This window comes from Chenopodium album, chromosome 10 (genome assembly GCF_948465745.1).
Source record: "Chenopodium album chromosome 10, dcCheAlbu1.1, whole genome shotgun sequence".
NCBI lineage: Eukaryota > Viridiplantae > Streptophyta > Magnoliopsida > Caryophyllales > Amaranthaceae > Chenopodium > Chenopodium album.
The window spans coordinates 56356151-56414568 of NC_137843.1; the positions used below are offsets into that span (position 1 = coordinate 56356151).

The 58418-nt window shown below is 34.0% G+C and overlaps 6 protein-coding genes, 1 long non-coding RNA gene and 1 pseudogene across 11 annotated transcripts; 3 read left to right on the top strand and 5 right to left on the bottom strand.

Moving 5' to 3' along the window:
* Nucleotides 1–7001: 7001 nt before the first annotated feature.
* On the bottom strand, nt 7002–8576 carry LOC145565463 (uncharacterized). The gene has a single exon (XM_081625457.1). The coding sequence runs from the start codon at nt 8574–8576 to the stop codon at nt 7002–7004; it is 1575 nt and encodes a 524-aa protein (XP_081481583.1).
* Nucleotides 8577–13570: 4994 nt separating this feature from the next.
* On the bottom strand, nt 13571–15735 carry LOC145562609 (glycylpeptide N-tetradecanoyltransferase 1 pseudogene; annotated as a pseudogene). Its single transcript, XR_014094416.1, has 2 exons — nt 15586–15735; nt 13571–15193 (listed from the first exon to the last, which is right to left on the bottom strand). The product of XR_014094416.1 is annotated as a glycylpeptide N-tetradecanoyltransferase 1 pseudogene (transcript).
* A 706-nt stretch (nt 15736–16441) lies between these two features.
* LOC145564238 (uncharacterized) lies at nt 16442–17664 on the top strand. The gene is made up of 2 exons (XR_014094776.1): nt 16442–16784; nt 17026–17664. It is a non-coding gene; the product is annotated as an uncharacterized LOC145564238 (long non-coding RNA).
* A 2327-nt stretch (nt 17665–19991) lies between these two features.
* On the top strand, nt 19992–26152 carry LOC145564239 (GPN-loop GTPase QQT2-like). Of its 3 annotated transcripts, none has more exons than XM_081624565.1 (7): nt 19992–20103; nt 20523–20626; nt 20718–20829; nt 21031–21257; nt 22763–23053; nt 25313–25518; nt 25599–26152. In XM_081624565.1, the coding sequence occupies exons 2-7, from the start codon at nt 20552–20554 to the stop codon at nt 25867–25869; spliced, it is 1182 nt and encodes a 393-aa protein (XP_081480691.1). In that variant the 5' UTR covers nt 19992–20103; nt 20523–20551; the 3' UTR covers nt 25870–26152. The 3 variants fall into 3 exon arrangements, with proteins under 3 accessions (XP_081480691.1, XP_081480693.1, XP_081480692.1); XM_081624567.1 differs by having other exon boundaries at nt 20079–20103; nt 20570–20626; XM_081624566.1 differs by lacking the exon at nt 19992–20103 and adding an exon at nt 20365–20382.
* A 317-nt stretch (nt 26153–26469) lies between these two features.
* On the bottom strand, nt 26470–27824 carry LOC145565464 (uncharacterized). The gene is made up of 3 exons (XM_081625458.1): nt 27729–27824; nt 27107–27312; nt 26470–26755 (listed from the first exon to the last, which is right to left on the bottom strand). Exons 1-3 carry the CDS (start codon nt 27822–27824, stop codon nt 26470–26472), a joined length of 588 nt encoding a protein of 195 aa, XP_081481584.1.
* Nucleotides 27825–30721: 2897 nt separating this feature from the next.
* Nucleotides 30722–33844, bottom strand: LOC145562610 (uncharacterized). The gene is made up of 6 exons (XM_081622941.1): nt 33567–33844; nt 33247–33459; nt 32836–33002; nt 31410–31491; nt 31231–31299; nt 30722–31131 (listed from the first exon to the last, which is right to left on the bottom strand). Exons 1-6 carry the CDS (start codon nt 33672–33674, stop codon nt 30961–30963), a joined length of 810 nt encoding a protein of 269 aa, XP_081479067.1. The 5' UTR covers nt 33675–33844; the 3' UTR covers nt 30722–30960.
* A 596-nt stretch (nt 33845–34440) lies between these two features.
* Nucleotides 34441–52390, top strand: LOC145562611 (vacuolar protein sorting-associated protein 54, chloroplastic-like). Of its 2 annotated transcripts, XM_081622942.1 has the most exons (19): nt 34446–35655; nt 37277–37339; nt 37841–37920; nt 38296–38413; nt 38754–38828; nt 39762–39918; nt 40056–40144; nt 41347–41612; nt 42982–43153; nt 43256–43339; nt 43426–43832; nt 45218–45371; nt 47987–48068; nt 48578–48657; nt 49710–49871; nt 50159–50226; nt 50918–50998; nt 51083–51332; nt 51899–52390. In XM_081622942.1, exons 1-18 carry the CDS (start codon nt 34822–34824, stop codon nt 51219–51221), a joined length of 3111 nt encoding a protein of 1036 aa, XP_081479068.1. In that variant the 5' UTR covers nt 34446–34821; the 3' UTR covers nt 51222–51332; nt 51899–52390. The 2 variants fall into 2 exon arrangements, with proteins under 2 accessions (XP_081479069.1, XP_081479068.1); XM_081622943.1 differs by lacking the exons at nt 47987–48068; nt 50159–50226; nt 50918–50998; nt 51083–51332; nt 51899–52390 and having other exon boundaries at nt 34441–35655; nt 45218–45319; nt 48589–48657; nt 49710–49848.
* Nucleotides 52391–52782: 392 nt separating this feature from the next.
* LOC145564241 (anaerobic nitrite reductase HB2-like) lies at nt 52783–56794 on the bottom strand. The gene is made up of 4 exons (XM_081624568.1): nt 56622–56794; nt 56325–56439; nt 53288–53404; nt 52783–53149 (listed from the first exon to the last, which is right to left on the bottom strand). Exons 1-4 carry the CDS (start codon nt 56714–56716, stop codon nt 53009–53011), a joined length of 468 nt encoding a protein of 155 aa, XP_081480694.1. The 5' UTR covers nt 56717–56794; the 3' UTR covers nt 52783–53008.
* Nucleotides 56795–58418: the final 1624 nt, after the last annotated feature.

The window sequence follows — 58418 nt, forward strand, 5'->3', positions numbered from 1 at the left end:
TAGAAATATATTGTTAAATATGTATCACAAAAAAGTTTCATAATATCCACATGTAAAATTTTTTTTCCTACTAATATTTAAGGTAAAGTAGTGCATTGGCATGTGTGTTATGAGTTATTTGATTTTAGATTTTAACACCCGAAAATGGTTTTTAACACACCCCCTAAAAAAAATTTAACACCAAAACTTTTTTACAAAAATTGATTTTACCACCACTTAACATTCTCCATTAAAAAAAATCCGTTAAGTGGGATCCACAGAGACACGTGACACTATTCTATTTTAAAAAAAAAATTTAAAAATAAAATTCCTAAATCTACCCAGCCACCCTAGCCCCACCATTGCCCCGCCACTTCCACCTTCACCCAAAGCTGTTGTCGGTGCATCCCCTCCCCCTTCCTTACCCGACCCACCTGAACCCTCCCCCTCCCTTTTTTCCAGCCCTAATCCACTCCAAAACTGAATACCCCGTATTTTTAAACCCATTTTATAAACTATTAATTATGTTTTAACTTGAATACGTAATAGTTTATGGGGAAAATAATAATAATATATCAAAAGCATTTTATTATATATTTTTATTTACGAAAATGACTTGGTTAAAATTGTGTTTAAAAAAAGATTTTGATATGGAAGCCAAGAATTCAATAGCCGAAATCACTACAAGAAAATAACATTTTTCGACAGAAAAAATCCGTCGGAAACATAAAATTTCGTCAGAAACTTTTGGGTCGCAAAACATTTTGTAGGAAATTTAACATTTTTCGATAGATTTTGTTCTGTCACAGTCAGAATTGACTTAAATTGCAATTTCGTTGCAAATTTTCAACGAAATTATTTCCGTCGCTATACACCTCTTTCGACGGAATTATCCGTCGTAAACTACCTATTTTCCAACGGTATTTTTCCGTCGTAATTAAGTAATTTTCCGTCGCAAATTTGCAACGCATTTTTCCGTAGGAAATTTGCGACGGATATTTATTCCCTCAGAATATTCATTTCCGACAGATTTTCTCATGTGAAATTTCGTCGCTAGGTTTTCGACGAAATTATTTTCTGTCGCAAAATTCCTAATTCCGACAGATTATAGCCTTAGAAATTCCGTCAGAAATTTTACAGTAATTTCCACAAAATTTGTTTTTTTTTTTTATTAGCATCATTCAAAACCTATACCTGTTGCACCTAATTCCTGATAAAATTAAATTCATGATCGAAAATTACGAATGATAAGCTAACATATATTTGCCTACAGTTTTGGGGATGAGTGGCCTTAACTGACCGATTTCAGCCATTAATGGCCGAATTCGTGGCCGTTTTGGGGAAGGAGAGTTGCAGCTAGGTGGTATTTTGGGGCGGATTAGGGCCGCAGGAAAAGGAGGGGGAGGGTACAGGTGGGTCGGGAAAGGGAGGGGGAGGGGATGCGCCGACTGCAACATTGGGTGAAGGTGGCAGTGGTGGGGCTGTGGTTGGTCGGGTAGATTTAGGTTTTTTTTATGTATTTTTGTTTTTTTTTTTTTTGTTTTTTGTCAATAAATAAGCAACATGTGGCTTTATGGCCCCACTTAACAGATTCTTGGACGGAATCAATTAAGTGCTGGTAAAATCAAATTTGTTAAAAAAAATTTGGTGTTAATAATTTTTTTTTTTTTTTTTTTGGGTGTTAAAAACCATTTTCGGATTTTTTTTTTTTTCTGCTGTTAAAATCCAAAATTTCCGATAAGTTATGACTATGTCAATTATTCTCGGACGAAAGGAGTATATGTAATTGAATAATATACTCATGTAAGTTTGCTAAAATTGTGTTGAATTTTACTTTCAAATTCTAAAACATGAAAACATGTGCTTTATGGGTTTTGGCGGGGCATTTTGGTTCTTTGGGTCCAATTTGAGGTTAAAATTGATAAAAATTGATCATACATTGCTCGTAATTCGTTTTTCCTACTATAAAAATACCACAATTGCGTAAAACACATAAAACGAGGTATTTTCGATCACTTTTTATCAATTCTGACCTCAGATTGGGTCCAAAGTGACGAAATGCCCCCTTAAACCCCTAAAAAACATGTTTTAGGCACGAAAATCCAAGCACTTTTTTTAAAACCGTGAGATTTAACAATTTTATTTTTATGGTAGGTGTCCTAGGTGGTAAAAACAATTTTTAGAATTTTTTTTCAGTTGTAAAATAAAAGTTTTAGAGGTTTTAGAGGTGAAAAACAATTTTGTGTTTTTTTGTTGTTAAAAGTCAAAAAGATCCTAAAATTTTCTATTAAGAATTAAACATATTCACGATTAATTGTACATTGACAAGCATGAAAATCAGCATAGTGCAAGTAAAAGAAAAAAGGAAATCCATTGTATAAATGCAACCCAAATAGCATAAGTTAGTACCCTTAGCACAATAATTATTGTTTCATTTGTTTTAACTTTGACTATATGGTATGTTACGCATAAATTATACTTCCTCCGTTTCTTTTAGTTGACATGTTTCTTTAGTCACATTTGTCAATGCACAACTTTAACCATTCATATCTTTAATTACCAATAAGCAAAAATTATAAAAAGTTGATATTTTGAAAATATATATCGTGACGAATCTAAAAAGATCCCACATGACTATATTTTTCATTACGTATAAAGCACAAAACACGGTCAAAGGGGAGTGTGTAAATAGTGCTAAAATCAAAACGTGTCAACTAAAAAAAAACTGAGGTATTATTAATTAACTAATAAATTTGTACACAAACTTGCTCTCAAAATTGATGCTTCAAATCAAAATGCAAAAAATAACATATACACCACAATTATGAACAATAATAACATCATACATTAAGCTTCAATCTCACTTGGGACTCTAGTTAGATAAAGAGGTAATTTATTGAAGCTCATTTGTAGATCCCCTTCTAGCTTGATTTGCTCCTCTGATTCTGTGATCTTCAGAAACTAAAGTAATGTAACTTATGATTCCAAGGGCAATACCGACAAATGACAATGCAGCTGCTGCACCAAATACTCCATGGTTTACCTTGAAGCAACTTCGGTAAAAACTACCAATACTTGATGATGCATCAGTGAACGATATACTCCCTCCGTTCTAAAATAAGTTCGATCATTTAGAACAAGGCACATAAAATGTGCATTCCATAATGTCCCTTTTCCAATTATTACTAACATTATAGTTGCACTTAATGATGATTAAGGAAGACAATTACAACTCATTTGTTTCAGTATTGGTAAAATGAACGAATTTATATGTAATTTATAAAGAAGGTTTGATTACAATGTCCAATTGTCTATGTAATTATATCTACGCCTAATTTTATATAAATCACATATTCACAAATAATCACGGATAATATCATAAGTCATAAGTGTTTTATATATCCACTAATTATTTATTTATCCACTATTATTGCTTATCAAATGAATTGAAGTGATGTAAAAAAAACATATACATGCAAACATGCTTATATAATTAGAAAGAGAGGGAATAAAAAACCTTAGAGATCCGTATTCCATAATGTGTAGCTCCAGCATAAAGGAATAAGATAATTGCTGGTATACATGTCAACCTGCGGTACAAATTTCTCAATTTAATAACAGAAATTATAATTGATTTGCTTTCAATTTCATAGTCAACACATTACATGTAACTAGGGGTGAGCAAAAATTCAGGGTACCCTGATTTGGAACCGGAACCTGTTCGGAACCGCAGGTTCCAAACCCGGAACCTGTTGATCAGGTTCCGGTTCCGGGTAATAAAATTAGGAACCTGTTGCAACAGGTTCCGGTTCCAGGTAATAAAATTTTGGACCTAGAACCTGTAGGGTACCCTGTTAGTACATGTTTCCTATAGGGTACATGAAACCGGAACCTATATGATATTAAATATTCTAGACAATTAGTGTTGGTTTGTTATATTTGAAGTAGTTTACTAAAGTTGTAAACTTTTATTGTGAACATCCATTTTTAAAAATATAGATTTGTCACAATTTATCAAGTAACTATTAAGCTTACTTTGAAAGACAGGGTACCCTGTTTAGGAACCGGAACCTGCAGGTTCCGGTTCCGGTTCCGGTTCCCAATTCTTAGGAACCTGTTGCAACAGGTTCCGGTTCCGGTTCCTATTTTTAAGAACCTGTTGCAAAAGGTTCCGGTTCCGGGTACCGATATTTTTACAGGGTACCCTGCTACGCTCACCCCTACATGTAACAGGCATTAGTCATACTCATTAATTGATGTACTTGTTAATGGTAAAGCATATGTTGAAAAATAATTAGAGAACAAGATGCAAAATAACATAATGTGTTTGCGTTTATAAGCTTGCAAGCTTTTTTTTTTTTTTTTTTTACATAAGTTCGTTTCGATTTCCTGATTAGAAAAAAATAAGTTTGTAGGTTTTCTACTGCCTCTGTTTCTAACAAATAATACCCATTTATTGTAAATAATAAGAAACATACGTAGTATAATGATAATTTTTAAACATACAACTATTTATTGCAGCATGACTTCTATTTTGGGAGTGGTGATTAGTAGAATATAATTTATTAAAATCAATCAATGTCGTATATAAAAATAAAGGTTAATTGATGAGGTTTGTGAATAGAGTAAGGCCTTGTTTGGTAAATGGCTTTTCATTGGCTTTTTGATTGGCTTTTGGCTTTTGGCTTTTTCATTTGGTCAAACATCCAAAATTCGTGTTTGGTAAATGGCTTTTTCAGCTAGCTGAAAAGCTGGCTTTTAAGCCAAAATGAAAAAGCTACTTGGAGTAGCTTTTGGCTTTTGGCTTTCTAAGTTACTAATAACATTCAACAGCCAATTTTACCAAACATGTTTACAGACTAATAAAAAGTCAAACAGCCAACAAAAAAGCCAATACAAACAGCCAGTCAAACCAGCTAATCAAACCAGCCGACAGCCAACAGCCAACAGCCAACAGCCAATTGCCAAACAAGGCCTAAATCTTTGAAACATGACTCTACTTTGCAAAATCATGATTATTCAAAACGTTAAATGTCAATCAAAAAATCTCGATGATTAGATGAATAGCGAATTTATCTCTCTTTGTTACCAGTAGTATTTATGGTTTCATTTTCTATCAACTTCCTATATACTCCCTCCGTTACGAATTACTCGCAACATTTGCCATTTTGGGGTGTTACACATTACTCGCAACAAATAAATTTTTTTCCTTATAAAGTAACTTTTTGAGGGTAAAAAGACAGATTTGCCCTTACTTTTTTTTTTTGTTTGATTAAGTATGTGTTAAACACATTGTTAAGTTTGGTAATCAAACTTATTTATTCATCATCAACACTAACAATTCCCACCAAAAACATCTCTTCCTCTTCTTATTTCATCAACCAACTTTCTGATTTCAACCACCCAAATTCAATGTTCTTCATTGAATTCTCCTCGATCATGCTGCTCCCTCTTCCCTTCTTCTGGAGATTTCTCCAGTCTTCACTCATAAACCCTAGATCTACTCTTCACCCTTGTTTTCTCTCTCCTCTACGCGCTCTATTCTCTCTCTTCTCTTCCTTCTCTGAAACCCTAAAAAATCTGAGTTCCCAATTTCTGGAAAATGACTGGGAAAAAACGTGAACTTGAGTCCCTCAAATCCAAGGAGAAGGATGATGCGAGCACCCTCTACGCTGTTAGACGGGGAGATGGGAAGTTAAGGCCTGTGCGACGTTGCTCCATGATGTTCGCAAGGTACAAGACTGGGAAAATAGGGGCGAAGTTGGCTCCCAACTCAAGTTCTGACGAGGACGATGCTGTGGTTGTGGATCCACCCCCAACGGTGGTTCTTGTGGTGGTGACTGAACCAGATCTGCCTGGATCTGGGGCTGTTACTGAAGCTGCGCCTGCTGTGGTGACTGAACCCCCAAAAGAAGCCGCTGTGGAGAAGGAGGCTACTCTAGTGGAGGTTGATGGTGGCCCTTCCTCTCCTAGGGGTCAAAAACAGTCCAGATCTGTGTTCAAGCCTGACTATTCTGACTGGGATCCTGCTTACCTGGCTTATCTTAGGGATAAATACCCTAATGACTTCCCCCCTAATCTTTGAAGAGCAGCGTAACTATTTCTATACCCTAATTGCTTTATTTTGTGTTTGAATTTGGTTATGCTGTTGTTTCATTTGGATGAGTTCCTGAAATTTTGATTTTGTTGAATTAATTTGGGTGGTTGTTTGTTTTGAGTCCCTGAATTATGGTTACCAACTTGTTTCTGGTGTTGTTTGACTGTTGTTGTTACTGTATTTGCTATTGATTGTGGTGATGGTTTGTATGGATGATGGTCATTGATATGACCACTCTGCATCAGGGTATTCTTATGGTTTGTGATGTATTCTACTGATGATGGTCATTGTTTGTTTGGTTTTGGTTTTGGACCCTCAACTGTGGCTTGATTCCCTATGTTGTGTGTGTGACCTTTTCTGGAGTAGTTCACTGATGTTATTGGTGTGTGAGTGAGCCTTTCACTGAAGTTGAGTGAGGCAGTGAGTCCCTTTGGTGTTTGGTTGTTTGGTAATTTGAGTCCCCCACTGATGTTGTGGCTAAATGTCCTTTGTTGATCCAGATGATGAAGGGACTCACATTATGGCACCCCCTAACATAGGATGCTCCAACAATTTCTCTTTGAAGTTGTTGTAGAGGTGCCTTGTTAGTGTGGGGTGCATGTAGAAAAAAAAACCCCTCTGATGGATTTGTGTTTTTAATTGAACTTGCATTTAGAATGGTTTGATTTCATTTCACAAAAAATTTTCTTCTTTACAACTGTTCAAGCCCATTTACACTTGTATGCCATGACTGCCTAAGGACACTACCTAGTTTCATTCACAAAATACACCTAACCATCACTAAAACAAACAAAAAACTAGTTTTACTTCTAATGGTTATGTGTGGCAGTCCATGACCTTGTCAACCTTCTTCTGTGTGTCTTGATTCTTCAAAAAATTGTGAGCTGCATCTTCCTTTACAAAAAATTGTTTGCTTGCACCATTGTCAGTCTGCATCTACTTCCATGTCTTGTGTATCTGGTTGAGGCCCTGTAGTAGGAACAAAAAGAGTGTTCAGGTAGTTGACACTCTGAGCAATGAGTTCCTTGTTGACCTTAAGTATGTCTTGTAAGGTACCTTCCCTTTGCTGTCTTGCCTTAGACATATGTGGTGGGTTAAAATTATTACCTCCTTGCTTTTCAAGCACCTTTATCATGCATGACTGGAGAGTAATCCATGTGTATCTGTTGAGGGTAGGATCAAAAACCTCAAATGCTTCTGCCACCTTCTCAATTAGTTCATCCAAATTTTTAGGGAAGGACTGATATTGGATTGATTGAATCACCTTAAACAAACCAAGGTCTAACACATTCAAATCAGGGGATTGGGCAGGTTGGAAAACAAATTGAATGTTGAAACCATTTGCTTGTGTTGCTGCTTGAAATTCTGCATCATTAGGGACCTGATGTGGCCTAGCATTGTCCCACTGTATGACAATGTTCTTGCTTAGTTGTTCTGGCCATTGTGCATGAATAGTGGGAATAATCTTGTTCAAAATCATTTCCCTTATAGCATCCCTGTTCACACTTTCGATTGCTTTTGTTTCCATAGTCCCTGCCTCTCTGTTCTTGCTTCTTTTCTTGGCCAACTCTTGCCTTACAAAAGGGAAAAGCCCATACTTACCTGAATGCAAGAGAGTCCCATCCTCTCCATACAATGGCTTGCCTATCATTCCCATGAACATTGTCTTTAACTTGAACCTTTTTGATTGCTGAGCTCTGTATGGTACCTCTTCATTAGGTGTAAGGTAAAAGGTCCTAGTCTCTGGGTTTAGGTAAAACCACTTCTCATCAATGTGGATGTAATATTGCAAATCCATAAATGATGGATCTCCCTCACTTGGAACAGGCTCTATATGCTGCAGCACCCATTTCAACCTAGCTATTTTATGGTTGTCTGTTAAGGCTGGGTGATTGCTTGCTGTGACAGCCCTTAGTCTTCCCTTCTTCTTTAACCTGTGTATCAGTACATGATTAACATTGAGGGCTGCACCATAGCTTCTGTTTGTGGTTCTCTTATACAGAGGCACAGACATAAGCCATTCATCTGAGTACTCTTTGGGCTTTGGCCCTGTTGTGCCTAATTTTTTGCTCCTCACATCTAAAACATCCCCCTGTTGAATGTGTTTTTTGATTTCTTGGAACCACCTTGTTGTGGTAGATCTGTGAACACCATGCTTTCTTGCCAATGCTGAAAGAACTCCTCTTGGAAGTGAGTCCCCTTCCATATTAAGCATGATATCATCCACTATACTCCTCTTTTCATGGATGTTTAACTCTCTGCTCTGTCTACCATGGTTTGGTTGTTCATGTTGCCCATCTGGTTCTGCCTTTGTATCTGAGTCATCTGACTCTGTTGATTCCCTTTGATGCTGGTCTGATGACTCAGTTGAGTCTGACATTGAAGTGTTGCTGTATGCTCCATCATGCATGTCTGTGTGATGCATTTCTTCTGTGTTGTGCTCCATTAACAGTTGATTGATGTTGTAAAATTCATCAAATGCCTCTTCCATGAGTCCCATTTTTTTTTTCAGATGAAGAGGTGATGAAGTGGAGGTGTCTTGCTTTTTTTTGGGAGCTTTCAATGGAGCCTGATCCTGTACAGAAGAACTGCTGCAACTAACCCAGCATTTAGGATTTAGGACTAATTTCTGATTATGATGGTTTTTGTTTAAGTATGCAAACAATGGCACCTGATCTTTTTTTGGGTCTGTAATTAAACAACTTGATGATGATTTCCCTCCCCCCCCCCCCCACACCCTTTTGTTTTCTGAACAATTATGGAACTGAAATGGTCTTTTTATAAGGCCTTTTGTGAATGAAAAAGGTGTAGTGGGAAAAATTAAATGGTTGTTTGAATTTTGTTCAAATTTTTGTGAAAAGTTTGGAGGGAAAAAAAAAAGAGGCAAAAAATTTGCCCCTCAAAACTGCCAGCCACGCAAGAAAGGAGGGAAGAGAGAGAAAAAAAAAGGGAAAAAGTAACATGGGTCACCCACTTTTTTTGGGACCACTACTTTTCCCTCCCTTTTTAATTGTCCTAATTGCATACCCCTCTCTTCTAATCTCCCCCCTTAAAAGTTTTGCCTAGGAGTCCGCAATCCCCCTGTTTGTTGCGAGTAATTCGTAACGGAGGGAGTATATGAAAGATTAGAAATGCATACCAACAGCAGACAAAAGCAAGAATTGCTAATGCTCTTGAAGTAGAGGATGAATTAGTTGCTCTGCCACAACCACAATCAGCTGAAATGCTAATTAAAATTAGTGCCACTATTAGGCAAATTATTGCAGCAACTATCATATAAAACATTGGACTTCGAAAGTATAGGCATTCATGCACTACACATAAATCGTTTGTACATCTGAAGTAAAGCAGACGAATCTGGCAAAAAAAAATAAATTCAAAATAATACACGTATTAAGGAAAAAAGATTATTGTTAATTGCTCGTTATTAATAGATAAAATCCAATCTCCGAAGCTAGATCACTTAAATGATCCAATCTCTAGTATTTTCATTTCAAAGTACCCTAATTTAACTAGGATAATCCAAGTGTGTACCTGATTTTTAAAAGGCAAGACCGCGAAAGTAAGACCCACACCCGTTGATATCAACCCTAAAATTCCAACAATTATGCTAGCCACAATAATTTTGCCATTCATCCTTGATTCCTCTCTCTTTAGTTTCAACGCAGGTTGCAATGGATCATAGGATATGTTTTAAGGTAAATTTTATAATTTATTGAGAAAGATGGTTATGGTTCACAATTCATTAACATTAAAGATTAAAGACAGCTTATTAAACGTAATGTATTATTATTAATTCCAAAACACAGTTGTGAAATATTCTATGATTCTATCCATATACTAATAACTAATAAGTTCTCCATTATACTAGTTTGACTTCGTAATACTTTAATGTTTAAAATTTTTTAACACCATATAACACTGTAAGTAACATAGAAAAATAGCCATTTTAAATTATTTTTTGCATTATTGCCTGAACATATTTTGACTAATTTGATTGAGAAATCTTAATTTTACGAAGGAAAGGCTAAGTTGATTGTTTCTTGGTCTATCAAACCAATTTGGAGAGAAATAGTAGGTATAATTTGTACATACTCCCTTCATTCTCAAATAATTCATGTTATGGAGAGACATTTTGTACATTTTTTTTTTTTTACTCTGGCACTCTGGATATTATGTCTACACCACAGATTTTTTTTTTATTTTTTTGAAAATTTTACAAATACCAAAACTATGGGTTTTCAAGTTTTCAGCACTATCCAAGTGGCTTGCGGTAATCAAAATGGGTCAATCCATATCCGTCGTCACCAACTCATTTGGTATGCTCCTATTAGACTAGGCTCTGTTCTCAATAACTAAGCTGAACTGAACTTATTAGAGCTGAACTGAACTTATTAGAGCTGAACTGAACTGAATATTTTATGAGAGAAGAAAATTAGGAGCTGAACTGAACTGAACTTATCTTATTAGAGCTGAATTGAACTAAATTGAAAATAATCTGATGAGAACAGGGCCTAAGATGAACACAAAAAAAAAAGCGGTCTTCAGCTTGAAATTTTAACATGAAAACAGATTCCTGGCCTTCTCTACACTCTTTCAACCTCTTGGTTGGCAAACTCTCACATTTGCGGGTTCTTGCAACCCACTTTCAATAAGTCTACAGCAAGATCTTATCAAAGATGATTTGTTATATCGTACGGAGAGATTACAATTTGATTAGATTGGTATAATAAATTGAAAAAATTACTTTAAATAATTCAACCTTTGTCCCATTCTCCCAAAATAAATCAATCTTTGGATTATTCCAAAATAATCCAATCTTTTACCCCCATTTTCTCATATCATACCCAAATGACCTGCTACCTAAGCAACAGGTCAAATTTTTTTATTTCTTTTTTTTTTTTTGACCACATTATACCAAAAACAACCACCACGTACACCTTTGGCCACCATTAATAGCATCTACAACCTACACCCACTGACCGGCAGCAGTCACACGCATCACGCAATGACCAGCTCATCACCACCGTCGCTTCCACCATCCTCACCCACCAAAACATAAGAACATCACAAACCTCAGCTTACCACCATCAAAACTCCCACCATCCACAACGAACAATGAACAATCACCCCACACCCATCAAAATTTGTCAACACCACCCTTACCACGGACCACCACCAACACGAACCCCAAACGACCCTTAAATTTTAAACCCCAAACTTACCTTTCAAACTTTCAATTATGGTTTTATTTAGTTAAATTTAACAATAAAAACTCTAGATCTAGAGCTTTCAAACCTCACACTTTTGAGCTTTAATGGTGGTGAAGAATTGGAAAAAAAAAAAAAAAAAAGACAAAGCGGCGATAAAGAGAAGGGGCACGTGAGGTAAGAGGCGGCGTAGATTTGGCAGTTGTACTTTGGAAGGAGGAGAAGAGTGTGAGGGCAATTTTGACAACGATGGTGGTGCGGGAGGAGAGAGAAACACGCGGTGTTTAAAGGGGATTCCGCTGGGTTTGTGGTGGGGGTGACGGAAATGGAGGTGGATGGGGATTTGGGGTCAGATTCATGGTGGTTGTTGTGGGTTATAGTGATGTTGTTGATGGGTAAGTAGGAGGGGAGGTAAGGTGGTAGTGAAGGAGGAAGGAGGTGGTCATGGAGAAAGAGAGAGGAGAGAGAAAGAAGTGGGGTGATTTTTTTTTAAAGAAAAATGGTAAATTAAAAACCAAACCAATAAGAAAATGACACATAGGCAAGATGACCGGTTATACCGACTTGGTGACATAATGGGTTTGATATGGGAAAATGGGGGTAAAAGGTTGGATTATTATGGAATAATCCAAAGGTTGGTTTATTTTGGGAGAATGAGGTAAAGATTGGATTATTTAAAGTAATTTTTCCTAATAAATTAAGACTTTACACTATAGTTTAGGTAAAGAGAAAAATACATAGTCCGTGCATCAAAATTAAAAGGCATACAACGAGCATTCACAGTAACAATTGATACACCCAATAAGGTTCATTGTCTCATTTGTCTGTCTTTGAATGATGAGCTCAATTCTGAAATTAGGTCACTGAAGCTTGAAATGGTGAAATAATAGACCTTCATAGATCAATTCGTTAATGAGCTAAAGTCACAAAGTAGCAAGTAATATTACAAGGAGCTTAAGTAGGACCGAGCAGATTTTAAAAAATAAATAAATAAATTTGTAAACATAAAGCTTGTGAAAAAAAAAAAAAAAAAAAAATTCAGTAGTTGAGGTGAAACTGGTTTGACAATAAGGCAAACTGCTTAAGTGCTCAGTGTGCAGCATAGATGACATTATGGTTAGTGGGCATGGAAATCGGAAAGAGAAAACTCTAGTAAAAGAGAGCCACCATGGAAAAATCAGAGAGGAAATTATGCAAGGCCAGCGATTATAACTTCTCAGAACCATTAAAAACAGTGAGGGCATGATTTGATCTACTAATCCATACTTATAGACAGCAATCAAGATCTTCTGGCCAAACGTATCCAAAGGGCTAAAGGAGGTAGTCTATACAAGTTTTCTTGTTTGTTTACTATATGACGGTACATAATTGACATCAAATATACATTAACTGATACCAATCCTCAGAACAGTTGAATGTCGATGATGCAGTAGTTAAACTCATAACTAAGGGGGACAAAGATAATGTTTAAGACATTAATCTTCCCACATAAAGTGAAACTTGCCTAAAGGAAAGCTAGGTAAGACTTGTAGAACTTAGTGAACTTACCAAAATCTTTCTAATATTTTTGTCAACCTGTAAGGCCTTGTTTGGTTGCAATGGTAAATAACTCCCACAATAATTTACAATTCATGAGAAGTTATTTCACTAATGCAATTCTTAGGAAGTTAATCTAACTTGTTTGGTAGAATTAGGGAAATTAGGATTCATGGGAATTTTGAATGACCTAGGGGGACCTAGGTAATTCAGTTCCTACATTATGTGGGAACTTCAAATTCCCATGAAATTCCAACTTCTTCCAAAATTTGCACTTTTTTGGTTAACCAAACAACTCACCACTTTTGCATTTCCTAGGAATTTTGAGTGTCAGTGGGAAATAAGTGTAACCAAACAACACCTAAATTTTCACTTCAACAGCCAGGGGAATTTGGAACATCACTGTCAAAATTTGTCCTGCTTTCTGCAGATTAATGGAAATTCCCTTCTCATTTTCTTCAAGATTTCAAAAGTATCAAGCATTGAAAACTCAAACAAATAGATATCAGATGATTCAGAGCTGTAGCTAATAACAAAAGGCAAGAACAAAGTTGATCTATTGGGAGAAGCATTGACAGGATGCAGCCATCCACTGTGTATCGTAAACTCCAACAAATAGATATCAGATCTGTAGCTAATAACAAAAGGCAAGAACAAAAATTCATCTATTGGGAGTAGAATCGACAGGATGCAGCCATCCACTGTGCAATGCGTACATGACAAAATGCAGGCACCAGCCATCATAAAGTAAATCAAAATGATGGGCTCGTTCTATACTGTTAATGACAGTTAGACAAATTAAAGACCTTTTCTAAGTGGCAAACAAGTAGTAGTTGTAATACTTGAAAGCAATAGAAGACACGTTTAATGCCTCTAACTACAGCATTTAACAAGTTGCCCATAATTTCAATCAGTAAACAGAAACCAAATTTAAATAGAGTATCAAACATGAGGAGACAATACTGCATTTCAAAAATCTCTAGTACCAATAACTCAGCAAAATGAGGTCTTACCAAGGATATCTTGAAAGTCCACTCAATTATTGCCAGGAAACTCAACCTACAAGAGTACAAGTCCAAGTTCTGAAGGCTTTATCGGTTGCCTTAAGCGATAATTGTACAGATAGTAATGAAGCTTTCCATCTCCCGGCCCAAATTTCAGCTCCTTGACAAATGATTCATTCTCCATAACATCCAAGGCATTAAAAACATCATAGTCCTTTGACTTTGCAATGATAAGAGCATCATTCATCAACTGAAGCAGCGGGGTTTTTGTAGCCACGTTGTAGTAAGAGTAGGCAGCCTTCAGAGTTGAGTAATTTGGGTTGCCAAGAATAGTAGAAGGGAGAGTGTAAAAGCTGCAGAAATCAGTGATCTCATGAGTCAAGGGACTTTCAACAACATAACCATCAACTACATTTTCTTTGGGAAGAAGCCAATGCTCAACATCATCTTCATCAAAGTCAGTAGCCACAACAAACTGGCTCAAATAACCCCTCAAAAGCCGGGTAACAGCAGGAACATCACGAAGCTCCATCTTCCTGAAACCAGGTGTAACTGTTGAATCGGGTAGCTTATAAAGCCTTATGGTACGGCTCATTGTCATTCTCGGGCCAAGCCTAGAGAATCCAACATCAATCAACTTCTTTGGGTTAAGAGACCTATGCCAATATTGACAGGTTGCTATGGGTGTTGGAATAACTACACCAGCAGTATAAGCAGCTTGCCATATATTTTCCAGATGAACCCTTCTAGTCACCTCCTTGATCATAACAGGTGCAAGCCTTTTCGACCTCAGCCTCTTATGCACACACAGGAAGTTAACCTCAGCCATGGTAACAACTTCATCACGAACCCGTATCCTAGCTGGAACACCCGTAATGAAAGCGACCAGCTTCTTTGACTTCGTTGCTCGCACACCAATATGCCAGCTCTTGAAGTGACCAGGTGGTCGAAGGGCCCACTGAAGGAACTCCTTAGAATAGTTGAACCTAAACATGTTTTCATCATCCTCAACATAGTTGTTAGTCAAAAGGTTGTAGACCTGACTGCACATATCATCGGTTTCCAAATCACAAGTAATCCACTCATAATCAGCAGGCAACTTATACGGCTCCTGCTTGACTTCAGACACTGCAGTAGGCTGCTCGATGGGTCCTTCGGGCAAGCTTGAATCTCCAATATCCTTGAATTGCCCAACAGGCTGGGTCTCCCAAAACTTGTGCCGGTTTTCAATAGCAAGGGACTCTTGAACCCTCCTAGTTATCGCCTCAATGCTATCTTCACCCGTCTTGCTTTCGGGGTTTTCATCAGGTTCTGGTTCTCTTTTCTCACTTGTTGGTGAATTATTATCTTCCATAATGACCAAATTCCTATATATATTAAAATACCCAAATCTATGAATCAAGAAAGAAAGGAAAAAAAAAACCCAACTTTTGGTCACTAACATAACAATCACTGAAAATATCAACACATTCAAATTCGCATTCAATCAATGACAACAAAATTAATAAATCGAAATGAAAGTAATCAACAAAATAATCATCGACCCAGAAATGTTTATGATTCACTCTAGATTAATCAAGAGCAGGTAAATTTAGTCGATTTATGGATGGATTCGATCCGATTACAAAAAACCCTAGAATAGTTTTAGATCGAAATTAACATGGATAAATTACAGATTGAATTGAAACCCTGAAATGGGTAAGATAATCATACAATTGAGGAAATTAGTAAAATGGATTGAAGAGAGAGAATTACAAACCTCCGTCAATGGCAGGAGTGAATGATTGCAGCGGCGACCGAGAGAGTAAGAAATAGAGTGAGAACGAGAATATTGAACTATCCAAGTTTCTACTTTTACTTTTCTTGAGTACTTTTTTTTTTCCCTTTTTTTTTTTTTTTATTTGGCAAATAAGAATTTTTTTTTTTTGACAAAGCAAATAAGAATTTGAGATCCATTCTATCCAAAGAAATAATTTTTTATACGTAGTAACTTATTTTTTTTTTTTATAAAAAAATTGAGTTATTAATCTTTTTCCGTTGGAATATGTGGCAAATGAGCCCCATAACCTAAGATTTAAGTGCAAAATTGCCCCCTAAGTACTAATAACAGCAAATTAACCCCACTACGGCCCCGTTCTCTACCTTATTTTTGCTGAATTGAAATTATTTTTACTGAAACAAAATTATATTTGCTGAACTTAAATTATTTTTACTGAACTTAAATTAATTTTACTGAAATGAAATTATTTTTACGGAACTGAAATTATTTTTACTAATTTTCTATTATAATTCTTCTTTAAGAAAACTTATTTTTACTGAACTAAATTATTTTTACTGAACTGAAATTAATTTTACTAAATTGAACTTATTTTTACTGAACTGAAATTATTTTTACTTAATATTATTTTTTTAAGGTGAAGAGAACAGGGCCTACTTTTTAAATCGTGTAATTTAACTCCTATCAGATATTTTCCGGTGACATTTAATCTAAATACATTATACAAACCGGAAAAACACTACTATGTATTTTTTTTTCCCCAAATAAATAGTATACGTATATTTATACTAATATAGTTCATGACACCTGTATCCCATTATTCCCATCTTACCTACTTTTGGTCTTCATCTTCATCAATTCTACGAACACAACTTTCTCCCTATACCCACTATTTCCCATTTTTTTTCTCTCTCCTTCCAATGGAAAATTATCTTCAAATCTAAGTGCAAATTAAAGTAGCTAATTTAATGAGAGGAATAATTGGGTTGTTAACGAATTCTATTAGTAGTCAATATTCACTACCACCTTCTACCTTAGCTTTCAAAGAATTTCTGTAGAACTTCTAGCACTATCCTATCGCCATAGCCATTGTCCACCGGAGCTCCAACCAACATATAGCGCAGCTAGGGACTACAATTGCAAAGTTATTGGTTCTTTTTCATCAAACTCAATATTTAAAGGTAATACTCATCTGTCAATTTATAAAGTTGTTAATCAAGTTCATAGATCTTATTTTGAATGTTGTAAGTTTATTTGTTAATTGATTCATACAATTTCATGTCTAAAACTTGATTGAAGCATTAAATTAGAATATGGATGATTAATTATCAGTAATTTTTTTGGGTATATATGGAAAACTTCCCATTTAAAATTAAGTTTTCCCAATTACATATTATCTTGTATCTTGATGTGTTTCTACAGGTACAATTTAAAATTTGGTTTTAATCATGGTTTATATCATGAGAGAGAAATCAAAGTTACCTGTAGAGGAAGCCATGGAAGAGAGTTAAGATGTTTTGGAGAGCGTTGTGCTTGAACGTGGTGCTGCTGTTCATGTAGTTTACTTTTTTTTTATGTATTTTTTAATTTCATTATAGAGTTATTGTATATAAGTTATAAATAACGTACTTCAAATATACAAGGGTTGTATATCAATGGTATAAGGATAGTATAATGGTAAAATTATAGTGGTATTCCGGCGAAATTAAAATTTTCAGATTATATATGGCCTGAATATACAATTTATGGGCTAATTACATGTTTTCTAAAGGTGCAGAGCTGATTTGCTTCAATTAATTCTAAAGGGGTTGATTTGCACTTAAGTCTTAGGTTATGGGGTTCATTTGTTACAAACGCCTTTTGCCGTTACTAAGAGTACACTAGTCGAGGTGTCAAGTCAAGTCGAGGTTCGAGCATGGCTCGAGCTCAAGTAATTTGTATTTGATCTTTGTTCATTAAGACTTTAGTTAGTTTAAGCTCGGTTTGAACTCATTTGTTTACGATTTGAACTCATAAGTAAAACCATTTTTTTTATAAGCTTAGATTAAGCTTTATTACAAATGCTCTTTGCAAAATGTTGACTCTAATTATTTTAAATTTATAGATTATAGAAGGCAATAACTAGCATAAAAACAATTCTAATTAGCTAGTTGTAAATATGAACAAAAAAAAAAAAACAAAAAAAAAACCCTTTATTTTTACAGTGTAACCACTTCTCTTAACTAATAGTATACCTTGATTTTTTATTTTTGATTTTTGATTTTTTTTTTTGTACAAAAATTTCTCACTCCTTGATAATTGAAAATATTGATGAACAACATTGTATGCTATCGAATGTGCACAGATATATCGAGTACGAATAGTTGTTAGTCATGTTACTCCAAAGTCAATAATGTAGATTTGATTTGATTTTAAATATTGGATATCATCGTAAATATAGGATTTACAGATTTATACCAAAAAAATGAGTTAAACTAGAAATAATTTAAGGTAAACCGTCTAAATATTGGACTGATTTTCAACTTAGCCTAATTCAAAATCCTATAAAAATTGGTTTTGGATCCAATTGAATTATGGTTTAAAATTTAAAAATAATAATCAATTCCTCCAACAAAAACGATATAAAATTAACCCTTTCTAATATGATTTGGGTTTCGGACCAACTTTTTTGATTTGACTAGAATTCTAAATTTTGGTCGTGGGCTTAAGCAATTTAAACAAAATCAGACCGGATTAGAACTAGACAAGGATGGTCCAATAGCCAAAATCATATTGCTTGATTTATTATTATTATTATTATTATTATTATTATTATTAGGGAAAAGTTAACGAACGTCCTAGGGGCATTGAATAAGCTACCTAAAAGAAGAAAGATTAAATTAAAATGAACATTAATTATACCGAACAACGCGTGACTTTGTCATGCTTTCTTAAATTAATACCACTTTAGGTATTTTAAATGCTTATCCAACGTCCGGGGGCGTTCGTTAGCAAGATCCTTATCTATCTATCTATATATATACTAAAGTAGCAATCGCTGACGTCATCTTTCCCCCAAACCTGTACACTTGTCGACTTATTATGAAAAAATTTCCCGCCCAAAATTGTATGGCTTATTTTAGAAAAAAATAAAATAAAATTATCATGTGATAGTTTAGATACATTGTACCTAAATAAATCATTTAAAGTTATGACAGTAAACTATTATTTTCTAAAATAATGGGATTTGAATTGTAATAGTTGTTTTTGTATTTATCCCAAGTTACTCTGGATTTTACATAAATCAATAATTTAAATTAATAAAAATAAATTGACTACTATTTTCCTAAATTGACTACTATTTTCCTAAAAGGTAGGGATATTAATGGATAGTTGTTTTGCTACTTCGAATTCATATTAATGATTAATCATATTGAATTTTTTTTATTTTTTTTTTACTTTTTTTTTGAAATATTGCTTGGATTGCTTCTTAATACAAGAATTTTGATTTTTTTTTTCAAATTAGAATATTTTCTTAATACAAAAATTTTGTTTGTGTGTGTGTGTGTTTTTTTTTTTTTAAATCGTCAACCTTAATATATTTTGACATACTATTGTTGTTGATGATACTTTTTTTTTTTTCATTCAAAGATTGATAAATTGAACTTTGTAATATTTCTCTGTATTTGATAATTTGGGTGTTGTTTTATTTAATTTTAAGTTGGCCACTGCAGGTCAATTATATTAAAAGTGTTGATTGTATTATTAGTAATATATCACTTATCAACATATGCTTATAATTTTATCTATGGCAAAAATGTGAAAATATTAAAGTAAAATTAACATTAATTACCCGATTGATGTGTGATTTTGTCATTCATTACAAACTTAATACGGAGTACTATTTTAAGTAATATATTAATTACTACCTCCGTCCCCGAAAAAACGACCCATTTGGCCTAATTTTAGTCCCAAAAAGAATGACCCATTTGCATTAAAACACTCGCCAATTTGCAACAATATTTGTGCAAAATTAGCTTCCCCATATAAAAATTTGATTTTCTATGTAATTTTGTTACTTTCTCTCTCTATTTTTTTACAAATCCCATGCAAATTTATAATTTCAATATACTTTTACTTCTTTTTATTTAACTTTCTTAATACCCGCGTAATCAACCCAAATGGGTCGTTCTTTTGGGGATGGAGGGAGTAGTTAACTAACGCCTCACTCGAGAAGATTATTTGTATATGCGACTTCAACACTACAATTTTATTTGTTAAAACCGTGCATCACACGGATCTAATTTTGTTGTATTATTATTATTTTTTCCAATTTCCATAATTAGGAGGCCGTTCATAATTGCATATTGCTTTATTAGAGGGGTTTAGGGTTTTTCATTCATTATTTGTGGAAACTTACAAATATTGGGTCTCGCTCATACTCCAAACTACCTATCATTTTCGCTCATTCGCCAGAAAATTGCTATTGATCTTTGATTCAACGACTGTTGATTTTCTTTGGTAAGTAAAGTAATCAACAAATCTGAAATCCAAGTTACGATTTCCCAAACAAATAATATGTATAATTTGAGAAATCGATTTTTAGGTCTTTTATCTTTCATATTTTGAATTTATGATTGTCGAAATCAATTTCAAGTTTTCAAACGATAATCTAATTGAATTTCAGCTAGTTTTGTTGAAAACTGGAAATTTTGAAGAATTAATGTAGCATTTTCAATTTATTTGTACGCTGATTGCTAATCTCCGTTGAATTTTATCTTTAAGAACTGCGGAAATTAGGTTAATTTCGGTTGAAAGTTGGAAAAAATATTGTATTTTCAATTTCTTTGCATGCTAATTGTTAATTTCGGTTGAATTTTATCTTTAAGAACTGCGGAAATCAGGTTAATTTGTTGATGATTTGAGATTTTTTTTTCCAGACTCCGAGTTGATTATTTGAGACGAGCTAATGGAAGTTGATTCAAAGATGCATGATTCAGCTTCTGAAGATGCCTCGGCAACGGCGTCTTCTTCAACTGAAAAGGTATAAATTTAGCCGTGTTGTATGTGAAAAACTACTACTTATGATTATTGCACATTTGTAAAGAAGATGTTGATTGAAATGTAAATTGTAGGGCAAGGAAAATGATGAAATGATGCAGTCACTGGAGAAACTGCAGATTGATGAGTCATCGTCGTCCGAATTCAAGAGAAAGCCTGTTGTTATTATTGTTGTTGGAATGGCAGGTCAGTAATCAGCTCACTTACATATTGAGGAACAATTAGTTATTTATCACAATTCATTTTTGTTGCTTTTGCACGAACCGGTTGTAGTTATAAGATTTATAACCATATTTTAGGATGGATGTTAGTTTTGATTGATCTTAGTATGTTATTGTGTAATGCTTGCAATATGGTTGAGCTTAGTTTTGATTTGAATGTGACTAGGAAGTGGAAAGACGACATTTATGCGTCAACTGGTTCAACATACACATACTTCAAACCGTCGTGGTTATGTGATTAATCTCGATCCAGCTGTTATGACCCTTCCATTTGGGGCAAATATCGATATAAGAGACACTGTCAAGTACAAGGAAGTTATGAAGCAGTTCAACTTAGGTCCTAATGGAGGAATTTTAACTTCACTGAATCTGTTTGCTACCAAGTTTGATGAGGTAAAGCTTAAAAACACTCTTGTTAGTCTTGTAAAAATTTATAGATTTTGCTGTGATGTATTTCATTGTTAAGGATGACCAACTTGAGGAACAAGAATAGTGAGATGCATCTTTTATTGTCATTGTGAATTGTGATATAAACTATTGCTGTTATCATTTTTCAAATTAAGTGACTATGTGATTATCTGTTGCTAGTTGAATTTTTAATACATCAAAAGTATATAGATTAGAAACAAGCTGATAATCAATCATACCATAAAATCTTATTTTCTTCTGAAAAGATTATGTGTGCCTTGCTCCTAAACCTCTTCGGCTCGTAGTATAAAGCTTGTTGAAGGTTTATGAAACTTTGTATTTCGTCAGAAGGAACCTGTTGTCTGTTAAATTACTTGAAATGTAAGCTTCCTGCTGTAGGCCCAGCAATGATAATATTAAAGCTATTGAACAGGGTAGAGATTTAAGAAAATTAACTATTCCTTTCATTCACATTTTAAATGGAATCCCTAACTTAGAAGTATTATTCTTTAAATTTGGATTATCATGGACTAAATTGAAATAGCTTATCAGCCTTCTCTATCCTCCTTATTCATTTTGAAGTACTCCGTAGTACACAGCTTATGTGTCTCAGATTAAGGAACAGTTGCTAACAACCTCCTTTGTAAGGCTACATGCATCCAATTCCTTTATCCTGTTCTGAGCGAGAAGTTCTTTACTTAGAAGGCATTGTGGCAATGTAGGCAGTAAGCCTGATTGATGCGCAGGGTAGCCCACTGATCAAAATGAGAGGATCAAGTTAAGAGGGTTCTTGTTGGACAACGTCAATATTAGCCAAATGACAGCTTAACAATTTTGGCATTAATGTCTTCCTATTTCATCTTTTCTCAAATCTCCTTTAATGGAAGATATTGATGCTCGAGAAGGTATATTGAAACCTAGTTCACTTGCTGAGTCTTTTTGCATCATCACTTTTTTAGTTCTCTTTCTTCCCTATAGTGGCCCATAACCCACATGGTCCAAATTGTCCAGCCTATTAACATGAGTAATCAACTATTAACCTGCTCCAACCCAACCAATAGCTAGACTTTATACTTTCTAGTAATGTTAATGCTTCTGTGGTCCTTTATCTAGGAATTGCCTTTTAGAATCTATTAAGACTACCCATCTCTCATTCTCTTGCATTCATTTAAACTTTTGATGAGTAGTATTTATTTTGAAATTTTTAAATGCTACCTTTACAATCCTCCTTGATGCCAATTGTTGAAATATAAATACAATTATGAGTATACTTCTAAATAGATGTTAGTCCATATTAGACCTTCAAAATCCAGCCAACCATAATATCTCCCCCCTCTCTCCTCACCCCTCCACGCACACACCCCACTTTACTCATTGTTTTTCATGCGAGATTGCCACATTACATGACGGTATTTTGTTGCCCCATGTTTGTATTTTAAAATTTTGTCTTGTAGTTCATCCTAATGAAGGGTGTCTAATTCAATTTCCAGGTTATTTCAGTGGTTGAGCGTAGAGCTGATCAGCTTGATTATGTGCTGGTGGACACACCTGGGCAGATTGAGATATTTACTTGGTCTGCCTCTGGAGCCATAATTACAGAAGCCTTTGCATCTACTTTTCCTACTGTGATTGCTTATGTAGTTGACACCCCTCGCTCTTCAAACCCAACCACATTCATGAGTAATATGCTATACGCTTGTAGCATTCTTTACAAGACACGGCTGCCTCTCATATTGGCATTTAACAAGACAGATGTAGCTCAACACCAGTTTGCTTTGGAGGTAGGTTTTATTTAGGAGTTCTATAATTACTTATCTGTGAGACATTTACTTTTATGCATGTAACTCTGATGCATATTTTGTGTTCATCTTTTTCATAATATGCATCACATCCAAGAAAAATGCAACTTCTCAACTATGCTTGATATTGATGGTGTGTTTCTGAAGAAAATTGTTTTTGATCTGCTTAAAATGTCTATCTAAATTGCCTCTGTGGGATTGGGAGCTGAAGGGCATCTCTTTGAATATTTGATTTTTTTACCTTCTTGCTTTTCTCTATATTCATTGTTCTTTTCTTTGCTGCTTGAAACTCTGAATATCCATGTTTGTTGTCATGAATTGATTTTTTTGGAAAATTTTATCCCTGTATTCCTGCTGGCAATTGGCATTCAATACCTTGCCTTAAAAGGTACTTGGTGTGAAACTTGAAGTCTAAAGGTTAATTGTCTCTCTTTTTCTTTTTCTTTTTTTTTTTTTTGTGTTGTTGTATAAAATGGTGTCAGTTCCTTTTACTACCACCCATTTACCAGGTCTTTTGAATCTCATTTTTTACTCCTCAAGTATGGTTGGAACTTGGAAGGCCAAAAGTCCTAGGAAACTTGGGTATTAACTTGGGTTTTTATGTTGAATGCATGCCTGGAGAGACTTAAGTCCACTCAACACTAATGTTTATTTGAAGCAGAGAGCTAATAGAGTAATAGGAGTTGATATTTAATGTGTGTTAGGTTAGTAGTGGCAAGAGGTCTGGGTGCCTTTTGTTTTCATTATTATTTTTCTTAACTTTCTGTGAAAGAGACTGTTTACCATTATGGACATCAGTTGGGTGTTTTCATGATCCCTTTACGAAGTATTTGCTGCCTTGCTGGCTTTTTTTTTTTGGAAGGCATTAGAGGAGTAAAGCTTTACTTGCTGGCTGCTTGCAAAACTATTCCTAAGAAAATGTGGATGAGATGTAGTAATTTTTTGACTTGGAAATTGGAATCTATGTGGGATAGTGTTTCTCCCCTTCTTGCTGAGTTTTTCTTTAGGATTGCTTACTGATCTAACTTTTATCGATGATGTACAGCACAATTTGCATGGCATGGTAATTTTTGGCTTGAGCTTTTTCTTTTTCTTTTTATTTTCTTTTCTTTTTTTTTTTTTTTTTTTTTTTTGGGGAAAATCTCTGGTACTCCCAATGTTGTATACTTGTATTGCTCCTTGTAGTTGTGTGACAGTGTATATTCTTAATCTAACAATATCTGATTAGAAGTTTCAAGTCAATAGTCACGGTATTACACTATTTTTGATATCACTGTGGTATCTTAGTGGACTTTTTATTTATTTATAGTCTACTTTCAAAAAAATAAAAACTGCTTTTTGTCTGTCCAACAAATGACAATGTATAGCAACTCCATGCTAATTGCGTTAAATTTCTTGGCTGATAAACTTTAGCTGAATACAGGTAGTAGTATTATCATTTTCAGTCAAGGCGGCACTGCCATTGGTGACCAGCGGTTTGACATTACAGTTAGTTTAGTCTCATTTTTCCTCAACCCCTTTTTGATAAGTAGGAATAGCCTTATGTATTCATGTGGTAAACTTGGGAAGAACAAAGAGAGATGACTAACTTGTTGAAGCCTGATAATTCGCCTCATGAATGATTTTTTTATTTTTAATTTAGTAGCAGCTTCTGTCATCAGGTATAATTTTTGATGATCAATTGTTAAGGTTATATATTTACCAGAATGGGTATAATCTTTGATTATTTCCTTATTTTCTACCAATCTACCATTATAGCATTAGTACAATTCTTCACTGTAGGGACTTCTTTGATTTGTGTTTTATGCTTTTCTTTTGGACATTCACTTTTCCCAATCTACTTGCTCCAATTTTCATTTGGGGTGTCCCAAATTACTATCCCTCTTGCAGTCTTGCTCTATTCTCCTACTTGCAATTAAACAATGGAGCAAGTAATTTGGGGTGGAGGGAGTGTAATCTAGCTTCTTCCAAATGTTATGAGACTTGTTCTTGCAAATTGGCCATTCTTGGGTTATCATAGTGCTTTGCATTTACTCATGTGACTGTTTTCTGTAGTATTCAGTAATTATGACTTGCATGAGCTTACCTCGTGGTGATACTCAATAACACTTTAAATTTGGATCAAAATTTTCCATTATCATAGATGTGAATATGTGATGATGTTATTATGATCCTAGAATTCTATTTTTCAACTTTGATCCTTGCTTTCTGTTAGTGAACTGATTAGTCCTTTTGCTGCAGTGGATGGAAGATTTTGAGGTATTTCATGCAGCCCTTGAGTCAGATGAGTCTTACACTTCAACCTTGACTCGAAGCCTATCTCTTGTACTTGATGAATTTTATAAAAATCTAAGATCAGCTGGAGTTTCTGCACTTACTGGTGCTGGGATGAATGAGTTCTTCAAGGCTGTTGATGATAGTGCTAAAGAATTCATGGAGACTTACAAGTAACATAAACAGACAATTTTCATCCTCTTATAGAAAACTTTTGACTGCATAAATGTATTAATTGTGATGTTTTTTATAGGGCTGATCTTGATAAGAGGAAGGCAGAGAAGCAACGGTTGGAGGAAGATAGGCGGCGAGAGAACATGGAGAAGCTTAGGAGCGATATGCAGAAGACTAAAGGAGAAACCGTGGTTTTGAGCACTGGCATGAAGGACAAAGAGTCTGGCAGCAAGAGCATGCTGGAGGAGGATGAAGAAGAAGACGAAGATGAATATGAGAGGTCTAGCGAGGAGGAAGAAGCTATGATAGATGATGAAGATGAAGACGAAGAAACCGGGTTTTCTTTTTGACATAACTATGAGCCAGAAATCTCATTTTGCTAAAGGGGATGGGATCTGAGGGAGAGAGATGGTAGCTTTTCGGTCTTGCCGTGCCTATACGCTTTGCTCAAATACTCCTATACATTGTCTAATTTGTTGGGATTGATTAATAGCCCATTGTCTGTACATAAAGAATATCTGACACTGCTGGATTGCCGAAACTCTAATATCTCCATTATTTTGTAACTGAATGGAGTTAGCTATTGGACTATTGGAACTTGACCTAGTTCTATATCATCATGATGTTTACTTATACAGTCTAACATGCAGTGTTTAAAAACCAGTACCATCTTTTATCAGTAACTACCAATTCTCGCTAGTGCTAGTTCGAACTTTTATAATCAAAATCAATTCTGATACAAAATGACTTAAGAATTTTTATGATAATCAAGAACTTTTATAATCAAAATCAATTCTGATACAAAATGACTTAAGAATTTTTATGATAATCAATTCTTGATTACGTTTGCTTTATTATTCCGTCCAAATAACAAATACATCAATTTTTGAAGACATACATCAATTTGAGTTCACAAGATCACATAAATTGATAAAACACATAATGACGTTTTACACATTTATTGGCATTTGTGGTTTTGCTGTGGCAATAACAGACTCTTTTCCAACATTTGGAGCACCACCCTTCGGAATAATCTTCTCGTTAGAAATCAAGACTACGTAAGCGACAAGGCCAAGGGCGATGCTGATAATGCTCAATACCCCCGCCCCAATGAAGTAGCCGGACTTCGGAACGAGGCAGCCCTCGTCGAGAGTGTTGGTCGCATCTTCAAGGTACTTAGTGGTGTTGAGAATGGACGCATACATCAGCATTACAAATGCTCCAATGAAGACCAACCTGCATTCATGTTTTTAGTCTTCATATGAAATCATAATTTTTATGAATTAACATTATATTTCGAGGTCAATTAAATCAATCTAGTTAAATACTACATATATGGATGTTGTGTGATTTCAAAATATTAAATTTTATAGCATTATTTGTAATTAACATTTTGAATAGTCAAAATAATATTCTCTCTAATCCTATTTGTTTTTTTTCAATTTGATTTTTTTTTTTTTGTTATACATAAAATTCTAAACAGGAAGAACAAATTAGTCATATCAATACCAGTACATAAAAAATCGATTTGAGATGATTTATTTATAAACGGAGGGAGTACGACACGAATAATGATTAGTTAGTTACCAAGAGAAGATAAAGCAAATAAGAGCTGTTATGCCACTACAAGTTGAAGGGCAAGGATTTCGTCTGCAACAAAAACAGCCAGTTGCACTACTTATAAGTATTTGCTGAATCAAAAGAATTATTGAAGCAACTATTCCCAGTGCCACAGATGGACTCGTTGGATAAACACAAGCCCCGTAATCTTGTGTAAATAGTACTTGATCACCCTGCAATAATATACATTATATATACGAAGTACATTAATATGGAGTGCATAATACAAATAAAGTACGAGTATAAGTATTAACATAATGAATTTTATTGAAAAAACTAGATTATTACTTAAACTCAATCAAATTTACATAAGATATATTGTTATTATATATGTACGTAGAATAAAGTGATATTATATTTACGAGTATAAGTTTCAGATACTAAGTATGACCTATAAAATTCAGTCCATTGGTGTGAAAGTAAGAAGAAAAATGAAGTGAACATGTTTAATTTTATAATGAGTAATATTAAACGTTTAATTTCATAATGAGTAATATTTTACTTAAAATTATACTTCGTATTATATCAAATTACAAATTAGATATTAAGATGACATATATACACTATTGAAGACGGGAACACATATTACCTTAACTTTGGTAGCCTCGGCAACAAAGCCCATAACAACTGCTATTAAACCAAGAACACCAGCAATTACACATACTGCAATGTTCTTGCCTTCCATAACTTTCTTTCTTTTTCTTATAATCTTGCTCTTATGCTTTAATCGAGTAAGTTGAGAGAAAAGCTTAGGTTATAGTTTATACAACTATTTTCATATAAAGTAAGCTATATGCCTATATATAGCCAACAAATGTACTTGTACTGGCCTGGTATATAATATTTCTATAAAATCAGAACTTATTATTTTGTATGAAGTACGAGTAATATACTATAATAATAATGCTCAGTCAAGCCCTGCCTAGTTAAGCACTCCATACATACGACTATTGAACTGTCGATTGATTATGTCTGTAGCGATTATAATGAAACTACTTGATGTGTATTATTATTATTCTTTTCGTTTCATATTAATTTTCGTAGTCATAGTAAGAATACAAAATAGAAGGTTAAGAATTAACGATCGATATATTATGTAAATAAGGTTTTTAGAATAAATTTTTATTGTTGATACATAAATATTACATACCATTGTACATCTATAATATATACACACTTGTAAATACACTTTAAAATGGAATACAAAGATCCATAATGATATAGATTGAAAAAAGTGGGTGGTGGAGTATGTGAGAAACTAGACCTGGTTATTTAACGTGTCAAATCAGGATTAATGTAGGTCAATAAAAGACCAGGTTTTAATTGACAATTGCTTTTTAAATAGTGAAAAAGGGTCAGGTTAAAGTGGATTGCAATTCATCATTAAACGGGCAAGGAAAATTAAAAGGGATTAGGGAAAAAAAATAAAAAACAATTGTAATATTATATGAAACTATACATGTAATTTTCTTAACATAACTACTCCGTATATTTGTTTACAAAATCATTGAGCAATTATTTATTTATTTTAGCTCTTTATTATTAACCTTGTCCAATAATAACCCTTATTAAAGCAATGTTCAATAAAAAATCCTAATAAATTAATTATAACCCTACACTTATTATGCTACCCTGTCCAACAATTAGATCAAGGGGGTAATAACTGGACAAATAAATTTGCTTAATAAGGGAATTGACTCACAAAAGTCATGATATGAACAATGTTCTAGAACACCCTAATAAAGGAAGTAGGAAACTAAAATAAATAAAAACGAAAGGAGTATAATTTTAGAACATTAACTTATTAATAAATCTCAAAAAATACCTACAAAAGAAGATATTTGTCACTTGACAATGATTTCGTTCTTGGTTTGAGAGTTGACAATGCAACGTATTTAATTAAAATTAATATAATTCTTATGTATTCTTCAATGCTTTTTAGTAACATGCAAATGTATTTTTATAATGACATATTTATATATATACTTGTATATATAAATATATATATATAGCAAGTTGATCAATTTTATAGAATGTAAATAAGGTTATATAATTTACAAGAACATAAAATAAGTAGCAATTTGCTCCATTTTAATTTTATCGTTGACGTCAACCAATAAGCAGTTCATAGACCGTTGAATAAATAGAAAACTAAGCTGGAAATTTGCCATAACTGCGCTACTATACTTAATCTGACGTAGAAGAATGCCTTGTAGATGCATGTGTTCACAGGCTACACCATATATATCTCCAACGTAAACGAGCGATCAATTATGTTCGCGTATACGTATGTATCGTGGTTTTGACAAATTAGAATATTATTTTGATCTTAATTGTTTTGTATTTACAGCTTTTGATTCATATTCTAGAAGTCGTATGACTATATTATTGATAAATTTTTAAGTTTACTTCTAGTATGAGTTCACATATATATGCCTAAAGGTCAAGGTCTCCTCCTAATTCTAAGGGAAGTTAAAATGTGGAACATGATTACAGGGTACAACCTATTCTTCATTTTGATCATAGTAAACATATTGTTTACATTTCATGAGTGTTCCATTTTTCTAAAGTTTGTTTTCAAATGCTTAATAATTTTATTACATGAATGCCAACAAATTGATAATTTGTTGATTATATAATGATGTTGCACTCGTTATGCACTCAAACATGAAAATGAACCTGATGGAATCTAAGGATGACATTGAGCCAATGAGGTTAAGTATGTAAGCATATAATACGTATATATGTAGTATAACATTAGATTATATGTCGGTTGGAGCCATGGTCTATAGGTCTGGCATTATATCCTCCTCGGTTAATATTTTGGTTCAAAGGTGTTGCAAGTGAAGATCCAAGAGAACCAAGAAAAAGAAGCTATAGTACGTAGCAGGATAGAGTAGAACAAAGTATGCACCCAAGGAATTCTTAATGACACGGCCTTCACTTCATAGGGTGCTGATTCCTATTAAGACATTGCATTCCAGAGCAACAACCTCGATCTCCTAAAATTAACTCATTCAGCACAGCGGGGGCCATCTGCAGCTACTACAAGAACATCCTCGAGGTGGTCTACATGAGTAAGTTAATTGATCTAGACCAAAAGTTATGGCATATGGATTGTCTGATTCTATCTGGCTGCACAATGGCCTACTGGCCTTAGCCCAGACCCTTCTCCTCCTCCGTGGGACTGTGACAACTGTCCCTGGCGTAGAGGGTACTGGTTTGTTGTAGCCTATATTCCCATCTCGGGCCATTATCTGATCTAGTTGATTGACTTCCTCTTCCTGATGGGCTTTGTGTTTGGTATTCCCATCACCCCATACCTCCATTCAAGCACCAAAGGGAATCACACTGGAGATGTGATTGCATGTACGCCCTTACCTTCTTCCTTGCCAACTTTGGGCCCAACTCTACCCTCTCCTGATGTCCTGATCCCCAACTGAGGTCCACTTGACAGTTGACATGGGATCTCCTCTGCTGCAGGGAAAGCCAGGTCCATTGTTGGAGCATCAGGGAACTTAGTCCTGTCACCAACAACCAACCCAGCTAAGACTGATACATAGTACATAGAGATTACGCCAATTTAAGGATATAATGTGTCACATAATAACATTAAATTTGTTCCAATTTGCAATCAAACAGTTTAGATTTACATTTGTATCCCGGTACTTACAATGGAGAAAATTGCCTAGGGTTGCTTTTACATAGTATTCGCTCTCCAGCATATATAACAAATGGATCACAATCACCAATTAAATGGCAGTCCCATAAATATCAGAAGATGTACAGAACGGGTGAACTAATAAGATTTCAGATTTGCGTTACTGAAGACCGTATACTAATAATGCTCCAACTGCACCAAGACCAGCAACTAGCCCTATGATGACACCGATAGGCGGTAAAGCACCACCTACTGCCTTACCTGTGTTCACATCATAGCGTGCAAACCTCTTCTTTGGCGCTATACACTGAGGACAAGCATAATCGTCGGGCTGCAAAACAAGCAAAACAAAATAGTTGTTCAGACCAAGTTATTAAAGACCTGGTCAGCCTGGAATTAAATGTAATGAAAATTAGATTGACAAGCTTGCCTGATCTTCAAAAGGTTTTGATAATGTGTATATGAATCCACAGTCAAGGCATATGTGAGTCGCTTTGGCCTAAAAAGGTTAACGGCATCTCAGTAAATAAAGCAATTCAAGTACAATGTGCTTAACAAATCTATAAAAATAATGAGTATTGTTAGATCAGAGCTTCCATGAATGCTTGCCTTTTGTGCCTCAGTTAGTTTTCGCCCAAAACGCGGAGGAGCAGGACGTTTTGGAAGTTTTTTCACATCAACATCAGCACCTCTGCATTAAAATGCTGAACATTAGGAGCAAAAAGAGAATACCAATACATTATATAAAGAGAAATTTTACTGTTTGTCTCCATCTAGCTCTCAATAGTTACTATTATCTGATTTCTCTCTGCTTCTATAGGAGCTCCTTCCTAAGCAAACACAATTTATGACCCCATAAAGTGGGGCGTAGGAAACAAATAGACACATGAATTATTTGGGTATGGTTATTAAAACTTACTACATACTTCGAATAAGAAAACAAAGGAAAGCTTTCAGTGTGTTTTGAAAACTTTCTTACAAGTCTAATCCCTTTCCTTATCTCATCAACTGGTACATATGGCAGAGGCTCAGCTACTGTTGATGATGTTCACAAGCCAACTGAGGTTCCCCTCAACAAAACTAACTCCGACATAGGAATACTATTTTATCCAAAATCAGTTTCTCATCTACCTTTCAGATTTTGAGATTTCAATATAAGTTACCTAGAATATACTACCTAAAAACTGGATAAAACTCAATAGTGATGACAAGTGACTGACCTTGTGGCAAAAATACTTGCAGAATTGAGATTTATTTTTTACAATGTAAATTCTATTTTAGATACCCAAACCTGGGTTTGTCTAAGATGTAATAAATCCCTCCTATAAAACTATCTTGTAATTCTGCCTTTTTTTTTTGGATTTTTATCTAGCTCCTTTCTTTTCGAATGCAACTAGGCGCATAGCTTCTATATGTTTAGGATGCATATAGGAGGGTTAATTCACTTTGCTTTTGAGATTTTTATATTAGTACAGTGGTATTTTTAATGTACCATTATACTTACAGTGGAATTTTTAATGTACAATTAGAGTATAAGCTATTTTAGCAGTACAATTTATAGGTATTATAGGTAACAGTGGTACAAATATTTTACCATTAGAAAAAAAAAAAATTCATCACTCTTTTGTCGTATAGCTGCTATTTACTTGGCATGTAAATAGCAGCTATGCGCCAATACTTAACCTTTCTTTTCATCAAAATAAAACTTAAAAAATATCTAAGCTTTCTGCTACCTCGATTTCTCAGTCTGTAACTTATACTGGTATTTGTGTCATTGTGTTAAACATACAGTTCATTCTGCCCTACCACTATAAGCTTTGTATTCAGTCTATTCACCCCCATAGAGAGGTCGCAATTAGCTAAAACCAATCGAATGCTAAGCCTAAACAAGTTGTTCGAGGAAGAAAACACAGAAGAACAACGATTCAAAAACTCATAATCTATCCACAAATATGGCACATTTCTAGCTTAACACATAATATTAACAAAATCTAATAAATTGAGCATATAACAAGGAATACATACTATATTATACCTGCTGACAACAAAGTAAACAGAATCAGGCTTAGCCTGAATTGCAGTTTTAGTGAATCCAAGCTTATCAGCAGGCCAAAGTTCATCACCAAAAAAACTGCTAGTATAAATCACCTGATCACCTGATTTAAGCCCAGCTTTTGCAGCATTTCCTCCACCATCTACTGCCTACATCAACAATATAATTGTATATTTTCCATCAAAACACCCAAAATTTCAAACCCGGAATAAAAAATTACAAAACAAACAATTAAAAGATGACTCGTTATAATACGATAAACATTAATAACACCAAACGACGCGTAATTTTATTAAATAAGTGTAATGCGTTAATTTAGTCCTTAGGGCTACATATATCATAACCGAATAACTAGTTAAAATGGCGAATAATTGAGATAAAAGTATTACTAACAGTGATGACAACTCCACCACCAGGTTTCTGACCAAGAGTGAGGCCTAAAGGTTTATCAACTTCAACCTCGATTGACTTCGAAGCACCAGTTGTTCTTGCTTTGATCTCAAACCCTCTTTTAACAGTGGTGGAATAGTTCATTCTTTCAGCTACAAGTGAACTGAAAATGACCCTTTTTGCATCTTGCAAAGAAAGTCCCTGAAAATTGGTTTTCTGCACAAAACCAAGAAATACCCAGTTAAAATTACATGAAATTGTAATAATTTGTGAATCAAATGATCAAAGATTGCGAAATTAAACCCAAAAAAAAGGGAGCAAACCTGAGGAAGATGAAGGGGTGGGCATGATTTTGGAGAGGAAGGGAGGGTTCTGGTGGATAAGGCGGCAGAGCAAGAGGAGGAAGCGCCTGACATTAGAGAGGATGCCATGTTTTGAGGTTGAAAGATCAGAAATTACAAGTGTACCTTCTAATGTTAGAAGATTTTGGATAGCAAAGTCTATGATGATGGTGGGAGGGAGTGTGGAGCAACTAGGAGAGCCACAAGCATAAAATGAGGGACGTATCAAGTGATAAAGTGAAGTCGAGTTAGGATCAACATGTGATCGGATTTGCCGGTAAAGAAGTTGTTTTATCTATTTATAATTTGTTTTCTTTTATAATTACAGGGTGCATTTGGTACTAGTAATAGTTTGGAATAACAGCGTGAAAATTCAATAAAATATCAACCTGTGTAACAATAACCAAGTAACCCTGTAATATTAATGAAAATATCATGAAATAACCCTTTTAATAATGACAAAATAAACTTTATAATGGTAAGTCACATGGTGTGGCCAGCTACCTACGTAGTACTCCATATAAAAATTTGGGTTCTTCATTAGTGATTGGAGTTATCTTTATTACTCCAACATTTATTCCATAATATTGTAGTTTTTAATAGCTACTTTTGTTTCATACATGTTCATCAAACAACTAGTTTAATAAATACTACGAGTCTATGACTACCACTAATGAGTGCTCTACTCCGTACTAGTTAGACGTACCTAACTACTTTATCTCAATTTTTTTTTAACTCCATACAATAATTAATTTCACCGAATACATCTAACATTTATCATGCTCTCGAGTGAACAAATTAACGATCGGATTAACCCTTAACCCCCAAGGCCCCAACCCATGAGCATCCTCCATTCATCGTCCTTTCGACTTTTCTAGTCACCTTACTTTTCCAAGAAAAAAAAACAAAGTAAAAATTCGGACATCTCACATTCTCACTGTAGCAGATTTTCAGTAGTAATCCTCTTTTACTTCTCAGATCTAAATCGCCATTGTTGTACCTTCAACTTAGAGAGAGAAACTCAAACACCATTTTCTCTCTCCTCCATTTTCATCGACCTTCAAACTTCTTCAATTCAATCAACAGCAATCTCCACCATTTCCCCAATTCAATCGCAAAGATCCACAGTTCTAACACCTCTGAATTCCGCAATCAATGCTGTCGATTTTCTAGGGTTTATGAAATTCGATCGAAATCAGAGTAGAAGACGCTGAGTTTTCCGATCGATTGATTGATAATGGAGTCGCGACCTTCTGTTTCGGGAAGGTTTAATCTCGAAGCAGCAACAGCGAGTACTTCATCATCATCATCATCTTCACCATCAAGGGAGAATAGTATCTCAAGAACAAGCTCGAATTCTTCTCTTTCAAGTAAGGCGATTTTTGAGCATAATTTGTCTTCAATTCTTAATAATCCTCACTCTAGTGATGCTTCTTCTTGGCTTGGATGGTGGTCTTCGCCGACATCGGTGATTTTGCCTGAATTTGCCCCAATTAATACTTCGAAACCTGGATTGGATGCTAATAAATCTGATTTTCAACCGTATTTGAATTCGATCTCGGAGCATTATGCTCGATTCGAGGATATTCGGAATCATAGTAGTAAGGAGAATGTTGATATTGTTGAGAATATTGGAGGACAGGGAGAAGCGTTAGTTGCTTGTTTGAGGGAAGTGCCTGCATTGTACTTTAAGGAGGATTTTGAGCTTGAGGATGGGGGGACTTTTCGGGCTGCTTGCCCGTTTTCGACGATGAATGAGAATTTGGTCCTGCAAGAGAGATTGTCCCAGTATCTGGATGTGGTGGAGATGCATTTGGTGAAGGAGATCTCGTTGCGGTCGAATTCGTTCTTTGAGGCTCAGCAGCAGCTGGGGGATTTGAATGTGAAGATTGTTGAAGGGTGTAAGAGGATTAGGGAATTGAAGGAGACCATCAGGTTGCTAGATGCTGATGTTGTTGGGTCGGCGAGGGAGATTCAAGAGTTTAGTTCAATGAGGGGCAACTTGTTAGAGCTTCAGCAGAAACTTAGGCTTATATTATACGTTGATCAAGCTCTTGGTGCTCTTAAGCTGGTAACTTCTTTGCTGATTTGTATAGCTACATGTTATTGTTTATGTTGTATTTGCTTATTTTAACATTTGATTGGCTTCGCTTGAAATTTGATTAGGGGGCACAATTTTCTCTGTTATATGAGCTGCAATGTATAGAGTTTGATATTTTTGTACATTCTTAGAATGATCTTGAGTAGTATATGATACAGATTGTGCAATGTATACAAATACAATGCTGCTGTACGCATAACTTTGGTGAAATATTTCTAGGGTGATATTATTAATGTGGGATTTTCACTGTGTGTAGTGATTATAGGATGATACAGATTGTATTGCTGGAAAACTGGGAAGGTTACAATCAATATCAGCCTTAGTTGTGGTTGCACTATATTTTGGTACAGTAGCCTTTTGCAACTTTAGTAACAACCTATAGGTGGCTTTATGACATTGTAGTTGGTGATTTTGGGATCTCGGAAGTTATGAGTAGTCTACTCTTGCAGTGTTGCTTCTGGACATGGGTGACCCACAGTGACTTCTGACAATGAGTGCAATATAATAGATCTTCTATTTTGACTTCCTTTGGTTGAAAATATAGTTATTACTCCTTTAAGTTTGTCTGGGCGGTTGTTATCGTGCTTTCAGCAAGGTTTTGGACATTGCTATGTGTCTAAGGCTTTATTTTCTTATTTTTTTACAATATTTTGGTACAAAATGACGTGTGGATCCTCCATACCCATGCTGGAGTGTCAAGGATTAGGTACGAGTACATAGGGTGGTATGAATTGAAGGGTCTAAGTAACAAAGTTATTTCCATTTCTTATTTTGGGAAGAGGGTGCCTGGTCAACCAAAGGTTAATCCATATAGATTAGAAGGGTTACGCCACATCCATCATTCCATCCCCACCTGCAAAGGAACACTTTTGCCCATCATAACCGTTCGGTTGAGTGGAAGCTGGACAGTAAAAACAACTGAGTAAGAATTTGGCTGTGAATTGGAGGTGGGGCAGAAAAAGGCAAAAAGATCATGCCCTCAAGCTACGTTATTTGTAAGGAAGTGCACTCTAGCTCAGACATTATTATGTTCTAAGGAAAATTGACGGAGGAACAAAGGAACCTGAAAAAAAAAATGATCTGATATGTATTTCACTAGCTAAGTATTCAACCTTTCTATTAGCTATTTCTTTGATAATCCTCTATAGATGTGCTTGAGGTAAAAGCAGGGGGGTAGTTTGGGGAGCTTTATGCATTCTTAATGTCTAATAGCTCTGATTCCACAAGATTTATAATGTGTGACCCAAGTTTAGGTATTAAGAACTGTTTCTGTTCTTCGTCATATCCAGAGAAACACTTTTTGCATTATGCATCAGTCCCACTGTTCTGTTGGATGGGAGTTCCTTGTTGAGGTTGTGGGAGCCGTCAATTTTGTTGGTGTTATTGTATTATTGGTCAAAATGAACAGAGCGCTTTATATCCACTTAATATCCTTTTTTGATACCCTGGTTTGTGGTTTTTAATACCGTTCCCTAATTAATTCGTACAAAACACTGTTATGATTGATATTGTTGTTGCTGGTGTTCAATATTCAACTTCAGTATATCTGCATTCTTTTGCATCTGTAAATAACTATATGTTTTATGTTCAGCTTGTTGCATCTGCCGATTGTGCTGGAGCATTGGACATTGCTGATGATTTGCGGCAATTACTGGTATAAGCAAATCCTATGTGCTGGTTAATCTGCCATTTTTTGTGTACATCATCTGAATTTCTTCCCAGTTTACCTTCATTTTTTTCCGAGGTTGTACTTTTAATGATCATAGATGTTGGTCATACATTGGGTAGTTGATTGAATGTATCAAACTAGATATCTGGGCCAACCTAAACCTAAATTCTTCTTTATAATATTAAAATTTGCTCAAACACTGATCTGGAGTTCTGGAAACAGAAAAGGGATTGAGACAATCTAATATATAAAGCTCAAAGAAGTTGATATGGGTAGGAGGTTAGCCTTCTAGTCCCTTACAGTCATATTTTCTGCTGGAGGGTAGCATTTGCAAATCTGTTCGCTTCTTGCTCCACTTTTGAATTGTTTTGTTGCTGTGAAAATTTTACGTTTAATGAGTTTTATCTTTGATATAGCAAACAAAGTGGAGTGTGAAGGTCAACTTGTGTAAGTTTTTAGTTTCTGATCATATATCTTTTTTGCCAGGATGGGGATGAGTTGACAGGTTTACATTGCTTTCGTCATTTGCGGGACCATGTTGCTGCATCAATGGACTCCATATACAGGTTGGTCTACTCAACATGGTACCAGTATATATCTTGGAAATTAAGCTTCATCTAATGTTGCATAGGTTTCTTAAAAATAATTTATATTCTAAGTACATTTTCAAGTGGATTCAAGCCTTTGTTGGTCTAAGGAGAAAATCATTTCTACTGTTAACTTTTGGAGATTATGATGGATTAGCAATTTAGCTTGATGTTCTTGAACTATTATGGGATAGGATCCTATATACAATCTTTGTTAAACCTCTTTGTTCAACTATTATTTTTGCAACAAACTATGCGATTTAAAGTTGGATTATATATAGTTGTTCCAATTGATAATTATGTCATGGCTGCTAGCTGTGGTCTATCTTTAACTCATTGAATTCATTCTTGTAGCATTCTTTCAGCAGAATTCATGCGTGCATCTTTGCATGATGCCGGGGATTTAGATGCTATAATTGTATCAACAGCAAAAGAAAGAGCTTCTGTACCCAGTAATGGAAGGCTTGATGATGTGAGTATGACATTGGTCTTCTGGTTTCTTCCTTCGTTACCCTTATTGTTAATTTTGAGGGATTTAGATTTGTGGATGACGTATGTCTTTTGTGGGTGAGTCTTTTTGGAAACCAACTCATTACTAGCCTTGACTAGTAACATGTTGATATCCTAGACCCTGCCATTAACTTATTTGTGGCTATCCTTATTATCTTTTGGTAATTCTATCTATGTAATCTTCCTCATTTTTACTTTAATTGCTGCTGGTCCTTAAAATTGGTATGAGGGTCAGTGGAATAGGGTTTTCATGGCTGACTAGCATGTAGCTGGAAACCTGATTCAAGTCTCCCTCTTTGCAGGTTAAGCTAGACGAAGAAGAAACTTCTAATTTCCGAGATCTTGTTTTACCTATTGTGATTGGACTGCTTAGAACGGTGAGAAGCTTTTTCCTCCTAAAATTGATTTTTTATTGTATGCTGCCTAGCTCTATTGTTCCTTTTTAATAAATCTGTAGGCCTTAGAGCAATGTAAAATTGTGTTGGTGATTACTTTGCTTAAGCTAGGATGCTAAATTTGAAAGTCATCGTTAATTTCCTAATCAATAGTAGATAATTTCTTACTAATAGTAAGTGGGTCGAAGTGGATAAGTTATTTTGCATTATCAAGAGAACTTTTTCACTTTACATTAATTTGTGATGTTTTCTGTTTGTGTCGAATTTTCCCTTTATAATGGAGTTGAAGATATACGATTATTTGACATATAGATAATAGATTATGGCAGTGGTCGTTGTGTATTGTATCCCGTATTGCCAAATTGAAATAATGTAATATAATAATGTCGATGTACTGTTTAGTATTTCCACTTAAATTGCATGATGATTTTTGAATATCCTGGCAATTTTATGCTATGAGAAATCCGTATTGTTTCTGAATGAAGTTCTTCATCTTTTGTCTCTCTTTTGCTACAAAATCAACTAGAAAAAAGAAGAACGGAAAGTTGATTGACCTGTGTTAAATTGATGACATGTAAAGGAGATTTCTATTGCTCCTGAATGAAGTTTAAACTTCTGTCTCTTTTTCCTACCTAGTCAAATAGGAAAAGGATAAATTCAAAGATCTGCTGTTAAACTGATGACTAGAAATGTTGTGCTTGTTTTCTGTGATCATTGCAGACCGCCTGTGCAAGGGAAAACTTAAGCCTTTGAAAATTTTGGCTACTTGTGCAGTACTCAGTGTTGTTTGTAAAAGATATAATTAAGACTCCAGTGTCTTGACTATTCAATGCTTAGTAATAAATAGTAATATGTGAATGGGTTTTTTCATTTGCTGAACTAACATGTCATATGGGTCTATGTGTCACTTGTCAGGCAAAACTACCATCTGTTCTGAGAATGTATCGTGATACACTTACTGCTGATATGAAGACAGCTATTAAAAATGCTGTGGCAGAGCTGCTACCAGTTCTGATTGCTCGGTCTCAAGAGTCAGATTTCTCGGCTGGAGAGAAGACTGGTGATGCAGATGGTGAGATACTCTCCAAGCTCACCCCTTTATCCTAAAAACACCTGAGAAACATTTTGTTTTCTTTGTCATTTCTGTTAGTTATTCAGTCTGATCAAATTAAGGGAAAATAACCTATTGGCACTTGGTGTATGATTTAGGTGGAGGCTCGTCTCTTGCAAGCAGGTTAAGGAGCCTGTCATCTGAAAGCTTTGTTGAGCTATTAGCTGCTGTTTTCAAGATTGTCCTGGTAATGTATGCTCAAGCAATACTCATCAGTAGATCATTTATGTTGTAATTTTTTTTTTGATAAGTTTTAGGTAAAGTTGGTTAGAGGCTTAAGGCTAGCTTTTAAGTAAAAGATTTACACTTTGTAAATGTGGCAAAAACATTTTTGAACAAAATGCATATCATAGAATGCAGTCTGGTGCATGATCTAATACAACTAGATCTCACATAGCAACTAGTTAGTTTCAATTTCATTACTGAAGTTGAATTTTGGGCATATTGAGGAATGATTTAAACATATTGTTTGACAAATTGTACGAAATAGTAAGACTAACCTATATATACCCTTGTCATGACTATGAAATACAGAGAATGTTTAGTGATAGAACAGCGTTGAATCACCTTATTACAAACCTAAAACCCTTTCCCTTTCTTCTTTAACTTAATGAGGAGAGGAAAGCCATGTCAGTAGTTATCTTTGCAAATCAGGAAAAGAGCTAACTGAGGGAATACCTCATAGATGCAAGGATTCAAGGACCTATGATTACATTATGCATACTTTTGATAGTGATTGCTCTTGTTCAAGCTTGGTGCACTATTCATTTCTTAAAGCAGAAACTTGAAGGATCGTCTACTTTTCTACCCTTGGGTATTCTTCACAAGGCAGTTGAGTGTTTATTTATCTGGGTCTTCTAGGTTCTATTGGACCCAACAAAAGAGGTTTCAGTTGCAAAGAAAAGAAGGGCTAAAGACTAAGTGGATTAGTGAAATGTGGAAGTTGATGCTGAGCTATTTGTTTGTTGACAGCTCGACAGGAAAAGAGAGGAGTTAGGATATTAGAGACTAGAGAGCTTATCTTGTTCTGATGAAGCCTTAACTTTATCTTTTTGGACATGTCCTGTTACTAAGCATATGGTTTGTATTACCTGTATAATATTCGGATTATATAAATTGGGCAAATGATGAGCTTTGACCAGTATCTTATATGATAATGAACATGTGTATACTTAAGGGGTAATTGACCTGCTTGCAGACTTGAGTGAGTTTAGGTCTTTTGTTTAACAAAAATTAGCAACTTTAAAGTGAGCTAGTTCAGGCTCTAACGAGTGCACTGGTTACCTCAACATCTCAACCACTTCTATGAATGTTTACATGGCTTTATAAATTAGTTTGCTTGTTTTCTCTGTTAAGTACGACGTGACTTATTCTGTTTAGTAAATATAGGCACATCTAGTTCGGGCAGCTGAAGTTAAAAAGTCCATTGAGTGGATCATGTCTAATCTGGATGGTCATTATGCATCCGAGTCCGTTGCTGCTGCTATTGCACATGGTGCTGCAGCTTCCGAAGCTGCACAAGATGATAATGATAATCAAAATCAAGTTAATCACGCAATTGCATATTCTTCTCAAAGAAATGCTACCAAGGCTCCTTCATTACAAGGGAAGGCTACTGAACTGACAAGTACATCTAACGTATCCAAAAATTTCAGGTCAGCTACTTCACCTTTCTTTTAAGATGCATTGTTCCTTATCTTTATTTTTGGCATGATGTATATTGATCATGTTGCTGGTGTTGAATAATAAAGTAATTCTGTACATTAATTTCAGTTGTTATATACATATAACAAGCATTATCTTCTTTTAAATGTCTGTTTTCCAAATACATTCTAGGGGATAGTTTGTACTGTCTATAAAGTGGTTTGGTAACTCTGGTATGAGTGAAGGAGCCAAGACAAGTTCTAATTCTGGGGTGATACTTTGCAGTGAAAAGTTTCAGTTAGGTAGGACTGGCACAAAGTTATGGGACATGGGATATAGAAAGTAGGATTGGGACGTATGTTATGTCAAAGAAAGATTGTTTCATATATCTTTGCTCCATAATTCAAGGTAATGTAGAAATGGAGGAAAATGTTGCATTGTATCAATGCTGAATGGATGAAATATAAGAGCAATTTAGTGTGAAAAGAAAATCCCAACTCAAGGAAAATTCTTTTGAGTAGATGTGAGATTAATTTTCTCAGTTGTGCAAAATGTTGGCCTTATTAGCAAGTGTGCAATTTAATTGTGGTAGAAATGAGGATGCTTTAACTGAAGGAAAATTGATGGAGGCAGCGAGTCATGAATGATTAATTAATATTGAAAGATGAAATTTGAATTTTCCAAGAATAAGACGTGAGAATATTATTCTAGGGGGTTATTAGGTAATTTATGGTCCACTCTGAGCAAACAGTTCATTGAGTGGTGGTGGTGGTTTGGGCAACATTGTTCTTAATAGTAAATTTCTTATTACTATTACTTATGCTAATATTTAATCTTCTTCTTCTTTTTTTTTTTTTTTTTTTTTTTTTTTTTTTTTTTTTTTTTATGTTTATATTTCACTGTGAGATTGCCAATGTCCTGAAGTGTCTGCCACTTGCTATCCTTTTAGTTGTATTATATCGTTTCACATTATGATAGTCTATTCAGAAATTGTTGTTATTGTTTCTGTTATTTTTTGTTATCATTATTGTTAGTGTTTTTGTTGCCTATTCTGCGGAGCAGGTTTTCTTGCCATGTTAGTAGAAGGAAGAAAAAGTGCATTCCTTAAGGGAACTGCCCTTTTGATTGTTTTTAACCGCCTATGGTTAAGGCCATGTTCCTCTGGAGTTTCCCAAACTTTGTCAAACCTCCCACTAACTAAGTAGAAAGAAAAAGTACTCTTTTTGGTAATCATCACTACAAATTGTTTCTTTTGGACTACCTTTGTCTTAGTAGTGGTTGAGCATGGCTTACATTTTACAGTGTTTGGGCATAAAAATGATATGTGATAGCATGTCTCTGTTTCAAAAGGTGTAGTGATTAAACCCTAGTTTTGGACAGAGCTGATGTGTTGCGAGAAAATGCTGAAGCTGTCTTTGCAGCTTGTGATGCTGCCCATGGAAGGTGGGCGAAGCTCTTAGGTGTTCGTGCTCTTCTTCATCCCAAGTTGCGTTTGCCGGAATTTCTTAGTATATACAGCATCACCCAAGATTTTATAAATGCTACAGAAAAGGTATGGTGAAGATGTACTTGTATTGTGTATCTGTCCTATTCTTAAGTTACAGAAATGTGTTCATGTTCTGGTTTTGAGCCCATATCTTGGTTATATGAACAGATTGGTGGAAGGTTAGGATATAGTATACGAGGTACATTGCAGTCACAAGCAAAAGCCTTTGTTGATTTTCAGCATGAATCTCGTGTAAGTATTTCTAGGTGCTTATTTGATATGAGTCGCAAGAAAATATTGTATTTATCATGAACCCACCTCTCTGCTGGCTGAGGCAGGTGTCAAAAATTAAGGCGGTGTTGGATCAAGAAACATGGTCAGAAGTTGATGTTCCTGATGAGTTTCAGGCCATTGTTGCTTCAATGCGTGGTTCAGATTCTTTAATTACTGAGAACTTTGGTGACGATCAAGGCACTTCAATAATTTCAAGCAATGGTGTGTCAACTGTGGTTGACGATAGTAAAGAATCCAATGTTGAGCAGCATATAGAGAGAACTGATTCAAACAATGTTTCTGGTGATGTGTCCAATCAAGAGAAATCTCAGCATTTAGGCGAGGCTAATGATGCAAGTAAAGCTGATGCTGGTACTTCAGCGCTCAGCAAAAGTAGCAATACAAAGGACCGTGGGAAATCAACTTCTCAAACACTAATGTACAGGGGCGTTGGATATCACATGGTTAACTGGTTAGTTATTCTACCTTTTATTTTAGTCGTTGCCACCTTAGCTGTTATATATCTCATGAATTTCTTACTGGCATATGTTAGTAATTTACTGTACTGTTATGTTTCTGACATCAATGATGGTTGACTGTCTTGGGAAGTTGGGAGAGTACAGAGTAGGTTGTTCTTCTTTCATCTATAAGTTGAATTCTGAGAAGGCTTGTGCTTGGCTATGCTAGACTCTTTTTGGTGTAGTGTTGGAGAAGGGTTTTGATCTAAAATGGAGGAGGTGGTTTAGCAGCAACCTTTCCACTTCATGTTTTCTGGTCTAGGTTTACAGCTGTCCATGTTTTGAGTAGGATTTTGTCAAGGATTTAAGAGACGGGATATATTAACGGCTTTTGAGGTTGTGTTATGTTGGCAATTTGCTGATGGTTTAAAGAAGTTTAAAATCCTGTGTGTTATGTTGGCAATTGGCAATTTGCCGGGAAAGTCGGGACTTGGGTGCTTCTTGGATATATGGGGGATTCATCTTGAAATGTAATTGAGAATAATAAGCTCCCAGTTCCTATTTCTAAGGTCAGCCATTCCGTGAAAACCCCACAAAAGAGTAAAATGCCAAGTTCTTTATCTATTGATAAAAATCATAGACCCCAACTATGGTGTGGACTAATATAGCACCCACTTCAAGTTCACAAATATGTGGTCATCCTTTATTGTATTTCCTTGATGGATCCAGTGTACATTTGGTGACCTAAGTTAACTTTATTGCTTCATCCATGCATAATGTGTATTGTGTTTTGCAAGTGAAATTACAGGAATTTTCCTGCTTTTACAATCTAAAAAAACTGCTGTCAGAAGTTATTTAGTGTTGTTGGGAATTGAGAACAGGTTGGGGTAGTTCGGCTAATCTGTTTGAGCTTATGTTTTTGTCTTATAGTGTGAGTGTAATGTTAGTTTTGGCAGGTGCTAGAAGCTTAATCTTTTGTGAAAACTGTATTAATTTGCTATTTTGTTGGTAATTTGACTGGAGAGATAAAACAGGATCTTATGGAATCATATGTCTAGCATTATCACTGTGTGGGAGCGGGTAGTGTTTTTAGCCTTATGACAGCCTTTGCTCAATTGGTTGTGGAGTTTTCTTTGGCCTGATCATGATATATGTAGTACAAGATTGGAGCCTCCCTTTCTTTTATGTGTCTGTAATTTTGATGTTCCTCGGTCCTTCCATCATCCAACTTCTTTTGTCCTTGACTTATGTCATAACCCGGAGCTGATAAAAAGGGTTTTGTTGGCCCCATTTATTTTTTGGAAGTTAATTACAATTTATAATCAGTATTTCTTTTGAAATTCTTTTATTTACAAAGTGAAATAATCTACTGACTTGGCTTCAATATTGTGGCTTCCAGTGGCTTAATATTGCTGAAGATGCTGTCAGAGTATATTGATATGAATGATAGTTTGCCGTCACTTTCATCAGAAATAGTTCACCGCGTTGTAGAGATTTTGAAGTTCTTTAATACAAGGACCTGCCAGCTGGTTCTTGGCGCTGGTGCTATGCAGGTAAATCAACATTTCATAGCTGATTTACAGCTATTAACGTTTCTGCTACTTCTTTGTTGGCTTGTTATGATCTTTGTGATGTGACCTTTTCTTTTTGGACAAATTGCTTTATAATCTACAGTATACTCTGTGTATGTGCAAGGCCGGTGAAGCACCTGTGCAAAGAGACCAACTGCACAGGGCCTCACAATGCAAGGGGCCTCAAATCAGCAAAGTTCTTTAATATTATAATCAAAGAAAGAAACAATTAGTCCAAGTTAATGGCTTCAAGCGTTAAATAAATTAGAACTCTCAAATTTCTGACATTATAATTATTAAACAATAGTGGGTAGGGCCCCATTTTTTTTGTGAGATGTTAAATTTGAACAGGGCCTCCGTAATAGTGAGGACGGCCCTGTGTATGTGGTCTGAGACCGTTTGATGGGCCCTCCCTGTCTTTCGTTTTTGAATTTATCCAGCTTATGCCTTTTGTGTTTTCTTATTGTGTAACATCCCAATAATTCTCTCTTTAAACCCGTGAGTACCCTAAACAATATCCAAGAGAATTACTGACGTGCTACTGCCACGTGTTGTTCAAACGTTAAGGCTATATCAGAAATTAGCAGCGGAAAAACTAATTCAGTTATAAATAAGTTTCAAAACCAATAAACAAAACTAAATTAAGTCTTACAACTTGGAACCATTAAGGCCTGCATTCAAAACCCAAACTAGTAATAGTATAAAATGAAACAGAGTTTAAATAAATTCAAAATTAAGTAGCAAAATAAGTTGTGAAAATTAACCAACACTCCACTCAAAATCCCACCACCTTGATGCGAATGCTGAATATGTAAAGACCTGTGGTTAATCTGCTCCCCAATATTACAAGTGTAAAAATTGGATCGTCACATGGTCATTGAGAGGCGAAGGCCATGACCAAAGAAAGACACACAAAAGCACACAATCAGCAACGCTGAGTACATACAAGCTACGAAACATAATAAGAAATCCCTAGCATGCTACTAATATTCAATCATTACACACAATTAAATTGTAGACTTAATACACAACTCAACTGTAAGTTTTACTAAGACTTCACTAGTTAATAGTAGTTAAATTATTTCATTTTATTTATCGGATTAAGCAATAGACAAGGTTGTCCATCCCATGCTCCATTTGGAACATCAATAAAAGAAAAAACCCATGCCTCCTTTTGGAAACGTCAATAAACATCCAATGGCCACATCCAATGGCCATGGGCGCGACTCCGTGACCATAGCTAGTATGAGATCTCATCTAACTCCTAGTTTTTGAAAAGTATTTGAAACAAGAGACTCGTAGATCAGACGACCTCTAGAAAAGTGCACGGCTAATACCCCGTGTACCCCAACCCTTGATTGTCATGACTCCAGATGTGCACAAATCCAGAGTTTTATTGCTCATCCATGTTGCACTTTACGTAATTAACAAGTTTAGACTTGGTGATGACTTGTATACAAAACAACACAATACAATCAATCCAATATCAATTCAATCAAGTAAACCAAGTTTCCAAATTCAATTCTTGATTTATTAGTGACAAGCAATATTTATTATTGATTCCTTTAACTACCTCGGTGTATAAACACCTTGAGTGCATAAAGCACCCCAAAACCTTAACCTCGTCTTATAAGACTTAAATTCTTCCTTTACTCATTCTATCTTAATAATCATGAACGAGTAATAAATAAATCATTTCACGTATTCACGTACAATTGCCTCTAAGTGCATCTTACAAAATTAATGCATAAATAATACTTGCAAAGTAGAATAACACACAACATACGGAAATCACAATGTATAACCAAACAGTTAAGCCCAGTCTTCTCTATACATGATACTAAGTTCTCGATACATCCTTAAACATGAAAGGCAAAGTTTCGTATCTTATACGTACCTTGAGAAACGAATTGGTATTGCCACTTTACCAACTAGAAATCACCTTCTATAAAGTCCTATCTGGTGGTGTGCTGGGAGGCGTGGTGTGCTGGGAGGCGTGGCAGCAGGCGGTTGCCAGTGTGAGGTGGGTCGGCGGCTACGGTGGCTGGTGTTGCAGCGGTGATTTTTTTGTGAGTTTAGAAGCAGTAGAAAGGCAAAGTTTTTTTTTTGGGATTTCTCATTGTTTTGTACGTGAGATTGAGTTGTGAATGAAGGGGAAAAATTTAGGTGGGTAAAAATAACAAGTAGTGGGTTTTGGGGTTTCCTAGTCCAAATATAATTAGGATGATTTGTTTAGGCCTAAATATATATCAAGATTATAAATATAGTGTAAAGTTGGGCTTTGAGGTAACTTGGACTAGGCTCTTAATTTGTATGGGTAGAATGATTATTGTCAATAGCTAGTAATGACTAAATAACTTAAAATTAATTTATTAATTTCAAAATATTTATAAAAAATATATAATTATTGTAAAATAATCTTATAATTAATAATAAATTATAATTATAAATTACAAAATCATGGGGGATTACATATTGGGTGTGGGGAGGGATGTTTGTTTGTCAACCATTAGCCTGGGCTTCTTGTCCTCTGACTTAATTATCTGCATGCTTTTCCTACTGTTTCAGTAATCTTGATTGCCATGTTTAAATTGCAGGTGTCTGGTTTGAAATCAATCACTTCCAAACATTTAGCTTTGGCAAGTCAAGTCATTAGTTTTACATATGCTATTATTCCAGGTGCGTGAGTTCAATAATCTGTTCCCAATGAACTTGTTATGAAACATAAATTGAGCAAAGAGCTATAAATCTAAGAAAATTATTTATTTATTTATTTTATTAAGTTGGGTGATAAAAGAATAGATAAAGACGGTATTCATATTTTTCTGGGTAATACGAATGTACATTATTATTAGAAATGGTGACACAGGATGTTAGAAAATGTACATCTTGTTTGGCCATTAATGTGGTTTTATGTTGTGGCCGAGATGATTTAATTTTAGTTATCTACTTTCTCGTTCTTGTCAAAAGATAAAAATGGATAGATGAAAAAAATTTGGTGCTTCATGCATGAGAAATTGTTTGTTACATACTGTTCAGTTGCGGATAGCAAAACGTAATCTATTTCGTGTAATGCCTATGATTGAGCATCAAGCATATTACTCATCTTGACTGGTTTAAGATAAAATGTTTTGTAAATCATTGTTAGCTAGAAAATTCTAATGCTATGTTCCTTTCTGTGTTTCAAGATATCAAGCAGGTTCTTTTTCTCAATGTACCAGAGACCAGAAAGCCACTGTTAAAGTCAGAAATCGATCGGGTGGCACAGGTATGGATTTTAATATGCTGTTACCCCCTTTTGTTTTTCTTTGTTATCTATTTCCATTCATACTCTATACAGTTTCGTTGCCTTTGATATAGTGCTCTCTCTCTCTATGGAGCTTCAAGTATACGCAACCTTGTCTATACCAATGTAAATTCAACAAGCCATTGGATTCGTCTACTCCTCTGTAGAGACTCCTGCTTTGTTGAAACCGGACAGCCTTTTTTTTAATCTTGCTAGACATTTTTTCTATACTTTTTAATTTCCTACGAACCAATTTGTTTCTCATTCTATAGATGATTATATGTGACATCATACTTTATTTGGTGTCTACCAATTGCATTTGTCAAGTTCAAGGTTTCATTTCCTTAATTCCTGAAAATAGAAGTGTTTTAAATATTGGTCTGTTTTTAATCCTTGATTCTTTATATGTGTGTATGTTTATTTAAGAACATGTCTTAGAATGCTATATTATTTTCTAGGACTAGTCAGTGCAGGAGAACAAAAGGGCAAATTTATTTCTCCACTGTACTTGTCAACCGTCAAGTATGCAGTCTCCCTTTAATAGAAATACAATTGTGCATTTCAGTGGATATATTTGCTCTGGACTTGAATTATATCTGTGAAGACCACTGAAACTCTATGCAGAACTTTCTTGACAACAATGTCTAAGAAGGCTGAGGAGATGATCTAAAATTGTCATAGCAAGAAGGCAACATAAAGAATGAAGACTTTACTACTTGTCTGTGTGCTATCACTGGAAGTTGTAATGCATATGTTAGCAATTTATGGCCTTCAAATATATTTTTCTAGGAGTAAACTTGAAACCACAATAAGCAAAGGCACACACTCTTGTCCCTGCGAATTCTTGGGGGCCCTGGACCTGCTGTTTTCCCTATTCTCTCCCTTCCCACCCCCACTCACTCCCCCCCTCCCCCCACCCCCCCCCAAAAAAAAAAAAATTCTGCATTTCTGATGCTTGTAGCTTCTTCTGAAAATGACCTTGTTGTTTGGTTTTTAGCTTTTAACGTAGTCATATATATCTCTCTCCTTTGTAGGATTATAAGGTCCATCGGGATGAGATACATACAAAGCTGGTTCAGATTATGAGGGAGAGGTTGTTAGTTCATTTACGAGGATTACCTCATATTGTTGAGAGTTGGAATAAACCTGACGATAGTGACACGCAGCCTAGTCAGTTTGCAAAATCATTAACAAAGGTAATGAATATCACCTTTTCTTTATGTTTCTTTTCCTTGGCAAATTAATCTCCTTTTTTTCTCCCTCCTATAGTCTTGTTTACATTCCTGATTTATTTCAGAGTTACATGATTGAAATCAAAAAAATGTTCAAAGTTTATTATGAGCCCCTTGATCATCCTTGTAATGTGAAATTTTGAAAGTCATAGTGTCTGTCTGCAAATCCTGGGCTTTGTGAGTCTTTTTGTTGTGAAAATTTCGTCTTTAGTATTTACAAATGTGAACTATTTTTTTACAAAACATTGTAGGAAGTTGGCTATCTTCAACGTGTCTTGTCTCGAATGCTTCATGAGGCGGATGTTCAAGCAATTTTCAGGTGATTTTGAATTATGTTGATCAATTGTTTGTAGTTTCTGTCATCTCACATGTTTATATGCATTCTTGTGCTGCTCCTCTTTCCCAAATTTTCAAATTTATCCAGATGTATGCCTAGCTAAGATGTGAGAATAATACACCCCCAATCTAATTTGTTAAAGCAAATATTTCCATAGATAGTAATAATTAATGATAAAAATGCCTCAACATACATATATATGTCAGATAGCTTGATCAAATACATAGTAAAGGGGTGTATAAATGGTGATCTGGGGGTAAGTTGAATTTTTAAAAAAATGAATTCGATACTGCATTTATTTATGTATAAAGGTTTGTATTCTGAAATCCACCACTTTAACCTCCTGAAAAAATTTGTTATAGCCCTTGAGTTATGGAATAGCCAGGGAGTAGTGTTGTCAATCTACTTCATATTATACTATCCATCCTATTATATATGTTTGTGTTATTAGTTTTTGTCGTACTTGCCTATTGTGTTGGCCGATCTGTTCAGCTTCTTAATTTGCATTTGTGTGGCTGCATCTTTTTCCTTTTTTTCCATCATATAGTTTCAAATTTTGAATTTCAATCTTAATTTCTGACATCTGTTATCTATAAGTATTGAAAAGTTAAATTTATTTATTTATTTTTATTGAAAAATAACCTTATGTTTCTTTTGTGAATCCCATCTGCAGGCAAGTGGTCATAATATTTCATTCACAAATTTCCGAAGCATTTTCCCGCTTGGAGATCAGCACTCCACAAGCAAAATCGAGGTACTGTTGTGTTGTTACATTGTAGCACTATGCCTGTAACCTTGATTTATAAACTTTTATCTGAAATATGTAATGGTGTTGCAGACTTTATCGGGACGTCCAACATATTCTAGGGTGTATACGCTCACTTCCTACTGATATTGCTAGCAAGTCAGGTGTTGCAAATTGGGGGCACCTTGATGAATTCTTGGCCCAAAGATTTGATAGTGAAGGTGATCAGTAGACTTGCTTTTGTACGTTTTTTCTCTTCTCCGCCGAAGGCATTATTGCAGATTGAAAAATCCACTGTTCAGCTATGCTATCATCCTCTGCTTCTGAATCTAGCTGTAGAAAGGTCAGTCGCTTGACTGTTTAAGAACACAATTTAATTCTTTTTTCAACTTTCATGCACATTACTCCTTTTTGGAACATGCCTTTCTATTTATCATATTGCACAATGGAGTTTGCCCAACTCTTTAGTTTTCCTTGTGTCAATCAAGGTATAAAACTAGATTATGGGTGTGTTTGGTAAAGAGTTTTTAAAGAGCTTTTAGCTTATTTTTTCAATTAGATGTTTGACCAATTAAAAAAGTTAATTTGGGTGTTTGGTAAATAGCTTATTAAAAGAGCTTTTTGGGCTCAAAAAGCTCTTTTAGAAAAGACTCACTATAAGAGCTTTTTAAAATTAGCTTATTGTACAATTTGCTTTTTGTCTCTTAAATACACTAAAACAGCTAACAATTAACAGCTATTTACCAAACATTTTTACACAATTAGCTAATCATAATTAGCTAGTCAAACCAGCTAATACAATCAGCTATATAAATCAGCTACCAGCTAATTACCAAACAGGCCCTATGTGACTTAGTAGTAAGTAGAAGATTTAGTACCATTTTGCTGAGTCTTGTTTAATTTGTGCAGGTATATGAGGTATAATTCTTTGGATTCTTATTTTTCACGGAGATTTCACAACCAGGATTTTTTTGTATACTAAATACAACAAACCTAATGGGTAGCATCCTTAAGACTTTGTTCCCCTGAAACAAATTTTCCGATTTTTCCCTAATTTAATTTAGTAGATGCAGGGAACAAAGAATAGTGTAACAGTTTTGCGTCTCCACTCCCCATCCTCTTTCTTTTTGTTTTCTTTTTAGGTTTTGGTTGCTGTTTTTTCGGTAACCATGTTCATATGAGGTTATTGTATGAGTATCAACAGCATTGCATATATGTTTCACAATTCTAAAGAGAATGAAAATTGTTTTCTTACTGTTTTTCTTCATTGAAGAGGCCTAATTGCGGTCAAGCTGATATGTAAAAATTTACATCAGAAACATTGTCGCGCACAATTGTGTGAAGGTGCTCATAAAATTCCCTACAATTTATTCCAGTTTATAGTTTAAACAAAGCTCCCATGGATATTGGTTGTTTATCTCTCGAACATTGCATTTCTTGAGTTGGATACTACTTGTATTGATCTTTTTGTCCTCCATGCTTCTTTTTAACAATGTAGTTTCCATGGTACAGACATAAATACAGAGTTCTAAATTTTTTAGTCTCAAATCCTTAAGATATGGTCCATATAGACATTATCTGTGGTATTTCAATCCTGTTAAAAGTAAATAAATTTGTCTTTCAATGATTAAATCAAATACTATTTCCGCTTCTTTTTAGTTGTAACAAAGCAATTTTATATGTCTCACAAATAATATTTCTTTGTTGCAAAACATGCGACTAAAAAGAAATACAGACAATATAATCTTATATATTACCACAATGAAGAGAGAAAATGAATGACATTAATAAAGTAGAACAAATAAAAAATGCTCCGTATAATTACTGGATTTAATATAATAGATAACAATTTAACACCAATAGACATGAGTTTGACTTAACTCTTATCTTTTTTTTTTTTTTTTTTTCAACCAAGACAGATTTCTCAATCACCAGCTCACATAGATAACTTTTTAATTATTAATTTTTATTTTTTTTTGTTATTTTTGGGTATTTCATATAACTATATTACACCAATGATTAAGCTGCCTCTTCCTTCATCTCAGCTTTGATGGCTGCAGCTAGCTCATCATAGGCAACACTCCAAGCACATTTCAATTCTTCACACCATTTGTCACCAGTTGCTTCTTCTATTGTTCTTAGTAATGCTTGTTTCACAACCTATTCATAATTAATCAATCAATATAGCTCGGTTAGTAGTTCGTGTCTCTTAATCAATACCGATTATTCAATAATATATTCAATGCTCATTATGGAGCAATATATTAGTCATACGAAAATCGTGTAATTAAGGAGTACCTCAAAATGGGGACCAGCCACTCCATTCTTCAAATGAATAGCTCCCAAATACTTAAGGGTAGTCTCTCCTACAACCACCTCGCCTTTTTCCCGAAGTTGAATTGCTGACTCGCATGTCTAAAGATCCATCGATGTACATAAGATAAAAAATAAAAATAAAAAAAATATCATAAGGTAAACTTCAAATTAAATCTAATATATATAAATAAAGTAGGCATTTTTGGAGAGCATTGGAAGCGCCACATAAGAAAAGGTATATTTTCGACCAATGAAAAATTAGATTTCTATTTTATTTTAGAATTAAAAAAATCGCTCGCCACCTAAACAAAAGTGACGAATGAAATTTTAAAATTTTGCCACGTAGGTAATAATGACGAATAGTAATTTATTAGGATTTTAATTATTTATAAACACTAAATTTTATCATTTTTGTTTGTTATAAAACTAAAAATTATCTTTAGATATTAGGATTTATATTATTTAAAAAACTAAAAATCATATTTTGATATTTAAAAATTATAAATTATCATTTGATGTTAATGGTTTTATGTAAATATCTGATGATATGATATTTTCATACAAAATTTTAAAACTTATCATGCAAGAAAAAAATTAAGAGATCACCAAAAAAAAAAAATATTTATATACAAAATGTATATAAAAATCCGTGCATCGCACGCGACATAAGCAAAAGTAATATTTCGACCAATGAAAAATTAGATTTATATATTAATTTATAATTTAAATTTTCATTCGCCATTTAAAAAAAATTAACAAATGAAATTTGAGAATTGAAAACAAAAAATAGTAATTTAAGATTTAAATTATGAAAAAAAACAAAAATTATCTTTTGTATTATCTTTTACATTAGGATTTATATTATTTTAACAAATAATTAGAAGTTAAAAAATATATTTTGATTTAATGATTTTATCTAACTATCCAATGAATGAGATAATATTTATTTCAATTTATAAATTCAAGTTCTATATACGTAAAATTTGAATAAGAATAATTTAAAACTTAACCAAATATTTTACCTTAAATTAATGTTAAAATAATAGAATAGAAAATAAAAACAAAAAATATTAAGAAATTACAAAAAAATATACAAAATGAAATATTTTAAAACCGTGCATCGCACGGGCTTACATCTAGTAATATATAATAAAAGGTCAATAGACACACTACTAATGACACATGTCAATTTTTGGTGTGTATTTAGTTTATTATTTTTTCAATAATTAATTACTACGAAGTATAGTTTATTTAAGGAAATTATTTTTAAAAAGATGTTTGTTATTGTCAAATATATAAAATGAGCAATAATATTTACCATTCTTATTCAATTTTGTTCAAGATATTTTAAACAATTTTTATATTTTATGCTATAAATAAATTAGTTTGACAAAAGAAAATATGGGGTAATTAAAATAACCGTGCATGGCAAGAGAACTAACCTAGTATATATATATATATAAAGGGGAGTTTTTTCCCAAGTTTTTAGAGAGCCACGTAGGATTTAATTTTCTTAGCGCGCCACGTAGGATTATAAAGTTTAGTTGTAGCCAATTAAATAAGAGATTATTAATTTATTTTACAATTAAATAATTCAAATATTATGTAAGCAAAATAGACAAATGATTTTTTTAAGTTTAAATTAATTAAATATAAAATATTATCTTTTGATATTAAGAATTTAATCTAAATATGCAACAAATTTTAGCACATAAATACAAAAAAATATATTTTAGAAAATTCAAACAAACCGTGCATCGCACGGGTTTCATCTAGTAGTTCATTAATTGTAGCTATTTTGGATAATTAAGGGTTTGTTTGGCATCGTTTTTTTATTTCAGTTTTCTGTTTTTTTAAAAACAAAAAACCAAAAGCAGGAAACAAAAAAAAAGTGTTTTCACTTTTCAAAATTACCATGAGTTTAATAAGTTTGACCAATTTTGTATTCATTATATGACATATATCATATGATTTCGAAAAACAAAAATCTAAAAAACAGAAAAACACAGTGATGCCAAACGAACCCTAAAATAATAAGAATGTACACTATCATTTTAAAATAGTGGGAGTAGTATTTTTGGTAAAATCTTATTTGTATTAGTGATCTAGTGTCTAAATAGAATTACCTTATAAAAAATGAAAGCAAGCTGACAACCTATACAATAGCTTGTACCTCCACTCCATTCATTCATTGAGTGAAAAATGCTGACTGTCAGTAATGTGTTTTGTGACTTTTGTCTGATATTTTAAATAAATCCAAGAGATGCATAGCCATTCATTTTCTAGAGTTTATCTTAGGTCGCTATAAACAATTATATCTTCCAATTTTATTTTATTTATTAGACAAGGATCTTCCAATTTATCAGTGTCAAAATGTGCAAAGAATTTGAAATAAATAATAAAATTTTCTTGCATATATATATATATATATATATATATATATATATATATATATATATATATATATATATATATATGTAATTGTCAAGTCTAATAAATTAACTATTTCAGTCGATTAAATCATATGGATTCTTCTTTATTTTGCACACATACATAATATTTCTTAAAAACTTTAATCAAGCTTCTTTCAAAATGACAAAACTCAATATATATACATGTAAAATAAACTTAACTCGACTCGATATATATATATATATATATATTATCGATGGGTTTAAGTGTTTAACACAATGAAACTTAAGATCACTTCATTTCATCATTTGTATGCAACTTACAACGACATTAGATGAAACATAGTACATACTCCAATACTCGTATTTGTTTTTAATAATAATACATGTAATTAAGAACTTAAGAAGATGATGATGAATTGATGATCAAGTTACATTGGTACTGTAAATTAAGAGACAGTAATAACAAATTAAATTACGTTTAAATTAATATTGTATTGTTGTTGTAGAATGACTTATACGAGTTAAATCGCGTGACATTTATTTAGCCAATTTATAAATGAATTATTAAGATCTAAAAACTCACTTGTTTAAGAAATTGAACTCACCATTTTAAAAACCTTAACAGCATGAGCTTTGAGTTTGGGATTGTTCTGCGGAATTTCCTCTGAATCCCTTAGAAACGAAAACATATCTTTTGCTGCTGGTGCTATTTCCAATATTCTGTTATATTTCACAAAAATAGGCCATTTTAATTAGAGTAAATAATATACTGTACTTTTTTTACAATCAATAATTACTTATATTACCTCTATAAACATCAAATAAATACTAAATTTATTTTTCATGTACAACATCTATCATTGAAAAATAAAGAAATAAATTTTATTTTTTAAAAAACTTACATGGTGAAGAAACGAAGACTGTATTCAGGGATATTTTGCTTCATAATATCCCATGATTCTTTAACCAATGCTTCATCCTTCTCTGTGAATGTCATTTTCTGTATTTCCTTCTTTCTTTCAAGTGTAATAAATTGAGGAAAATTGGTAAGCTGAAGTTTTTGGTTTGTAAACAAGTTCAAGCTAAGAAGGAAGCATAGTTAGCCAATTTATAGCTAGCATGGTTACATATAGCTAGGTTTAAGAAAATAATATAATAACTTTTTTTTAACATTTATCATTATTAAATTGCTTCCTCCGTTTTTTTTTTTTTTTTATCTTGTTTGGAATCTTTATAAACTATTGTATACTATATAAAAAGGTGCTCCTAAATAAGTCTACATGTCACGTGACGCCCTTCTCAATTAATCGAGTCTTTAATTGAATTGTACAAGATTTAAATCCATAATCTTAAGTTTAAAATTTAAAGTATTAGCCACTAAACTATCACCATATATATGTCAATATAATATATTAATTTTAACCATAAAATTAATGCAGTATATATTGTATGGATCGGAGTGTGTGATTATGTGTGTGATGACTTCATCTAGATGAACACTTTGAGCCTTTGATTGATGTGACTTTTATTATTCCTTTTACCATAATTTATATTTTATGTATTTTATGTTCCTCTTTAAGCATTCAACGTTGAACAAAAACTTTTTATATTTTTTTGGTTTTTTAATTACAAGGCTTGATTTTTGTTACCTTAGATACCACCTATCTAGATTTTGTATGTAACAAATTGTATTAGAAATTTATTGGGGAAAATTTGCCAAAGTGTTTTTATTATAAGCAAGCCCATTAAATTTCGTACTCTTGATAGGAAAAGGGTTTACAGTATTTGCTCCTTTCAGTTAGTCACATTTCTCTTTGCACAATTTTCACGACACACGTCAAATTATAATATTTTCAAATATGTGATACATATACCTTTACTCTATAAACATTGATATTATGAAAGTTGAATTTGAAACAAATTAAATAAGTGTATTTCTTCTTATACATTTGTCAAAAACTTATTAGACTCCTTCACAATTAATTTTATAAAAGTTTTATACGAAATTTACAAGAATAATTAGAAGGCGTACGATAATAAATAATTTAAATTTAATAACTAGTATGATTCAATCATTGCTAAATTTTACTAGGGGAGGGTGAACCGAAGTAGGGATCATACAACTTCAAATGATAAAGATATTTGTCTATTTGCATTCGTGTGGGCAGCACAAGTGAAGTTGACAAGGTCACAAGTGGAACTCCATCAACTTTGAAATGCTCAAAGAATCTTTCATTGAGATGCAACAATACACCAAAGTAACCCTTCATTGATGCAAGTAGACATAATTATTTGTCTTATTGAGTCCATATGATATTTTAATTAACCATTAAAAGTGTCTACTATTGGTGAAATCAAGTGATTGTATTTTTACAAAAGTGATTATATATAAATATTAGATTTGTTGTACTATTAAGGTTGGCAGAGGTGTAGATTAGATTAGCCACTTAATTATCTAGATTAAGCATCCTCTTTTGTAAAAGTGAAAAAGATGGCTTCAAAATAATATATATCAAAATTGATGGTCATACAAGTATTAAGTCCAATAATGTTTTTTTGTTGTAAGATGGTCCTATATTAGTCATGGAGCATATTACTTGGCTAGTGAAAAGTTTGATGTTTAAAGGATGTAGTAAATTTGACCGGAGTTTTCGATTTTTTTTTTTTTTTTTTTTTTTTTTTTTTAAGATTACTTAATA

Excerpts from the sequence above, each read along its gene's own strand:
- LOC145565463 (XM_081625457.1), bottom strand. The coding sequence starts at position 8,576 with ATGGGACTCATGGAAGAGGCATTTGATGAATTTTACAACATCAATCAA.
- LOC145564239 (XM_081624565.1), top strand. The coding sequence starts at position 20,552 with ATGGAAGTTGATTCAAAGATGCATGATTCAGCTTCTGAAGATGCCTCG. Across the intron at positions 21,258-22,762 it reads TTGCTACCAAGTTTGATGAG|GTTATTTCAGTGGTTGAGCG; the intron begins GTAAAGCTTAAA and ends TTCAATTTCCAG. Across the intron at positions 25,519-25,598 it reads GAATTCATGGAGACTTACAA|GGCTGATCTTGATAAGAGGA; the intron begins GTAACATAAACA and ends TGTTTTTTATAG.
- LOC145565464 (XM_081625458.1), bottom strand. The coding sequence starts at position 27,824 with ATGGAAGGCAAGAACATTGCAGTATGTGTAATTGCTGGTGTTCTTGGT. Across the intron at positions 27,313-27,728 it reads CCGAGGCTACCAAAGTTAAG|GGTGATCAAGTACTATTTAC; the intron begins GTAATATGTGTT and ends ATATTATTGCAG. Across the intron at positions 26,756-27,106 it reads ATTTGCTTTATCTTCTCTTG|GTTGGTCTTCATTGGAGCAT; the intron begins GTAACTAACTAA and ends ACATGAATGCAG.
- LOC145562610 (XM_081622941.1), bottom strand. The coding sequence starts at position 33,674 with ATGGCATCCTCTCTAATGTCAGGCGCTTCCTCCTCTTGCTCTGCCGCC. Across the intron at positions 33,460-33,566 it reads CACCCCTTCATCTTCCTCAG|AAAACCAATTTTCAGGGACT; the intron begins GTTTGCTCCCTT and ends GGTTTTGTGCAG. Across the intron at positions 33,003-33,246 it reads GTGGTGGAGTTGTCATCACT|GCAGTAGATGGTGGAGGAAA; the intron begins GTTAGTAATACT and ends TTGTTGATGTAG.
- LOC145562611 (XM_081622942.1), top strand. The coding sequence starts at position 34,822 with ATGGAGTCGCGACCTTCTGTTTCGGGAAGGTTTAATCTCGAAGCAGCA. Across the intron at positions 38,414-38,753 it reads GTAATGGAAGGCTTGATGAT|GTTAAGCTAGACGAAGAAGA; the intron begins GTGAGTATGACA and ends CCCTCTTTGCAG. Across the intron at positions 50,999-51,082 it reads ACTCCACAAGCAAAATCGAG|ACTTTATCGGGACGTCCAAC; the intron begins GTACTGTTGTGT and ends ATGGTGTTGCAG.
- LOC145564241 (XM_081624568.1), bottom strand. The coding sequence starts at position 56,716 with ATGACATTCACAGAGAAGGATGAAGCATTGGTTAAAGAATCATGGGAT. Across the intron at positions 53,405-56,324 it reads CTGTTAAGGTTTTTAAAATG|ACATGCGAGTCAGCAATTCA; the intron begins GTGAGTTCAATT and ends ATGGATCTTTAG. Across the intron at positions 53,150-53,287 it reads TGGCTGGTCCCCATTTTGAG|GTTGTGAAACAAGCATTACT; the intron begins GTACTCCTTAAT and ends AATTATGAATAG.